The following is a 72,089-nucleotide window of genomic DNA, read 5'->3' as shown; positions in this document are numbered from 1 at the left end:
AAATATTTCCGGTGGTGGTGGACGCGTTCAACACACGTTTTGAATCATGCAATTGAATTGAGGATTCGACCGTTGAATAATAGTCTAATTGTGCATATTGATGACAATGTATTTAATAATATTGCAATCAATGTAACAGTATGAAAACTTGTGGGCAAAGTTTGTAGAACGAATTGAATTAAATTATTTTTATTAATATTATGGTGTTTGAAATTTTTTGTAACTTAATTTTTGACCCACAGTAAAAAAAAATGTATAATTCTATTACTAATTCGAGAAGGAAAATCAAAGTTTCAAGTCCCCAATCATTACAAGATCTAAAGGTTTAGGACCCTCAATTTTATTTACCCTTAATAAATGAATTTTACGGAGTGTGCAGAGGTTTTACAGGCACTCACATGTGGGATCCGCCTGTATAAAAAGAATGCCAAAACCCCACCCATGCAACCAGTGCCTGCATCTACTCAAGCAAGGTTCTTAAAAAATAAGGTCATTATACAGAAAAAATATCTGTGGAGAATAATCATTAAAAAATGCATGATTTTTAGTGGGTTTGTTTTGGTTAAACCATTTTTTTTTTTCAATTTTGCTACGGTTATATCAAGTTTGATATTGTTACGGGGTTACATCTTTTTATATATTAATTTTAATAACATTTTAAATAATCAATAGCAAAATTTTAATGTGTTTTAAAATGTCAAACTTAGGCCCCATTTGGGAGCGATTTTGAGAATTGACTTTTTAACCGTTAGAAAAAAGTAAGGATCATATGTAAGAGAAGAAGTCAAACTTACTGTTAAAATAATGAAATAACGATTAAAAAATTAATTTTTTGAAATGAAAAATCACTCATTTAATTCAATTTTATATATGTGTGTGTCATGTCGCAACTGTGGAAATAACTCTGGTCAATATACATCTTTGTCATTAGGCCCCTTTCTGGTGGCCTACAAAAAGTTCAGACGTTGATTGGTCGGTGGTTCTGCCTTGTTTTGTAGCAATCAATGAAGGACGTCGTAGAGCCCAATTTAATAGATACCACGAGTGTATCCAAACAAAAAAGTCAACAACTTCGGCCCCTTGACAAGATAGCTTTTAGGGCTCTGCTTGCTGAGTGTACAACAAGTTGTACACCCCTCTCACATGAGTGGTGAGAGGGGTGTAATCTTGTAAGAACAAATTTACCCTAGCTTTTATATGGAAATTTATAATTTTTACGATATATTTTATTGAGTTTGGCTATGTGTATAGGAGTTTCATAGTAAGATAAATATACATGTACAAACAAATGTATATAAATAGGTTACTTACTCTCATAAATAAGTGGTGTCCATGTAAATTTAAAAAATGTTGGCTCGTGATCCCTACCTCCTATTGTGAGTAATAAGTAAAGAATTTTGTAAAAAATATTTGTAAGTGTAGTATGATCATTCATAGAATCCTGTTAGAACACACACGATAGGAGAGGATTTTTTTGAATTTTTTATGAAGTGGGTCTCACATGAGAAGCCCACCTGCTATATGTGTTCTGGAGGGGTTTCACACAGCAAAATTCTATTTTATTAGTCTCACAATTTTTATAATTTTTTTAAACGCGAAGTTTAAAATTTTATTAAAATGTAGTAAAAATATGAATTTTTTTAGCAAAATCGAATGAGAGCAAGATGAATAACGTCTTTAGTTGACTTTTATTTTGCATTGCTTTTCGCATCACTAGAAGATTATCCCCACTTTGACGTTCTCTTATCCGTTTCCAATTTTTACTACGGGTTTAATCGTTAGTAATTATGAGAATTGATTTTTTGACCGTTAGAGGAAAAAATGGGTTCACCTATGAATGAAAAAGTAAAAAATGATGGCTGAAAAAAATGAAATAATGGTCAAAAAAACTAATTTTTTGATATGAAAAATTGCTACTATACGAGACTAGGTTTTTTCCCCGATAACCAATAACTATTATACAATGCACAAGATGACATGTCACGAATATTACGATCATATGTACAAAGTACGGATCATCTTCAAGTGATATGATAGGTGATACATGATGAAATAATAAAGTCAATTAAATCATGAATTGCACAAGAGCTGACCCTAAACCGTTGATAAACCTTCACCCTCTATTTGATTTAGTTAATTATTGATAAAATTTAAAATTCATTTCAAATACCACATTCTTTCAATAAAATAATTTTACAAGGAGAATCATAATTTTACCTACTTTTTAACTATACATTCTCCCAAAAAAATAGATTTTCAAAAAATTCAAAATTTACATCAAACGGTTCGTTAATTCTGAAAAACTTGTAAAATGAAAATGGCCATATACCTTCACGTCCCATTACTGGTTAGTAGCAATTAGTATTTAACCCGCGACATTAAGATCTTCAAATAGAAAGGATGATTTTTAACTTCAACTTAGCCCTTGTTTGGTCACAATTTTTTCCAATTCATTTTTCCTCAAAATCTTTTTTAACCATATATTTTATATGATTCACGACTTTTATCAACTTTTGAACAATTCATTTAATTAACTTTTATCAAAATTTAATTTTTCTCCAGTCTAAATAGGAACTTAGCTTATAACCTTGTTTGCCTAGACTTGTGCATAAGAATTTTCGCTACGACATGTCCTCATGTGTAAATACTCGGAGACTTTTATACCATTTTGTCGATTAGTTATGTTTTTATCAAGCGTTGCACTACATCCCCCACACATGACGAGGGCTGTATAAGTGCTGTACATTTAGAATTTCCTTTTTATCAATATATTTTGATTGTAGTTCTCCTATCACAATTTTAAAAACTTAAACCTTGTTTTACAGAGCTTTTTTAATTTTACATGCTGGCGAGTCTCATTATATGTATAGTTAAAAGTGAATACAAGTTCTGGATTTTTCAAATTTTTTCCCAACAAAACCCATGTTTGGCGGGGATTTAAATAAGATCCTTAGTATATTTTGATAGAAAATAATTAAATTTGAGGTTGAAACATTACGAGTCTCATAAAATATGTGATTAAAATGAATTATTGTCTTTAATTTAACTCTTGTTTGATGGCCATCATAAAGAAAAATTAGGAAAATGATGTTTTGAATAATAATTTTTTGGAGAATGTAGATAAAAAATAGAAAAAATTTAAATTTACGTGTAAAATATTTTATTATTTAAATATATGGTTGAACATAAATATGAAAAATAAAGAATTTTATTTTAAAAAGGGTCAAAAAGAACTTAAATTAAAATTTTAATTCTTATTCATAACTTAAATTAAAATTTTAATTGGCATTTTTGATAGCTAAGCTCTTATTTGACTTTCTTAAAATTTAAAAATATTTTGTTGAATAGTATTTTTTTTTTTTGAGAGTATATGATTAAAAAGTAAAAAAAAAAAATTCTAAATTTGTGTATAAAAATAAATATGATCGTTTGAATCACATTAATGTAAGAATGAGAATAAAAAATATAGTCGTTATGAGCCATATACAAAAAATAAAAAATTATATATGATAATTTGATGTGATGAATAACGATTATATTTTTTTAATTTTAACGGATAAATAATGAAAAACAAACGGGGCTAAATTGATGTAAGGGATGTCCAACGGTAGCTAAATAGAACAAATGATTAGTACAACATTGAACGAAGAAATTCCTCGGAAGACCGACAACTAGCAGCATTTTTTCCTCTTCCGTACACACTCCTTCCAGTCAAGTTTGACAGCTACGTACCACCAAATTTACACCGCTAAATATTAAGTATCCTGCAGTTGTGAATTCAAAGACTACACGATTGGCATCTTCATTCAATAATTAATCCATTCCATTCCCACCCTCAATCATTGATTCCTTCAAATATATAGAAATCTCCCCTCCTTTTCCTCCTCCTGCCCTTCTGTGTGTGTTGAACTGAAAAAAAAAAATGGCGAATTCAGTTGATGCAAATTCTACCAAGTGTTTCTCCGGCTTCGCACGGCGGTTGTTGTGCGGTGGAAGCCTCCCAACACACCCATCTGATCAGCTTGTCGAGTCCAAGAACAGCAAAGAAGTTGAGAAGCCTGAAAGTACTTTATTAAAGTCTGATGAGGCAAAATTGAAAGCTGCAGAAACTCCTGGAGTGGTGGCCAGATTAATGGGTTTAGATTCCCTGCCAGAAGATATCAAGCCAAAAAATAAAAATCTGTCTTCTTATTTTCGAAGCAGGTCATTGAATTCCATTGACTTTCTTGCACAATTTGATGTTTCTTGTAAACAATCCCCGGCCCAGCATAGAAGATTAAGAACATCTGTGTCATTTCGTGAAGTCCCTTCTCTTGATCTTAAAGGAAAACATGATTTTGACTTGATTCTGCACTTTGAGGAAGTAGAAAATTGTAAAGCTACAACCAAACGTCAAGAAAGATCGGAGGTGAAACAGAAGAAGGTACTCAAGAAAGAAAGCAATCAAAGCTTAAAAGACCAACAATATCTTATGAAGAAATCTGAGGATAAGCCCAAGAAATTGCATGCTAAATTATCTTCAGAAGTTGGCTACAGTACTACACCTCGGAAGAAGAATGTTAGTAGAAAAACAAATGTGGACTTGAAGGAAAGAAGGCCAGCCAAATCACAGTATTCCAAGAACCAAAAGAAAAAAAATTCTCAGTACAACCCAAAAAAATCACATTCTTTCTCCGTTTTTGATGAAACTCAACATTATCAGATGCACCCAGTAGCCACTCCATCATCATCAGGTAAATTAAACATATAATAATTCCTAGGAATGCTGAATTTCCAATGGTGTGTTTAATATGCTGGATTGAATACTTGTGTGAAATGATGAATATTGATTGTCCTGCAGAAGTTTTGCCCGTACTGCAACGTTCAAACAAACCTATACGGCATTCTAACTATGGAGAACTCAAGGCAATCACTGACGAACGTGATCACAACAAAACGATGAAGGAAGAGAGTTCTTACAACCTAAAATTGGTCGAAAATGTCCGTAAGTTGACAGAAGATGATCTAAAGGAATCTCGTTGGGCACCCAGTCAAGTCTTGAAGTTCGAAGATTTTGAAGATATATGTGTGCATCATGGGCAACAAATATTTGAGTTATTGCTGAATCAAGTTGTTGATGAGCTTGTGCTGCTTCACAGGAGAAAGGGATTCTTTCCTATGCATGTTAAAGAAAGAAACAGAGATTTGCAAATGAAAAAACTGTGTAGATAATAATTTCTGAAAATTAAGTTGGTGCAAAACAGAGACTTTTTTAAATGTTCTGATCAATGTTGAGGCTGATTCTAGAGTTACTGATGAGTACTTTCAGCACCATTATTGCAAAGAAAAAATGCTTAAGCCGATCGAGCACCTAATAAATGAGCCCTAGTGGCAGGGCTTCTATTTTTATTTTTAACTTTTGTAGTAGAGCTTTTTGATAAAGTTACTTTATATCGTTTTTCTCTAAAAGTTATTTTAGCCAAACAAAATACTTTCAGAGAATTTTTGAACACGCTCGAAAATAGTTACTTATCAAAATACATCTATGTTTTCTGATTTGATAAATTGAAGATATTCAAAATTTTGTATATTTTCATTATTTTATTCAAGTGTTAACAAAAATATAAGAATTTGGATGAAGAAATAGAGTTTTTTATAATATTTTTTTGACCAATTTTTCGTAGGAAAAATTGTAGCAGCGGCCCCAAATGTTTTCAATTTTTTCAGACTTTACTCTAATCTTCAATGTGTATCAGCAGAGGTCCCTAACATTTCATAAATATTTACTTGGAGTCCATCTAGATGAAAACTATCCATGAAACCGTCCGTTGACTAAGAAAAGTGGACTTTGACCATTTTTGACCAAATTAAAAATGGTAAAATGGTAACTCTATATATTTATAAATATTGACAATCAAAATAATAAAACTAAAAAAAATCTACCACAACCCTCCACCCCATTCATCTTCATCTTCTCCAACTACAAAAAGCAAGGCAAAAGTACATAAACATGGAGGCAAGTTCACCCTTGAATTTCTCGAACAGAAAAGACGGCAAATGCTTGTACCCATCATAATTGCTTAAAGCTTTTACTGGATACTGTTGCCATAGTGAGTTGGTTGCAAAAAAGGGCCCTCCAAGCCATTCTTGTTTTCCCTTCTTTTTCTCCAAATTTAAATTTGGACAAGAAAATGAAATTTTAAATTGAAATCAGAAACAGATTTCAGCCATTCTTGCTTTCCCTTCGTTTTCTCCAAAATTTTCTCCTCTCTTGAAGACCAAAAATTTAGAATTTCAGAAGAAATAAAAAACTCAACTGGTATTTCGATGTATGATTTTTGATTGTGTTGCAGACTCATTGGGAAATGGTCTTTCCTTGTGGTTGCATTGAGTTTACGATAATTAATGTAAACTCGCCATCCCGTCACTGTTCCGGTAGGAATTAACTCGTTCTTCTCGTTTGGCACTAACATGATTCCACCTTTCTTTGGTAAAACTTCAACTAGGCTGATCCATGTACTGTCTGTATCGGATATATGATGATTGCACCTAGTAGCTTGAGGACCTCTACCTGACCATTTCCTATATATTTGGATTCAACCTCATTTGACTCTTTATACTTGGCCGAAAATTCTGCTCAATGAGAATCTTATGCATACATAGTGAAGGCTGATCCCTTTAATATCTGTTATAATCCTTCCAATCACTATTTTTTTTCCTGAGTACTCTAAGCAATTTTTCTTCCTCCACCTCGTTGACTGTGTTAGAGATAATGACCGAAGTGTACACGACTCCCCAAGTAGGCATATCTAAGATGTGGTGACAATTATTTGAGTTCCAATGTAGGTGGCTGTTGAATGGATGATAGTGGCTTTGTGGGTCCCGTTCCAAGCTCCTCAAAGTGCCTGTTGCGTGTGTATGGTAGGTTGCTCTCCAAAAATCTTGTACGTCTCAATCTCTAGAGAATCTGAATTTATTAATTGAGAGTATGCGATGCATGCCTCGTAAGCATTTGATGGATTGTGAAGTGGGAATGTGTCTCGAACCACCTTATCAATTACGTCAATCTTAAAATAGCTATCTGACTTTGTAGGGAACTTCATAGCCTTCAAGGCATTAAAAGAAATCGACTCTTCGCTAAGTCTTAAAATTAACTGCCATTTCTGAACTCAATTAGAGCTTTGCCAGCGGTCAAGAGTGGTCTGCTCAGTATCAATGAAATATCTTTGTCTTCCTCCATATCCATAATGAGAAAATCAACAGAGAATATGAATTTCTCCACTTTGATTAGCACGTCTTCTATTATCCCTCTTGGTTGTGTTAAAGACCTGTCAACTAATTGCAGCGTCATAGTAGTAGCCTTGGCCTCTCCTAATCTATGTTTCCTGAAAATAGATAGAGACATTAAATTGATGCTTGCACCAAGGTAACATAAAGTTTTTATCAAAATAAACTTCAACAATAGTGCAAGGGACAGTGAAGTTTCCTGGATCTTTCAATTTTGACGGGAGCTTTTTCTAAATTCTCGCACTGCATTCTTCAGTTAATATCATCATCTCATATTTCTCTAACTTGCTTTATTTGATAAGATGTCTTTTAAGAACTTGGCATAGATAGACATCTGAAATAATGCACTGACGAATGGGATGTTTATGTAGAGCTTCTTGAAAACTTCAATGAACTTTTTATATTGTTGTTGCATCTTCTAGTTCTTCAACCTCTGGGAAAATGGAATGGAAAGCTCATAAGGGTTGATTGTAACTGTTGCCTTATCTCGTGATGTCCTTGAACCTTCTTTTGGGGTGGATTCCTTTATTTGTCAATCTTGCTCTATAGTCTCTTCTTCTATAGGAGGTGTTGTCTCTTTATTTAGATCCGACCTCTTGACATGTATTTTAGGTAGTTTCCCTCACTTTGAGCTGTAATTGCCTTAGCATGCTCATTTGAGTTGATTTTCGTGTTGCTTGGCAAACTACCTGGAGCTCTGCCATTCAAAGCAATTGCCTTCTGTCCCATTTGAATTTTCATACTTTTGATGGCGGCATTTTGATTTTGAAGAGTGGCTTAGATTTTTCTCATGAACTGATTGTTGGTTTTCATGCACTGATTGGTCTTTTCTATGAACTTTCCAAACATCTTTTTCAGTTGAAGCTTCTTCTATTACTGTTGGAGCTAATCTTGTGGCCTATTTAGATTTTGGTTGCTCCAAGAGAAGTTAGGGTCCTTTTCCAAGCTCGAATTGTATGTTTCCCCAAATGAATTATTTTTGTTGGTGTTGTTCCCATTGAGCAAAATCTACATGTTCCATTCCTTGTGCTAAGATTGGGCACTTTGCTGTTATATACTCAGCTCCATATTTCTCACAACTGACCTTCTTAGTCTGTGATGTGCGTGCTGATTGTGACATGTTTTTCACTTTGTGAAATAGTGAGTCAATCTTTCCATATAGGGTTGAATACGTATCTACTTCATAGACTCCCGATGTCTTCTTCTGAATTGCTCATTATGATGTCCACATAGTCGATGTAGTAGCCATTATCTCGAATAGCTTCAGTGCCTCGTCTAGTTTTTGTGGACAGTGACCCGTTAGATGAGGAGTCAATCATGCTTTTGAAAGCTGGAAGTAATCCAGCATATAAATATTGGACTTGGAGTCCCTTACTTATCCCGTGATGTGGACACTTCTGTAGCATGTTTTGAACGTATTCCAAGCTTTATCAAAGGTCTCTGAGTCACCTTGATGAAAAACAAATATGTCATGCTTTAGCTTTGCAATCTTAGCGGGCGAGAAGAACTTAGTGTATAACTTTTGTGCCAGATCGATCCATGTAGTTATGCTGGCTATTGGTTGAGAGTCCAGCCATTCAATTGTTTTATCACGCAATGTATGTGGGAACAGCCTGAATCTGATAGCATCATCTGAGATCTCCTGATATCTTAAGTGTAGGTTTTCTTCATCTCTGCCGTAAAACTGATGTACATTCTGAAATAATTTTATCTCATTGGTCTTCAATTGAAAGTTAGCTGCCCAAACGGTGATACACGATGCTGGATTGGCTTTAGATTATTTGAGGAGTCATGAAATCTCCTACAAGCATGTTGCCTTCTCATTAGCCATTTGTTGTTGTTGTGCTTCTCTAGTTTCTCTTTGTAGTCAATGAAAAGTTCGCTCAATTTCTGGATCGGATAGAATTAGCTCTCATCCAATTGAACTTAGCATGCAAATTTACGAGAAGACCAGTTGTAGCACTTAGACACTAAAACAATAAATTGAATAACAAAACAAAATATAACAAAGAATGCAAAAAATAATGTTTGAATTAGTGCCAAGGTAAAAAAGATTAAACTAATGCCCAATTCCTAGCAACGACGCCAAAAACTTGTTCATGAAATAATGATTTCAATTTAAATCCGCAAGTGTATGGTTAGTAACAAGTAATAAAGTGAAAAATTGAGTCTGAATGTCGTCCCATGAAAATTGAGTAGTTTAATTTTACCTAACTCAACCTTAACCGAAGCCGATTTGTCAAACGTGATTTATTGTAATTTAAATTAAACTTAACTTAAAATAAATATGCAAATTTGTATGAATCGATTGAACTAAAATGCAAATTGAACAAAATTTTGATCTAGTAAATGAAAATAAAGTGCACTAGGATCACGAATCTTCAAGCAATCCTCACTTTTAACCCTAATTCCACAAATTGACAACACATTGAATTTTTGAAGAATCAATGCTTCTGAATCCATCCAACAATTTCTCTCGAGTAGTGTTGAATCCACTCTCATATACCACAGCCTAAATCTCTATGATGAGTGCAAATAAACAAAAATGCATGTGATTTTGTGAGCACTTAAAGGTTCACGCAAGGCATGGAGGTATATCTCTATCTCCTATCAGACCCTACGATGATTTATACCCTGTCAAACTTATTCTCCTTCTCTTGAATGCATGAAATAAGTCATCACACTCACACAATTACGTCCATATAATCATGGAAGAAATTAATTGTATATAAACCATTCAAAAAATTCCATAATATATTTTGATGTCAATTTTGTAAAACAAGAAATAAAAAATTCACATTACAAGATTCATCGATCTCCTAGTACTCGAAAATCTAGCCTATCATGGAGAAATTAACAAAATACACAAAAACTTTAAGGAACAACATTACCAGTGTAAGAATTGGAGTGTAATCCCGTCGATCTTCGCGTTCCTCTTCGTTATTGTGGCGCAAAATCACCTCCAAGATGTGTTATTTTCTCTTCCAATGCGTTCTCCTCTTAATTTGACAACCCTATGGTTTTTATACAGGTGTCACGGTTTGTTTCCATAAGAGTTTCAAATGGAGAAGGAAATCGAAAATCCCACGCTAGAACACAACCATGCGATCGCATTGTTCACACGAGGCTACCCAAGTCCCTCTCTGAATACCACCATGTGACCACATGGTTAGACGCTTCTTTCCATAGACGACGTTTTGGTCCAGAACTCTAACTTCTTACTTTTTGGCCTCTTTTCTTTATTTTCTTCTCTCGATACTACAGATCTTCAACCAGTTGTTTTTTGATTAGGCAACATCTTCATTTATGCCTCAGGTTCATCTTTTGGCTATTTACACTTTGGTCACTGAACTTTTATTTTCTTTCGTTTTAGCCCTTTTCAGCATCTTTTCTCTTGAATCCCCTTCATATCCATCAATATGATCCTGAGAAAATGAAATTGCATAGAATTAAGTCATATTCAACCAATTTTATCAATAATTAGTCATGTTTTATGGACCGAATAAGTATGTAAAAACGCATTTATCATAGACTAAGGCTAAAATCTGATTTACAACCATAATGAGAGAAATCATCTGAAAAATGAGAGATGGAGTTTCAGTGAGAAGAAAATCACCACAAAAAAGAGAGATATCCAAGTCATTGAATGGAATCAATAAAATCTTCAAAATCAGCTCAGACCAAGAAAGCAAAAGGAATTTCAATTAATCCACAATAGTTGATCTTGATCAACAATACATATTGGTTGCCAAAACAAACAAATCCAGGTGAAGGTAAGTAAACCAATCAATGTGTGCCAAGTGGACAGTCACCCTTAAAAAAACATCTTTCCACTTTTAAAAATGTGCTTTGGGTTATGAAAACACAATTTTACAATCTTTACATTGTTTTCTCAAACCCCTAACTCTCTCTAGTTGCTACATGCACGTGATGGTATTTTACTCTACATCATCGACCTAGGTACCTGCAAAAGATTAACTCGAATCAATATGTAGTAAAGATAACCTAGATTTAAACTTAACAACAATTAGAATTTTAGAACCCATATCAGATGGGTTTATATTAATATGAATTTTTTCAAATATAACCTCACCATATGCAATTTTTTTCTCGTATGAACTGATACTTCACCTCAATGTGCTTTGATCTTTCATGATAAATAGGATTTTTACATAAAAGCAAAGCACTTTGACTATCAGTGAAAATAATGAGTGGCTCTTGTAAAAAATTCAATTTTTTCAAAATTTCCTTTAACCAAACTCTTTTTTACAGATTCGGTTATTACCACATATTCAACCTTCGTGCTAGATAATGTGACAATAGGTTGAAGTTGTAACTTCCATGTGATGTAATTATCACAAAGTGTGAAGAAATAGGCAATAGTAGACTTTCTTTAGTCTTTATCACCAGTGAAATTTGAGTCTACATACTCCTTTAAAGTAAGCTGTTCAAATTTCTTTTCAAACACCAATCTCATATTTAATATCCCAACTATGTATCCATTTAAACCCTACCCAATGAGGTTTTTCTGGAATAAACATGAATCTACTTAAATTATTTATAGCATAAGTCAAATCAAGCCTAGTGGTGATCATAGAGAACATGACTGATCTTATAGCATTAGCGTATGTGATATTCTTCATTTCAAATTCAGTTTTAGGTGATTGAGATGATGATAGATTCATATGGGCTGCAAGAGTTACATTCATATGCTTAGTTTCTTTTATGCCAACTTTGGTTATAACTTTATTCAAATAAGCACTTTGTGTTATAATTAAAATGCTCTCATGCCTATTTTTGTTAATAATCATTTCCAAAATTTTCTTAGCATTTCTCAAATCTTTCGTATCAAATTCAGACTTTAGAAGATTTTTAAGTCTCAAAATTTCTGCCTTGCTAGAACTGGCCAATAACATGTCATCAACGTATAGAAATAGATAGACCTCACTACCAGCCATAACATTATTGTAGTATAATCAATGATCAAATTCACTTCTCTTAAAGTCAATATTCAAAACATATGTGTCAAATCTAATGTACCATTGTCTTGGGTTTTGTTTGAGCCCATACAATAATTTTTGCAACTTGCAAACATAATGTTCTTTTTCCTTTACCTCAATCCCTTGTGGTTGACTTATATAAATCTCCTCATCTAACTTACCGTGTAAAAAAGCCGTCTTGACGTCTAATTGTTCAAATTCCCAATTGAATTGAACAACTAGTGGAAGCATCAATCTTATGGTATTGTATTTTACAACGGGGGATAAGATTTCATTGTAGTCAACACTCTTTCCATTGAATAAAGCCTTTGGCTACAAGCCTAGCTTTATATCTCAAAGGGTCAAATGACGCAATCCCATCCTTCAGTTTGAAAATCTACTTGCATTGAACAACTCTTTGATTGTTAGGTTTCTTTACTAGTTTCCATGTGTTATTTTCAATTAAAGATTTCATTTCTTCTTTCATTGCATCTTTCCATTTCTCAGATGAAGGTTCTAAATACTCTAAAGATTCACCAGAGAAGAGGACAAAGTCAGTCATGTTATTTATTTCATATCTAGGATTTGGTTTAACTTGTCTCCTTTCCCTATCTCTAACCAATTGATAATCTTGAATACTTGTTTCGACGGTGGGAACACTTGGGTTTTCAATTTCAATCTCAACCTCAACTTGAGATAGATCTACTTCACCTTCATGTTAATGATATTTTCATCAAGTTGTTGAACGCAAGTATTAGTAATTTCGGGTTGAGTGGGGTTTTGCCTTGCTTGCTTCACCTCACTTTGTGAAGTAGTCTCTTTAGTTTGTTCTTTTGGATTATCAATTTTATTCTTTATATATGGCATTTCAAATTCATTAATACAACATTTTCTACTATCAATGACCTTAATGCCTTGTTTACCCAACACCCACAATTTTTACCCTTTCACACTTTTCAGGTAGCCAAGCATAACACACTTAGTAGCTCTAGGGTCCAACTTTTCCTCAACTTGATGTGTATATACTACACATCCAAACACTCTAATGTAAGAAAAGTTTGGGGGCTTTCCACTCCAAAGTTCCCGTGGAGTCTTAAATCCAACAGAACTACATGAAGATTGATTTATAAGATAAGCTGTTGTAGTAACAACCTCAGCCTAAAACACCTTAGCTAATGCAGAACTGATTAGCATATATCTAGCATTTTTTATTAGAGTTTTATTTATTCTTTCAGCGATCCCATTTTGTTGAGGTGTGTCGTTAAGAGTTCTATATTTTACAATTTCCTTTTGTTTATAGAAGTTAATCAAACTCAGCATTACAAAATTTCAAACCATTATCAATTCTTAGAATTGTTAACTTCTTATCAAGTTCATTCTCAACCATCTTTAACCAAAGTCCTGAATTTTTGAAATGTCTCTAATTTCAATTTCTAAGGATAAGTCCAAACCTTATTCGGGTAGTTATCAACTGTAGAAATAAAGTACTCATTCCCTCCAAAGGTAAGGTAACTTTCCAATCCCCACAAATCCGAATGGACATAGTCTAGGGGCCTAGAGATGGTATGTTACCAAGTCTCAAAGCTCACTCTACATGACTTGCCTAACACACGTTTCACAAAATTCAAGGGGCTTAATCATATATTTCCCAAGTAATTTTTGGTTATTTAGATACTTCAGATCATTATTTCCTTATGTCTCATTCTGTTATGGAATAATTCATATTTATGTTCTGTTATAGTCAAAGATTTAGCATCTTCAGGGGTAACGGTCTCTCCTATAAGATAATACAGTCCGTTTCATTTTGGTCCTTTAAAGATTATCAAAGATCCCTTCATAACTTTCAAAGTGTTATCATCAGATTTGAAATAATGTCTCTTAAATTCAAAAATTTTCAATGAGATGAGGTTTTTTTTTAGGTTTCGGACATATCTAACATTTTTCAATTGCCTAACGATGCCATCATACATCCTGATGGAAATGTTACCAATACCAATAACACTTTGAAAGTTATTATTACCCATATACCCTTTCCTAAGTTCTTTGTAATTATTAAATTAAGATTTATTACAATACATATGGAATGTACACCCTGAATCCAAGATCCAGTCCTTAATCAACTTTTTCATTAGACAGCGTTATTTCAAGGAGATTGTCTAATTCAGAACCAATGACAGAATTATTCAATTTTCTATTATTTTGATCATTTAATTTTTTCTTCCATTTAAAGAAATCTCGTTTAAAGTGGCTTAACTTCCCACAATGATAACACTTCTTATTGCTTTTATCTCTTGATTTAGATCTAGTTTTAGATTTTGATTTAGATCTTCTGTTGTTAAGTTATTTTCCTTATTCTTAGTTCTTCCTCTTAAAGACATACTCTCTTCACTTGTACTTGTTCTAGATTCTCTCTTAACCTCCAATTCCTGAGATTGCAAAGCATTAGTGACAACGGTTTGTGTTGGGTCATCCATTGAGTATTTTATCGCATTTTTTACATCCTTATAAGAATTAGGTAGTGAATTACGAAGGATCACTGCAAGATCTTAATCCTCAAATTTCTTATCATTATGATTGAGGCTTTTAACAAGAATGCCAAAATAACTCAAATTAGCGTCCAAGTCCTTCCGAGGGTCCACTTTGAAACTAAACAATTTCTCTAAGAGGTAAATCTTATTAGGTAGTGTTTTAGTCAGAAATAAAACATCTAATGTAGTCCATAAGGCTCTAAGAGTTTTAGCATCTTCAACTTGACTAAATATATTATCAGATAAGTGCAATATGATAGTACTATATTCCATTTCATTCATATCTAGAATTTAACCAGGCTTAACTTTTAAAAAATAGCTTTATAGTTAATAACAAGTAAGCTGATCTCAGAATGAAAAACAACGGTAATATAATATGCAGAGACTACAACAGCAACAATAAAAATCGATTTCAGATTTTCCACACATGGTACCACTCAGTCAAATTAAAGAAATTGAAATCCTAAACGTGCTCCTAATACAATTCAAACAGTTTACCCAATTCTTGAATAAAACGGATCATAGTATCACAGATTTACATATCAACCATTAGACCATGCAAATCAATTTCTGTAAATTATATTGGAACAATCTCACCAAATACTGTATATAATAATAAGTGTATTTTATACACTTATTCGAAGTTTTAAATAATGATATTTTGTAATTCTTCTAATGAAATATAATCTAATTCATTTTATATTATGTTAAATAGGTAAAACTCAATGTTTGATGAAGAATTAGAGAAAATAATGCAAAAAATAGTGAAAATGGCGAAATCCAAAAGTCGAGGACTAATTGCAAACAATTCATTGATGAGACGGTGATAAAATGAAAATCAAAGATGTCAAGAATTTAATTGGATACAACTGAAAGATAAATGAATAAGATTACAAGAGAAAATTGCATGATTGAATCAAATACAAAGCTTGGGGACTAAAATGCAATACTTCAAAAGTAGAGTCGAATTGCAAAACGACGATTCAAGAATGTCAAGTGTCAAATGGAGTTGAAGATACGTCAACGAGACGAGAATTTATTGAAAATGATCAAAATATCCGCGTAAAAAAGTTCAGCAAAAAATTATACCATGTTTAAATAAGATCACAAAAGTTCACTCTAGAGACCAAATCTCATGTACTGTGTGTAGCACCAAATGAACCACGCATACCCATGATTCAATTTCGGGAAAAAAATTTATTTTTTTAACTTATTTTTGAAAACTTTTGGTATGCAACCTTATAGCACTCCATATATATACTATAAGCTGTCCAAAACGTAAAAAAACCTCCATTTGACCTAAAAAAATCACATATTCTACGTATTTTGGAGGTGAACAATAAAGGAATCAAGGCGAATTGCAAGGAAGATTCTTCATTCGGGGTGCAAGATTCACATCAAGAACATGAAAAATTCCTATTTCTTCGTTATTTCTTCTTTTCAGGAGATGATTTTTCAATTGTTCTTTTGTAATTTAATTTTAAACATGTTAGACTAGTTTTTCAATTGTATTGGATGATTGATAAGTCTTATTTTTGTTTATTTCAATTTAAGACTTTAATTTAGATTTTTTTGATTGATTTTACATTCTCATTGTACTATTTAACTGTTTGGCAACCAATTGAATAGTTAGTTACTTGTTGTAGTGTACGAATACTCACAATAAGTTTAGAATGCCGTAAAATCAACACATGAGCAATAGGTATTATGAATAATATCTATGACATGTATAATCATGTGGATAACCTAACATAAATGCATGATTTTCATATGAATTCAAACTAAGAATAAGATCGGGTCGTGTTAATCATAGATTGAGGTATCTTGAAAAATAGCATTTAACGTATTAGCATTAACGATGGTCAAAAATACATGAAATTAACTAGATTATTAATTGATAGTTGAAATAGATGGAAATAGTGAGAATCATACAAGCATTCACACTCGATAAAATCAATATTTACTTGCTTTATTAGTATAGATTAGAAGTAGTATAAACAACAACAACAACAGAATCACTTTTTTTCTGTTACTACTCACTCAAATTTAATACAAACTGTTGAACTATATTTTAAACCTTATTCCTCGCAAGAACGATAAACTCGACACTCACTATTTTTATTGCTCGTACAACAATCTCATACTATGCAAATATATATCAGACCATCGACTCATACAAAGGATCATTGATGTACAACGGATCTCACAATAACTACTCTTAATCGACACAAGACCAAGACCCAAGTGTAGTATAGTTACAGTTCAAAACCGACCCAAAAAGGCCGCCAAAACTGCTTGAAATGAATACTATACACAGGACAAACTACAGCTAAAAATCACCACAGACCATAAGCTATAGACCAAGGCTAAGATCTGATTTACAGCCAAAAAGAAGAAAAATCACAGATCTACAAAACGAGAGATGGAGTTTCAATAAAAAGAAAATCGCAGAGAGAAGAGAGAGATCCAAGTCAATGAATGAAATCAATAAAATATTTAAAACCGAACCAGCCCAAGAGAGCAAAAGGAATTTCAATTAATCCATAGCCGTTGGTCTTGATCAACGGTCCAAATTGGTTTCCAAGAAACACAAATCCGGGTGAAGATAAGTAAGCCAACCTATGTGTGTCAAGTGGATAGCCACCTTTAAAAAATGTTTTCCACTTTTAAAAATGTGCTTTGGGTTTGAAATCACCATTTTATATTAGAATTCTACTTTTCTCTCAATTTGCATGATCCTCTTTCCCATTTTCCATCTCCAGTTTTGCTTTGTGCCACTGACCCCCAACTTTTGGGCAAAAAAAAAGTATATATTTTTTTTAAACTATGGTTGCCTCAATTGATATATTTCAGAATTTCTAATCCAAGGACTGTTCTCACTCTGGAAAGTATGAAAATGATATAATTATGAAAAATTATTAGAGTATAAATACACATAGAGAACAATTGTAATAAGAGGGTTATTTGAATGGTCGTTGAACTATATTAAGTGCTACTACTTAATAATTGAACTTAAAATTGTATATTAATAGTCAATAAACTATGTATCGTGTTATCCATCCATCATTCAAGTCAACGCCGTTTGTTGAACCTAACGAATCTTTTCACACGTCAAACAGATTTCCTATGTGGACTGTATCAAACATTCACCTAAACCTACGTATGCAAAGCGTGTTTGCAAAATATGATTTAGGTTGCAATTTTTAACATCCTATCACTGAAATTCATAGACTCCGATAATAAGGTTGACGATAAGACATTGAAAATTTCAGTCTAAATTACACTTTACAAACACGCATTGCTTACGTGGATGTCTAATATGATCCACATAGAAAATTGTTCGACATCTGGAAAGATCAATTAGGTTCAACAAAATACATTAGCTTAATTGATAGATGGGTAATACGATGCATATTTCAATGAACGTTGAGATAGAATTTTAAGTTCAATTTTTAAGTAGTAGTACTTACTATAGTTTAGTGGCCATTCAAATAGCTAACCCGTAAGATATCGAATGTTTTTATGTTTTTCACAACCCTTTTTTTTTGTGAGTTTGATTGTGCCTTTAACTGAAAATGTCTGCAACCATCATTAATCTCAACATGCATGATGCTTATAGCTAGATTGTTAGCACTGAGGAAGACTTCATTAATCTCACGGATGAGCTTATTATAATGCATTATGATGATACATGCTAAAAAAACATTGTATATTTGTCAATTGAGTTGTAACAAATTGAAAGTACTATAAGAAATCAAATGATTTCCATGAATTCCAAACTCTATTCAATACCTAAAGCCAAATGCATTTCATCAATAATCAAGATAAAAATTATCTATCAACTTCTTTTATGAATAGCCTGCAGCCTCTCCCCAAATTTTCCTATATATTTTATTCTAATAACTATTTCATCCATGATTCGTATTACAGTTCACATCTATAAGCTCCCTTGAAACTTCACCTTTAACAATATATAAATCAATGTCCTACGTAGATAATGTTTTTTTTTAAAATTGATTCGCCCTGTAATCTTAGTGGAGTAACTGTTGTAATATGTGGATTTTCATAATTTTCTTGTTATATGTTGAATTGTTTAAACAATAAACGTTGCCGTCGAACAAAAATAATAGATTATTGAAAAGATTTTTGTGGCTTTTCAGTTTTATTTTCAAAATCAAAGAGTTTGTATCAAACTTTGAGATTCTTGATCATGGCTTTAACAGAATTGGCTATAACAGTCAAATCAGGAGGTAGGAACTGGTATTGTAATGGAAAGAGGGTATAAGAAACTAAAGCAGGGTTATAAGAAGTGTGAATTGGACACGAAGTGGATATTAGGATCAGAAGCGCAAGCGTATCAAATATATTGACGATGGAAGTTGATAGTAAGAAAATGTGAAAATTCGACTTGTTGATTTCATGACTAGATGATGTATAGATAGATATGTCTTCCAAAAAAGAACGAGCGTATTTCCTATTTTATTGCTAGTGCCCAGCGGTAGCAATTGGCCCAGTCGGCTCTACTCACGAGCTCAGCTCATCAAGGCGATAAGCCAAGCTCAAGTTCTTTTAAGGATGAGCCGATGATAGGCTCACGAGCCTATCCTAGTCCACAAGCTCAAGATATTTAAAAAAAAAATTGACTTTTTTGCTCACATTTTTTTACGTGAACTCGTGAAATTTAGGCTTGTGGGCCATTGGGCTCGCCCAAAAACAAGCACAAGCCATCCATGGGCCAAGTTTTGACAAGACGAGCCAACAAACTACTCAACCCATTTGCCACCCATATTTATAGCATCCAGCATCCACAAATGAATCAACATGAACTTAAAAGTTATTCATTATTCCACATTTTTATAGCTATAGTGCATCATTTTTATTTACAAATGATTTCATAATTTTAAGATGGAAGATGAATATTAGTAGTACTAATGGTATGCAATCTCTTGATAGCACCATTAAATTCCAGCATTGAAATAGGAAAAGTGACATAGAACCATACTCGACCATGCCGCACATCTAGATTATTCTACTTAAATGATGTAGTAAATGTTTGAAAAATAGGAAAAATTGTAGTTGAGGTACCAAACTTTTCGTTTATTAGCAGACTTTGCCCAAACCTTTAATTTGTGCTATCAGAGATACCAAACCTTTAAAAAATGAGTAGGCCAGTCCAAAATGACGATTTTCGTCTGTTTGATCGCCAAAATCGTTAGTTGACCCCTCTAATGATATTTTCAAGAATTTTCCTCAAATAAGTGAAGGGCAATCTGGGCATTACACACATTTTCCTCCTATTATATACTTCACTGTTTATTTCCCTCCATTTCTTTACCACTATATTACCTCCTACCTTTTCTCTCACAAGTAATAAAAAAATCAGCACGCACATGGAGTTGAATGTATGCAGATGTGGTTCTCCGGTGCAGATGAAGACCTCGTGGACAAATCTGAACCCGGGAAGAAGATTTCTAACTTATCCTCGAAGCCAAGATGTGGGTAGATGCACCTTCTTTATGTGGTGTGACCCTCTAATATGTGAGAGATTGAAGGAACTAATTCCTGGTCTATTACAAGCTAGGAGGGAAATAGAAGCTGAAATCAACACCCTTCAAGCAACATGACCAAATGTGTGGAAGATCTGGCTCTTCGGATTTGTGTGTGGAGTGTTTGCAAAATGGGTTTGTTCCTAGATATGTAGGGTCAGATTGTAGGATGTCAGTATTTAGTTCCAAAAATTTGAGTTTAGGGTTTCGGCATGGAGTTATGTGCTAGATGTTGTGAAATGCATATGTAAAAGGGAAAAATTGTGTTGTACCTTGTTACTTGAAATGAAGTGCCCCCTTTTTCCTGTACTTAATGCTGTCTTAATAGGTGATAACGATCTTTTCCTGGCCTCTCTATGTAAAATGCAAAATTAAAGGAGCTGATTACACTCCAAACTTTTCTGCAGAAGGTGTATTGTAGGTACCATACCTTATAACGATTTGCAAAAAAATTTTCCAATGGTTTCAGATAGAATATCAAACCTTTAAAAACATTTCAGTAAAGGTACCAAATGTTTGATAATACTTTCAGAGAAAGTATCAAACATTTTCATATATTTCCTAATCGCCGACACTACAGATCTTACGAATACAATTTTAGAAACTAACGACAACCAGCAGAAACATAATGTAAGAAATTCGACATCAACATTATCATCACATTTAACAATTTCATCAGAAATTCCAGTTACATCTACAATAATGGCATTGGAAGCACAAATTTTCAATTCAGTTTACAAAAAATCACAGCATTTTCCCAAAAAAGTAAGTAACTATACAAGAGAAACCACATGATGTTCAAGATTTCGATTCTCTATTGTTGGGCTTTTTTGTCAGTAACTTGGAGGTTTCTATTGAATGTGCTTTTATCTTCCCCTTCATTGATTTGGTCTGTGTATCTTCTGGGGACTCTGTTTGTGTGGTTGGTTGAGACTGTTGCTGTGAACTATTTTCATCAGGCAGTGGTCCCTTACAGTTTCTTTTGTTATGTCCGAACCTTCTATAGCGTTTACAAGTCATCTTCATGCCAGTCCTTCATATCGTAACTCCTGCAGGTGGCTCCGCTTGTGACCTCTTCCTCATTTTTTTGGGTCTGCCAGCCTGTTTTCTCTTCTAAGGTTGATTGGGAGGATGCTTTCCCAATTTTGGCCACAGTTCAGGCTTTAACTTCGGGTGGATCACTGGGGAGTAACACTTGAGGTATGTTTCATTGTTATACCATGGGTCGATGTACTCATATATGCCAATATTCCTTGAAAGCATGTCTGATATTGTACGTCAACATGTGGTTCATCAAGCTCAACATCAGTTTCAGCAGCCTGAACCTCTGGTTTGGCATCATGCAACTCATGCTCAGCAGCCTGTACCTCATGCTGAGCCTGCTGCTCTGGTTCAAAAGCATGCACATCAGTTTCAGCAGCCTACAGCTTTGGTTTGGCATCATACAACTCATGCTCAGCATCCTGCACCTCATGTTGAGTCTGCTACTGTGGTTCAGAAGCATGCACATCAATTTCAGCAGCTTACACCTCTGTTTCGGCATCATGCACATCATGTTCAGCATCTTGCACCTTTTGTTTAGTAGCATGCACATGATGCTGAGCCTGCTGCTGTGGTTTAGAAGCATGCATATCAATTTCAGCAGCTTGCACCTCTGCTTCGGTGTTATGTAACTCATGTTTAAACCTCAACTGTGGTTCAACATCATGTGGTTTCTCTGGTTTAGTAGCATACACTTCTAGTTCATGTGAGTCTATTTTAGCACCTATAAAATCAACCTCTGTGTACTCATGCTCTGTTCCATGCACTGTAACCTCTTCGACGTCATCTTCTGTAAGGATAACTTTCTCTTCATCGGCTTCCATGTCATCCACTTCATCAACTACATAGAACTCATCATCTTCTACTGATTCGTCAAAAATCTCAACAGCATAGCATGGTTGCTACTCATTCAATGCTTCATCACGTTCTCTAGACTTTTGAACCTTCACCAACTGCTCATCAGTCTCACAATCAAACACTTGAACATCCTTTTGTTCTGTTTCATCCTAAGGCAACTCCAAAACCTCAACTACAGGCAAGCAATACAGTTCAACTGTCCTATTATCACCAAGCCACTTCACTAAGTTCATGAAATTTGAGTCTTCAACCAACCAAAATGAAGCCTCACTCATTCTTTTCTTCTCCATCTTGTACAAATATCTAATTCTATCAAAATATCCTACCATCTTCACAGCATTGTCCAAAAGAAATCTATTGAAAAAATCAGGGTCAATATAGTCTATATAACTTATTTTCCCATACTCATTTTCCCATACTCATACACAAAAATTTTCATCTTCCGAAATAAAATTCCACCATGATGAAGCCGTATGTTGAAGTACTTTGAATTTTTCCCTAAAAAAATAACAAAAAAATTAAAGTTAAGCCGTAGCCCTTTTCAGTTCGAGCAACGAACATGTGCAGAAAAGATTGTACACAAGCATTACGCTCTAATACACCAAGTCACTTAAAATTTTTTAATTTCCCAGTACGTGAAGACAATCGAACAGGAGAACTTCATAATCAAAGAACTTCACACTGTAAACCCAAAAAAGGGGAACACACTTACCATACACGGGTTAGGGAAGAGAGCCTCATGTGGGCTGCAATGTCCACTGAATTTCGACTTCTTTCACGTACGTTTGGTCTTCTTCGTAGGTTTGCGCAGGGTCTATAGTGGATGGTGAGTGGAATGAAGTTGCAATTTACGTGTTTGATGTTGAGGAGGAAAATGTGTGTAATGCCCAGATTGCCCTTCACTTATTTGGAGAAAATTCTTGAAAATATCATTAGAGGGGTCAACTGACGATTTTGGCAGTCAAATAGATGGAAACCATTATTTTGGATTGGCTTTGCTCATTTTTTAAAGGCTTGGTATCTCCGGTGGCACAAACTAAAGATTTGGGCAAAGTTTGCTAATAAACGAAAGGTTTGGTACCTCGACTACAATTTTCTCTAAAAACTAATTGAGTAGCATACACTTCCAAATACTAGTTAAAGTTCAACGTGCATTACAGGTTATTCTAATATATTTTATAAGTGATGTAAAAATAATATTTGATATCAATTTGTTGGAGGATTTGATGAGTCTCAAAAGAATTAAAGAAAATAAAATTTAGCTTAGAAATTTAAGAGAATAAAATTGTAGTCAAATTGTACTTTTAAAACTCAATATTTATGATTCAAATTTTTTGTAATGATAAAATACTATAAATGAGCAATTTTTTTATATTACATTTGATACATAAAAATTAATTATTAATGCATAAATTTAAATATCCATTAAAATTTCTAGATATACGAATATGAATAAATTCATCTATAATAACTCTATATTCATATAATTCAAGATTCATTAAATGAAAATTCATTGAATATAGGTTAACATGAATGTTAATTAATTGTGAATTAATAGCAAAAATTTCATAAATAATAATAATTATGTAGTATTTATTACATATCGAAAAATGAAAAATAAGGTATTATTGAAATAATTAAATTGTAAGAGGTTAAAATCGTTCAAAAAATTATTCTCCCTTTATGTGATATTTTAATATATTATAGATTTAGCAGTGTATCGGCACATTCCATGGATATAAATTGGGGATCAAATATTGTATATCCTTGATTGTAAAGATTTCCCCCCTTTTTAGGTTTATTTTACTTCTCTTTTTCCCCTAGAACTTTCAATTTACAGCTATATATTTTAATGTAACCTTCTCCTTAAGTAATAGAATACTTATCAATTATTTCTCAAATTCTATCTATATAAGATGAAATGAGGTTGAAATCGGGCAATTTACAGAAATACCCTTAAAATCAAAGTCATTTGAAAACATGGGGTTAAAATATAAATACAATAATTTTCACATAAAATAATGTATTTAATGCATAAAAACTCAAGTTCTCAAAATATTAGAGAAGAAGGAGACCAAAATTGAAACCTAACAAACAAAACAATTAACAAAAATCAAAATTAAAAGAGAAATTCTTGCTCTAGATCAATATTACTAAATCAAAGGCTCCTTCAGCTCCATTTCTTCAAAGAATTTTGTGTATTTTCGTCTCAAAATCTATAAATAATCACCAGAAATCTGAAGTTTGGTAGTTTCTCAATTTTGATACAAATAGTTTATATATATTTTTTAATTATTTAGTTTAAAAAAAGAACAAGAAGAAGCAATTATAAGTCATTTTCTAATGACTAGCACATGCATTGCACGTCTTTTGTACGGAATGAATGATATGCATAATATTTTTAAAGTAAGGTAATTGATAATGTTATATATATATATATATATATATATATATATATATATATATGAATAAAATTTTTATTAAATTATGTACCTAAAGGGAAAATGTTGAATAAATTGAAATGTAATTTTTGTTTACTTATTTATTCATTTATGCTAAACATTGATTGGACCTCTATTTTCAACCATTATAGCAGCATCGACCAATTTTGTGGTGACACAAAAAAGAATCAATTTAGGAGATGTATATTTGACTAAGTTGAAATGTTTACTTATAAGTAAACTAAAAGCTCATAAATGATTTTGAAAAAAAAAATTACTCATTTTGTCTATTTTTTTACCTTAAAAAGAAAAAAATAGAAAAGTATCATATTTAAATACTTTTAGAAATAAAAAATTACGTATTAATCGTGCTCGTCATATTAATCCATAGATATTTTATTTTAAATTAAAAACTAAAGTTACATTCAAAATAGAAATAGAAGTGAAAATCTTAAATAAAAGTTTTCTTTTTATTTTGAATGCGATTAATACAAATGGAGGAATAAAAATTCTCTCTTTAAATGTATCGAGATAAAAATCCTTTTTTTTCTTTATATATTTATATCTAATAAGTAACCGAATTATCATCAATTTTTATACTTATATAAAAATGAACATGCAATAATAATAAAATATCCAATACCATATTAATATTTTTCAGAACACATAATATTAATTTTTATTAACACTTAAAAAATTGGTATTAGCGAAAAATGTATAATTGAGATGCGAAATTTGTATTTAGTGGGTTGGAAACAAATATGGAAGGGGTAAGTAACTCCTAATTATTATGGAGAGTTAGTAAGGTTTTTAGGATTAATGGATAATTTCTTTCATTTTCGATTCTTTCCCTCCTAACTATTGCTCACATTTAAGCAAATTTTTTGTTTCAATTTATTGTCACTTGTATTTAAATAGTTATATTATCTATTATGTTAATTAAAATGTGCAATTTATAATCTTTGAATGAAAATGTTGACAGTATTATATAAGTATAAAATGGTAAATTGAACATTTCTCATCTATTTTCACATTTTATCTTTATATATATTGTAATTATAATATACTTATATAAGTTGATGAATGTTGATTTTAATTAAAGCTCACTTATATAAATAATATATAATGTAATAAATATACATGCACATATGAAATAATATTATAATATATTAAATGTGGCATTAACAATAGATTAATTAAAATTTAACTTTGTGTAATCTTCTTTTAAGTATAGAGTTAATATATATATTGAAGCACTCATAATTTTATATTAATTAAATTAAGTTTAATCACTTAAAATAAAAACTCGTCCACATATATAATTATACTAAAACTATAATAAATATTATTTTATATTGTAAATAATCTATCATTAGCTTAATGCAACCTTTAATATGTTATATTATATAATTATAATAAAATTATATCTATATATATGAGCTTCGATTTTAAGTTGTAAACTGTTTGTTTCTCATTTTCACTGCATTGTCAGAAAATTTTTGCCCGTTGAAACAGTAAGTGGGCCATACATAGTCGTCTTTTTTGACTCAATAGCATGAAAATTTTCTGAAATGCCCCCTCCTTAACTTTGAAATAAATGCAAAAAGGGGTGAAAAGGTAAAAGCATTTCTAATGGACATTAAATGCACTTGCATTTTTATTGTGTAACGGTGCAAATTCTTCTACAAAGAAAATGAAAAAGGTCAACCAAACACAGGCTTAATTTAAATAACATAATTTAAGTGATTAAACTTAATTTGATTAATGTAAAATTCTAAGTACTCCATATAAAATAACGAGCATTATACTTAAATGAATATTAAATGAAGTTAAGTTATAATTAATGGTACTATATTAAGGGGGTGTTTGAGCCACATTATTCTTAAAAAATGCATTTTTAAGCAGTGATTTGACATTATTTTAACCAGACATTTTTCAATAAAATAATATTACACGCAAATAAAATTTTTTTCCTTATTTATTAACCACACATTTTTCATCAATATACTATTCAAGAATACATTATTATCAAAATAATGTGGCTGAAACACCCCCTAATAAATATATAAGTGTAGAATTGACATATAACTAAATATATGGATAAAACTGGTGTCTAAAAGTTTTTTTTTTTTCAATCTACACTTTTAATATATTGTAGATAACTACTAATCCGTGAACTTCTTTTTTTTTTTTTTTAAACTATTAAAACATGATGTGACTATGAATTTGATATTGTTGAGGTTTTTTTGTTTTACTACATATGAAATTTTATTTTAAAATAATGATATTGAGTTATTATACTATATATGAAAATTCAATTTTGGATCATTTAAAGATATGCATACAAAATATTTGTGACACTGTAAATATGAATATAAAAATGTGAAGGTGACGTGCACAGCCACTTTTTTTAAGAAAGTCGCACACTATCTCATTTGAATTCTTTTTGAATCAATTAAAGATTCGCATACAATATTTTTTGAAAACGTAAATTCAAAACTTGCTTTACATATTTTGGCCCTGTTTGGTAGTGATTTCTCACCAAAAAAATTGATTTTTTTTATTGTTATTTAACTATTTCAATCATTGTTTTTGACTTCTTAACTCACATGTGGCCCCCACTTTTATCTCTAATGATCCAAAAATCAATTGTCATAATCACTACCGAACAAGCCTTTTATTTGTCTTGCACATAAATTAAGGTGCTGAAATTTGAAAGTGATATGTTTGCCACTTTTTTTAAGCACATAGCACATAATCTCAATTGACTTTTCGTTTGCAAATATGAATAAAATTAATGTCTTTAATTAAAGATTCGCATACAATATTTTTTGAAAACGTAAATTCAAAACTTGCTTTACATATTTTGGCCCTGTTTGGTAGTGATTTTTCACCAAAAAATTTGATTTTTTTATTGTTATTTAACTATTTCAATCATTGTTTTTGACTTCTTAACTCACATGTGGCCCCCACTTTTATCTCTAATGATCCAAAAACCAATTGTCATAATCACTACCGAACAAGCCTTTTATTTGTCTTGCACAGAAATTAAGGTGCTGAAATTTGAAAGTGATATGTTTGCCACTTTTTTGAAGCACATAGCACATAATCTCAATTGACTTTTGGTTTGCAAATATGAATAAAATTAATATCTTCATTTGTTATAGAGACAAATGAAAACAAGTTAATGAATATAAAAATTTAAGAAATTAGGAATGAAACATCAAGTGAAACCATTTTGATTATTATGAAGAAGAAGTTATAAAAGAAAAGAAAGTCGAAAGATTTATGAAACTCGAGTGTTTGAGTTTTTTTATTTTTGATTTGTTTTTTTAGATATTTTGTTACTACATAATAGAATACATCTTAGAGACTTCAATACATTGTTTTCACTTAGTAACGTAAAAATTTAAATGTAAAACATAGAAAAATTCAATGGGTCAAAATGCTAGTAGTTTTAAAATACAATAAAATTATCAACAAAACCAACAAAAAATTATCGTTCAAAGATCTACAAAAATATTAATCTAAAATCAACAAAAAAAAATCTCCATAAATATTAATCTAAAATCAACAAAACAAATACTATTAATTTGAAATCTGGAAATCAAGATGAAATAGAACTTGATATATTCTATTTTCTAAAACTTAGGGAAAATCACACGAGATTTTCGGAATTAAAAGGAGCTTGGTTGAAAATTTTGGGAAAACAAGGCTATCTTGTGATTTGGTCAGTAGTTGGGTTGTCCTTTTTTTTTTCCTCTCTTTTTTGGCATTGAAATTTGTATAATATCGGGTTGGTTTGTTTCCAAGGTAGTTTCAACAAGTTCTTTCGTTTGTAGGGTTGAATCATGCTATTCGTATGAACTTGGTTTACAAATTATATATGTCGACAACATTAGGTCAATTATTTCTAAAACAGTGTTTGAAATCAATGGCCTAGATTTTGTCAACACTTTGTTGGTAAATAAACTTTGTACAAATAGATTAATTCGTGGTTTTTAACTTCTCGTAAATGGGGGCATTCTGCAAGTTTTTGAAAAAAAATGTAGAGCTGTAGTCATTTCAACCCTTAGGAAAATTGTGTAATCTAATTTCACACGACATTCAAGGTTTTTCTCTTGAGATAATGCAAATTAATTATGTAACACAATATATAAATTGATGTACTATAGTATTTTAAAACATGCACAATAATTATAAATTAAGAATATAAAAAGAAATTTCCCAATAATATGGTCATTGATACTAAGAGTGCGCTATTGATTGCTTGGAAAATATTTTCACCCTAATTTCTACTTTTGTACTATTTGATTAATATTTTTTTCATAAAAAATATTTTTCTACTTTTATCCATATGATCATATTTTTCTTGAAAATAAAGAAAATATTTTCTTTAGGGGGTAGGTTTTTATTTTCCAAATAATTCGCTCTTTCTTTTTCTCTCATCTACTGCCCTCGGCCCCTTACTCTCATTTACCTACCAAGATAAAATAGACAAGGTAGCGAACTAGGAGAAAGACTGTCACTCCTCAGATTAGTCGGGTGAAACTCAGACACCTAAGTTACAAAAAAAAAAAAAAAAAGAAGGATAATTATAACATTTTTAATATTGAAAATAAAATTACTCAAACACATTTAATTGACAATTTTTATGCAAAATAATTTCTGAACAATTCAATTATCACAATTTATTTTATTTCTATATAAATTTCATACTTGCAATCAAACACACTTTAAAAGTTTTAACTTAAGGACGTGACATTAATATATTAATTTCCAACTTTAATTAATTATTAAAGATTATTGACTCGATAATTATAATTATTACAATATGAGAACTACATTATCATATACACAGTCCGGCTCTGGGAAGATTACACAATTCAACCTAATATGATGATGCATGGTCAAAAAGATAAAAGCGCCAATAATTCATTTCCCTTCCCCACATAATGCCATATCGACTATAGAGCATGCTACAAGAACAAGAGATCTTGTCTCGTATAAGACAAATGTCATTGACGGAATCACGATTTTTCAGATTGGGGTGAAGAAAATTTTCAAAATTTAAATACAGATTTAGAAAAATTTGGAAAATGTTGTAGAGGGATGTGGCGAACGCTGTCGTCCCTTCGCCTCGACATATGCGTTATAATATTTGTGAAGAAGAAAATCTTGAAACTAAATTTGAGATCTAACTGAATGAAATTTATTGGTAATTTGAGAAATAAAAGTCTCATTGAGTTTGAACTGCTTAGTGGCCATGTTTAAATCTCGACAACATAGTTGATATGCTAAACTAAACAGAACACATAACGACGACATATTCTTCCATTTTTCAACCATTAAATGTGATTGAGTAGAAATAGTAACAAAGACACGTGTTAGTAGAGGTGTAAAATTGGGTCGAACTATCCGAACCTAACTTACCAAGCATGACACACAAGTTAACCCAGGTTGTGTTCGGGACCATCGACTTGTAGCACCACGCTTCACGCTCCTCAATTTCCCTTCCCCAAAAAAATAAATAAAATAGAAAATTCATGAGCTTTGTAGGTGAAGCTTGCTGATAGTGCAGAATAACAGAGTGCATGGGCCAGTGGTCTTATCAATTACCATAATGAGTGAAAATCCACAAGTACAAATAAGTAATTAAAGAGATCATAATTGATTCTTCTTTTTCTACCCACATAGACAAATAAGTAATCTTTGTGTCTGATCTGCTTGGTCATTTCACAGTATAGCAAGTACAAGTACATTTACCAGCAAATTATGTACATATTTACTGTTTCTGTGTACTAGGGTTTTTAAGACCATTGAAATATGAGTGGAATATTTCTTTTCCACTACATTTTTATTTCAAATATGCTAGTAATAATTATTTCCTAAGTTTTTGGGGGATTTTTAAATTTTATTTGAGTCCCATCATGCTAGGCCTCTCCAGGTCAGCTGGAGTTTTGTCACTGATTGCCTAGGGTCCTTGTTTCATGCACTAATTCTTGAGTCAGCTTTTCATCGACATGTCCAACTAAGTTGTCGAAAGCAGAGTTACGCGACAAATATTCATATTTAGATACTATACCCATGTTTGGTAGCCATTATTTTCGCATTAAAATGAAAAATATGACCGTTATCCATCAAATCAAATCATCAAATTTCACTTTCTATCTTTTGTGTGGGGCCCGTAACGATTATATTTTTCATTCTCATTCTTACAAAAAATGAGAAACAAACGGAGGTTGTATATAATTTATCTGCACGTAACTTATGGTACTCCTGTTAGACCACTTGAGCATAAGTAGAATTGTCAGGCCGTGAGACAACTCTCAACTCTGAAACTATTGACATATTATATGGGACTGATAGTCGACGTTCCTTACCATCATGACTAGCTAAGCATGATAAGGTAAAATAATCAATTGTTTACACTTGACAAAATTTTGATAAATTCTATAAAATATTATTGTTGCCTTCACATGCTAGTAGATTCTCATCTTTTTGCATTTTTTTTTTCCCGGTATGAGTTTTACATTTAAATTCTATTGTCTAGTAACAATGCCCCGTTTGGCCCCGATTTTGGGGTAATGAAAATGGGAAGAATAGTGTTTTTTTGAAAATAAGTGGTTGAAAAAGAAAGAAAAGTTTTCGATTTACGTATAATATTATTTTATGGAAAGTTGTGTGGTTAAAAATATGAGAGAGAAAAATGAAATGTAATGGAATAAAAATTAATGAGGGGCCAAACGGGAGCAATATCGACCCACCTTTGATTGAAAATGGAGGACTAATTAACTTGAATTAATTTTGTGCCCATCGAACCTTTGATTGATCAATGTGTGATATTCTGAATCCTCATTTCTAATGGAATCCAAATGATCTCTGGATTGATCAGAAGATCCTTTCAGTTGGTTAGAATCTGTTACTTGAACGAAACTAGATCTTGTGGAATCATATTGAATATTTGAAGATACATTTCGTACCTTTCTAAAAAATCGATTCTTGTTTACCAACCACACATTGTCTAACCAAATCAAATTCTCTCTCGATACGTTCCTCAAAAAATCCGATTCGTGCGGATTCTTCCCCCAACTAAGGAAGAGATCTTAACGGAATTACCACATATTGAGCACAATTTTGCAAAGAAATAGCCTATGTCTTAGAGTGTCTATAAAGCACCCTTTACAACTTGACATGTGTAAGATACATGGCATTAATGCATCTTGCTCATTAATGCTTTTATTGCTTTGACTCATAAAATTGCTTCCATGCCCACCCATCTAAGTGCCATTGTTTTTATAGTTTATTTTTTCAATAATTGCAATTGTTGACTCTCTATTTCTTTTCTTTTTCTTTTTTAATATCTCATTCTATGATTACGTGTCTTTATTTGTGAAGAATGTATGTACTTGCCGCGCAATATAAATGTTTTAATAAATTTTTTTTATTTGATGACATGGTCGAAAATATTTACTCGATAAAACATTAATAAAAAAGGCTTCGTCGAATAGGAAATAAAAGAGAAACAGTATCATAAACTAAATTTTACTTTGCTTATTATAGTGTCAAACTAGGCCTCCTTGAGAACATAGAAGGCAGACAAAATGTCCCCAACAAATCAATTGCTTGCAAATATAAGAGACAACACATGGCATCTTCCATTTGTATTCCCTCAAATATACCTTCTTTTTCATGGTTTTTACCATAAGTATGACATTCTTTATCTTTACTTTTACTCAATCCTAATTAGGCGTTAGTAATAAACTATTCCTTAGGCAGGTCACGCAATGAATACGAAGTTTGATTGCAATAACTATTTTAAGAATTTTATATTCTGAAAAATATTTAGATTTGTGTTTATTTTTTCATGTTCTTCAAATTGAACTTTTGTCTATCTTAGAGCAATTCAAAGAGACGTGACTTCGATTCCTACTAGCCTCATTCCGGTAGGATTTCATGTCATTTGATTGATCGAACTTTAACGGTTCAAATTTCAGCAAGTTGGATGACAACGAGAATAACTTCAAGGTCAATAAGTCCTGTAAATAAAATCTCATTTATGTTTATTATTGTTCGAAAAAAGCCTGAAGTACGGGCTTTTATGATAGAAATTTGACAAGGTGTTGTTGTGTCAGTATCCTGTTGGCCTTTTTTTTTTTTTTAGTCTTCCAATGAAAACTCGCCAAGTGTTGCTTCTGTAAAATTTTTGTTGATTTTCTCTGTACTTATAATATTGCTGTTATTGTTCCACGAGAACTTCACAATGTTTATTTGCATTTTTTAAGAATAAAAATAAAAAATAAATTTAGACCACTAAAGAACTTGTCAAGAACAAATTAAATCAAGAAAATATCCCCATGTATATGTACTTTTTCTGATTCACTCCAATTAATTAACCAATGACTTTAATAAATAAGACTTTTATTTATTTATTTATTAAAAGGTGATTTATCTGTGTAAAATTTTCAATCAATGATAAAATGATAGTGCTTGTGTTTCATTGGAATATTTTAGCTTAAAATCAAGTAACCGTTTATGAAGAATTTTTAAGTTTTGCCAAATGGAACTTAGTGTAATCTAATTAATACTATACTAATATTATTTTGTCTTCCAACAAAAGGAAATATAATGGCGAATAATGACTGCATTCCTACATATTTAGACTACATTATTTTGTCTCTTCTTTAATCTTTATAGTGCCATCAGTGCCTTATATTTGTTTTATTCCATTTTTTTCAAAAATATATTTTTCTCTTTTTTTTTTTCAATCACACATTTTTTAATAAAATAATATTACACAAACGTAAAATATTTTCTTATTTTTTAAAGTTTACTATTCTAAAATACATTTTTAACATTTTAATTTTGCTCAAATAGGCTAATAAGATTGACTAAGGGAACTCTCGAATTATCCACTCTTCCAGTTATGTCTTGGTTAGCTAACAAGATGAATGTTATGAAATATAAAATATTTTATATAGTATTGTTAAATTTTTCTAGCACAATGCATTAAGCAAAATTTCATGGCCACAATAGTTTAAGAATAAGATTTTTAGATCAACAATTAGTAAAAAAAAATTTCAAAAATCAGGTGGTCACAATGTGACATCTGATAAATGTTGTGACATATAAATTGAAATTAAGCCAACTACAATTACATATACACAAAATTTATGGATCATATTCACATATTAAATTATATTTTTATAAGTAGTTTTTAATTTGATAAAATTTGTAATTGAAAAGTTATGAATCTCAAAAAATATGTAATTAAAATTAAGAAAAAAGCTTACTGTACAAGCCCATTTGCACAAAGCCTGTACAAGGGGCACACAAATGGGGTCCACCCCTCATGTGATAGCCTCTATGCAAATGGGTCTGTGTGACCCCATCTGTGTGCCCTTGTACAGACCCTGTGCAAATGAGCCTGTGTAGGTTGCAACCTGCACAGCTGTAAAATTAACTATTAACTACTTGCAAAATTGTAAAATTAACTATTAACTTTTAGTTACATTAAAATTCAGAATTTTCTACCCGCACAACTGTAAAATTAACTATTAACTACCTGCACAGTTGTAAAACTAACTATTAACTTTTAGTTACATTAAAATTTAGAATTTTTCAGAGATGCCCTCTGTACAGACCCTGTGCAAATGGGCTTGTGCAGGTTGTAACCTGCCTGCACAGCTGTAAAATTAACTATTAAGTTTTAGTTACATTAAAATTTAGAATTTTCTACCTGCACAGCTGTAAAATTAACTATTAAGTTTTAGTTACATTAAAATTTAGAATTTTTTAGAGATAAAATTGCTAGGCATTTTAACAAAGATAATAAATGAGAATGGTAAGACGAAAAGCAAGCGAATTTCCTGCTTTTGCCTTAACCAACACATTTGTCTTTGCTCCCTGCATCTCCAAGCCTCGCCATCCACTCCCAATTGCTTTGGCTACTAAACACTTTGTGAGTATTATGTCTAGGTCTAATCATTGGGTTGACTGAATAATTACTTCTTGGTTTTTATGTATAGGGCTATTTTTAATCAATTGCATTAATTAGTTCTTGGACACAATGGGTGTAGGCCTTTATCGATCGATGTTAAATTGGGATAGTCTTTTAAAAGACGTGTCTTGATGGCGCCTAAACTCGAGGCATTGGCAAAATGCTTTGCCTTGACACTAACCTCGAATTAAGTAAGTTGACCACTTAATGTGCGTCTAGACAGGACTAGGTGTGCTTTATTTTTATTTTTATTTTTATTTCTAAAAAATTTTCCCCTTGTTAAAAAACCTTTTATATGACTTTAGTTTATTAACTTTTTTTTTTCTGAAAGGCTTTTATTTGACTTTAGTTTTAATTTTGTAAATGATTTTATCTATACAAAGGTCGAAAATATCTTTATTCGATAAAGACTTAAATAAGATTTAAGTTACAGTGATATTTATATTATGTAATTATGATTTTAAAACTTATCGTTTGTTGAAAACTGGAAAATATGTATAAAGTTTTTATAAATCTGATAAGTAGTAGTTGTCTAGTTGAAAGTCGAAACTTTTAAAAATAATATAGTTTTTGCATTTTGAGAATTTGAAAAACTTATAATTACTATAGGAAATTATTAAATAAATATAATACTTTATAATTTTAGGTGTTTGGTATTTATCATTTTAATTATCAAATAATTTTTAGAATTAATAAGTATTTAAAGTAATAATAAAAATTAAGTTACATCTTTTACGCTAAGGCCTCTCCTAGGCTCGTAAACTTAAAACTTGACTTCCATGCTTAATCACGATTTATGTTTTTTAGAACACTGCGTAAAGTTAGAGATTTAGGGAAAATCCATAATTTATGAGCCAAACTTTGTTCTCCAAAATTCGGCGAAATTCCAAGTTCATTCTTGCTTTTGTGGATTAACATTGAAGTCTAACTGTGGTGTGCTGAGATCGTTGTAGATTAGATATAGAATCATTTGAGTTAATTGTAACAGTCAATTGTATAATTTTGTAACAAATTCTTCATAAACACTAAGGGATTGCTTGGGAGTTTTGAAGTACCGGTTACGAGTGTTTTTTAAAATTATTGATTTTGAGCATTTATGAGCGGACCAATTTTGAGTGGTTTTAGTAGTGCTTTTAAAAATTGTTCAATTTATACTTGGGAATTCGTTATCCATAGAATTTTGGTTTGACACTGCTTCACACCTAAAATAAAAATAAGGGAACTACGTCTGAATTAAACTTGGATATAGAAGTATTCTTTCTTATGAAAAGTTTTTAAAAGAATAAAATTACATGTACGTTCATTAATGATTTTTCAGTTTATACTAATCAATGAAATCTCTTTTACTTGTAAGTGATACTTTACTTATAAGTAATTTTTTTTACATATAAGTTAACATTTAACTTAAAAATTTAATAAAGTTAAATATTTAATTAAAATTTTAAGTTAGTATTTTTCACTTATAAGTAAACTTTACAATTATAAGTTGCTTTTGTACTTTTTAAATTACTTTTAAGTTTTTTTTTATACTTTATTAGTGAATTTTTAATCTTATTATTATGTTTATTTTTTTTAAAAAATTACACAAAAATGATTTTTTTTAGTCTTATAAGTAATATTTTACGTATAATAATTTTTAAATTACAATGCAATTTTTTTTGTGTATAAATAATTTTTTTCGTTAACATAATTTTAATTTCAAACTAATTTGAACACAATATGTTGGTTGAAAACAATTATTTTATAGAGGGTAAAATTAGTAAGAGAATATGAGAAACATTAAAGAAATTGTTGATTTGTTGAGTTAAGTTAACCAGTCAAAATTATTTTACATCAATTTTGGGTGATTTTTAAACTATTCAAAATCAATGTCCAAAAAACCTAATAAACACTTGCATCAATTATTCGAAAGAATATCTTTATTGAGCGTTTTAAAATTGGATTGTCTTGTAGAAGTTGGTGTTTAAAATTTGAATAATACTATTTAGCTCAACTGGGGTTTGGCTAAATGGCATTTCTTTTAAAATTTGGGTAAAGTCATTTGTATACTTTAGGGAAAATAATGCATTTTGAATAATAGATTGATGGAGAATAGAGAATGCGTGGTTAAAAATTAAAAAAACGTTTTGAATTTACGTGTAATATTATTTTACTAAAAATGTGTGAGTGAAAATGAATTTTGAAATAAATGAGAATCAAACAAGAGCTTATTTATTACACTATTGTTGATATTTACTTTGTTGTCAGCAAATAATTGGTTGAAAAGTTATTTTTTTAAGCTGTCAAATTGAATAATGCCATGTTACAAAATGTAAACCGCGACAAATTTCAACACTTTGATGGATTGTTAAAATTTTCAGTTACAAAAAATAAAATAAAATTCACGCCACCTGTCAACACGCTATTGGACAATAAAGAAATGAACATGAGCTAGCAATCAGGGTATCCTCTCTTTCCACTTCCAATAGTTAGAGTCAACCGACAAATTCACACACATACACACAGTAATGGGTACACCTATACGTACAACTCTGCTATTTTTCATAATTTTTTATTCGCAATTAAAAACTGAAAAAGAGCTTCTACTCTGAGAAAAGCATCTGAGAAAACTTTTCCGTGCTTACCACTAATTGCACTGAAATCTTTTCCCTTTTCACACACACTAAAAAACGCACTCTCTGTGAGAAATTATCTCACAGGTTTTGTGACCTATGCTGTAATTTACTCTATATAGGGTTAGGATTCTACATTTCAATCATGTGATACACTAGCTACGGGTTAGGTTTTGGTTTTTTCGGTGGAAAATTACTTCAAAACTGCTTAAACTCGTACAAGATTTGAATGGGGAACTGCTGCAGATCTCCGGCGGCAGTCGCCAGAGAAGATGTGAAGTCGTCTAATTTTTCAGGGCACGATCAAGGCCGGAAGGAGAAGTTCGGCGCTGGTAACAATAAAAAGGCCATCACGGTATTGAGTGATGTTGAGAAGGAAAGTATTGAGGAGAAGTATTTAGTTGATAGGGAGCTCGGCCGTGGGGAATTTGGGGTTACTTATTTGTGCATTGATCGGGACACGAGGGATCTCTTGGCCTGCAAGTCGATTTCGAAGAGGAAGCTGCGGACGGCAGTCGATGTGGAGGACGTGAGAAGAGAGGTGGCGATAATGAAGCATTTGCCCAAGAATTCGAGCATTGTGAGCTTGAAGGAGGCACGTGAGGACGAGAATGCTGTGCATTTGGTGATGGAGTTGTGTGAGGGCGGGGAACTGTTCGATAGGATTGTGGCACGGGGGCATTACACAGAACGGGCAGCAGCAGCTGTCACCAGGACGATTGTGGAGGTGGTGCAGCTTTGCCACAAGCATGGCGTGATCCACAGGGACTTGAAGCCGGAAAATTTTTTATTTGCAAATAAGAAAGAGAACTCTCCCCTTAAAGCAATCGATTTCGGTTTGTCTATCTTCTTCAAGCCAGGTAAATAAATAGTTGTAGTTGCTTCACGATTATGTTTGATGAGGTTATGTGGTTAACTATATATTAACTGTTTGATTAATTGATGCATTTGTCCTATAATGTAGTATATGCACAAATGTTGCATTTGTTTGCACTTTGCTGATTTATATATAAAATGATTTGTCGATTTTCTTTGTGATTTTATTTGTGTAACCAGATGAGTTTGAAGGGAAAGAATTGTAATGGATGATTTATATGCACATAACAAGATGATAGTTCAATTACCAGAATAACAGATAATAAGAGTAATCGGGCAACCCCTGGGTAGTAGGCCAGGTTCACTGAGCTCAAGGAGTTTTGCCTTCTTCATACTAGGCCATCATTTTGAGCCTTAAAGCTAATGCCTTCGGTGCCTTTATTAAGACTTACACATTTGGAAGGGGAAGTTTGGATGAAGCTCTAAGAGTTGGCTTTTGACTCTACTGCCTGTTAAATTAGATTGGGTTTAAAGTCCCTTTGGGGAAGAAAAATTTCTGTTTCCATGGCCTCTTCACTTGTTTGTTTCTTGTGAAACTGTTACCAGAAATGACGTGAAATAGGCTAGGCCCTTATTATGATCATATAAGAACTCAAATAATAGTTATATTTCTTTTTTCAATTGAGTTCTCTTATCGTCTCTTCAAATCAATCATGTATATAAAAATAAACTGCACAAATATGTACTGTGTTGGAAACAACTCTAAATTAGACTATTTGGGTAAAATTTTGTTTGTTTACCCTTTCTTGGTGTACCCTTTGTTATGTAGACTCAAATCAAGGATGTTTGACGTACAATTGTATATTTGGGTTATGATGTCCCGATATGAAATATTGCAGCTATGATGCGGGACATGTGTGTCTAAAACGACACGTGTTGGACATGTTGACACAATTTTTCAAAAAAGTAATGACATGATATGTCATTAACCCGATGATTATCATATTGTGTTTATTTTCTTATAGCGTGGCAGGTATTGACATTTAGGAATTATGATTGATATCATTTGGAGTAGCTCAATGTTGATGCCAACAACATTGTAATGGACAACTAGAATTTAGTGAACTGGATTTGTTTTTCTGGTTGACTCCCTGGAACCATTAAAGGCTGCTGGAAAATAGAAATTGTGCTAACCATGCACTTCTTAGTGGGGAGCCACCAACTCGCAGAAGGAAAAGATAACTGGAAATTGAACTATCTCCCACATAGATACCTGAATCTAACAGATACTCAATATTTCTCCTTTGATTTTGATGCCTACCTTCATCACCTCATCTCACCTACGTTTGTATTGATGAGAAGCCAGTCTTCTCCTCCAAAAGGGATCAATTTTGAAACATTTCCACTGTATAGGATTCTATCATTTATTTCTCATCTCACTGATCTTCTTTAAGAATGTTAGATAAGATAGTATGAAGCTTATGCTGTATGGAAATTGTAGGCGGAAATGTGAGGAAGGCAAAAAATTGTAACAATAATCTTATGTGTAGGAATTCAATAGAATGATTGTTTAATGCATTGACAGATATACCTGATTTCTCCTTGTCCTTACTGCTCATATAACTACTTCTTACTTTGTAATATATTTCAGTTTTATGTACTTGATCTAAGGGTGCACAGTAATGGTTTGTCTCAAAAGATCTGATTCTATACTAGTTGCTGATTTGTATCTATTGTCATAAATTCAAACATGTATCTTGTATTGTATTGATGCTGTCATGCATTTATGAAGCTAACTTGTACTAATCTTGAAATTCTAGGCGAAAAGTTCTCTGAAATTGTGGGAAGCCCTTATTATATGGCTCCAGAGGTGCTCAAGCGAAGTTATGGACCAGAGATAGATATATGGAGCGCAGGAGTGATTCTCTATATTTTGCTATGTGGTGTTCCTCCATTTTGGGCTGGTAATTTGAATTCTCTGTAATAGACCCCTCCTCTGTGCTAGTGGAATTTGCATTTTAATTTTAATTTTTTTTTAATTTCTTGGGAGATTAATATAGGCTAATAGATTAGCTTATCTCAATACTAAATACATGCTTTTTCTTAGTTCTCATGTGGCTTCCATTTGCTTTTATGATAAAAATGCAGAAATGAAAAATCATTTGTCTAAAAGGTATTTTTTTTCTCAGAATCTGAACAAGGTGTTGCCCAGGCCATTATACGTGGGAAAATAGACTTTGAGCGGGAACCCTGGCCGAGTATTTCAGAGAGTGCCAAAAATCTAGTACGACAAATGTTGGAGCCAGATCCCAAGCTTCGACTTACTGCAAAACAAGTTCTTGGTAAGTTAGCTTTTATGTCTCCTTCGTTGTTTGGTTAGTGAATCTAGAATATGCATTGTCAACGAAATCTTATTAAATCTATTTAGTTCCGAAATCACGTTGTTGAAACACTATCACCTGCTTTTGGTGAACAGAAAGTAGTTCTTATCATTTTGGCAATCATTTTTTATTGTCTACTTGCCTTGTGAATATAAAAACTAACTACTAAAGCTTCCAATTTGAGTGGAATATTATTTGATATAACATTTTGAAAGAACGAAGTACAATTACCTTGTTTGATACACTTTCTCATGCTTTTGTTGAACAGGAACCAGTTCTTATTCTCTTAACAATCACTTTTTATTCTGGTTGCTTTGTGAATGTAAATGTATGTGGTAATTGTTATGACCTCATATTTGAGTTGAATATATTTTGATAAAATGGTTTAGAAGTACAGTTTTGCTCATTTTATCATATAAATGATTCTGAGGTTCCTATTCAAAAAGTAAATTTTTTGTAACCAGAAAAGGAAATCTTAATAAAAACGTTATTTCAACAGTTCATTTCATATTATGAATGTCGGGAGAAATCAGGCACCGTCAATTAGTTGTATCTTCTGGAAATGTTATCCACACAGATTTTCTTGTGGTTTAAGACGAATGGAAAAACTTACTGTGGCGCTTGAGTATTCATTTTGATGCTTCCTATGATTTCGCTCAATGATTGATGGTTTCTCTGTTCACAGAGCATCCTTGGCTTCAAAATGCAAAGAAGAACTCAAATGTTCCTCTTGGGGATGTTGTCAAGTCGAGACTCAAGCAGTTCTCATTGATGAATAGGTTCAAAAGGAAGGCTCTGAGGGTTGGTTGCCGAAGACTCATACATTATATATATATATATATATATATATATATATATATATATATATATATATTCTCAAGCTTTTCCCAATTAGCGTGTTTCTGGAAATACTAAAACTCTTATTTCTTTTATAGGTTATTGCTGATTTCTTGTCTAATGAAGAAGTTGAAGGCATCAAAGAGATTTTTGCAAAGATAGACACCGATAATGATGGCATTGTGTCAACTGAAGAACTAAAGGTTGGATTGCAAAAGTTCAATTCACTGTTGGCGGAGTCTGAAGTACAGATGCTTATCGAAGCTGTAAGTTGATTACCTGAACTACCCAGCTATAGAACACTTGATTTTTTAATTAAATTTCTCTTTGACTAAAATGATTAGTATAGAGTTTGTGTAATATAGCCTTGAGGGTTCATATGCTTTATATTGGCACGATATTATTCTATTCTTCATCAAGGTAGGGGAAATAAGTAAATAATATCAATGCTGAAAATTGATCTAATTTTCTTTTACGAGGTTTTGGGGATTTATAGGAAAGAAGGATTGAAAAAATGAATAGAAGAGTAAGGTAGGGAAAGAAGAGGAGGAGGCAGAGAATCTTGTTAATTGTGTGTTTTGGGCTTGGCAGTGGAAGGGGTGGGATTGAGTTAGCGGTTCTTTTCTTTTGATTGAAATGAAAAGTGAAGAAAAGAACGAAGGTGATATGGTTTTATATTTTATGAAAGCATAGACCGATTGAATCTCAATAACCCAAGGCATGCCTTTAAAATCTTCCCACTTTTCAATATTCTTTGTAAAAGAAAATTCACCCCTCCTTTCCATATATAATTATATTGATTTGCATTTCAATCTCTCCAATCTTATTTGCGACTGAGTTTAATTTTTTACCTCTATATCTGTGCTGATAATCATAATTAACTTCCTAAAGATAGCTTACATACTGTACTTGTGACATGAATTATGTTCCTCTACAATTTTAAAGATTTTGGAAATTTTTTTAAACAGATGTCTGTATTTTTTGGAGAGTAGCTATGTAAATTTTGACTAGTTATATAAAAAGGAATTTATCGGTTTTGATTAAACACATTTTGCATCAGTAATTGATCTCTTGTTAATCAAACCATTATTTTATGTGAATTTTAATAGGAAGAAAATGGTGAAATACAAATCTGTCACATTCTTTGACCTGTACTGTTTAACTATAACCACCACTCTGCTTCTGTGATGTCTCACTTATGAATACACTCACACGCACACATGGGTTTACTTCCCTGTAAACAGACGTTGGAATACAGAGATGATATCCGTCATCATTTTAAATCTACTTTTTGCATCAGTAATTGATCTCTTGTTAATCAAACCATTATTTTATGTGAATTTTAATAGGAAGAAAATGGTGAAATACAAATCTCTGTCACATTCTTTGACCTGTACTGTTTAACTATAACCACCACTCCGCTTCTGTGATGTCTCACTTATGAATACACTCACACGCACACATGGGTTTACTTCCCTGTAAACAGACGTTGGCATACAGAGATGATATCCGTCATCATTTTAAATCTACTACCATAGTAACCTTCTCCTACTTTGTGAAAACTCCAAATACTAGTTAAAAATTAAAAACATGTGGTATTGAACGAAAACTAACTTATGCATATCGAGTTTTAAAATCCAACTAAAAAAATTCAATCGGAACTCCATTTTGTTTGTTGCCGAGGTTTTGAAATGGAAATATATTAAGGTTATGTTTGAGCCCCATTATCCGTGAATATGAATTTTGTAATATTGATTTTTTTGGAGAATGTGTGGTTAAAAAATTGGAAAAGTTTTAGGTTTATGTGCAAAATTATTTTATTAGAGAATGTATGGTTAAAAATGAGTTTGGAAAAAAATGAATTTTTGGATAATGGGGTTCAAACAAGGGCTAAATATTTTGGGAATAATGGTAGAAGTGGAGTCGTTTATTGTGGGTTCAGGCGAAATTCAGTAACACAACAAGCTAAGCCTCATCACACATGGTTTAGCTTGTTATTCGTTGATAACATCCTCAAATGTGAACAGCCAATTTCTAATATCACGCTGTCAGTAAAATGCCTTCAATGATGCATAAGAAAATTATGGATGGGAGAATTTGGGTTGCGTGTTGTAAGTGTTTGCAAAGAAGACCTCAGTTTTTTAATCCCCACATCCCCGCCCACCACACATGCATACAATAAGAAAAAGAAAAAAAAAATTAGCGCTATAATGAATGGAACAAGGGGGATTGATTTGTCCCTTTGGGCTGCCTGAGGTATTGGAACAGAACGGTAAGTCTGTTGCCTTGACCATCAAAGTTCCACTAGTTACATAGAATGCTTTATAAATTGCTTTGGCAAGAGCGAGGAGGGAGACAGAGATGCGATGTTTGATTTATTCATAAAAGTTTAAAATTGAATTGAGAACTATAAAATTCATGAATAAGCTATTAAAGCTTCCCAGGCTTGCATAGGCTGCAAACTGATTGGACATGGATGGATGGATATGGCACCCAACCTTACAAAGTTTGCGGAGATCGAAATGTGGATTTGCATCTGAATTGAACTTTAATCTTGTTATCCGAATTTGTTCAATAGAAGTTTGAAGTCAAATGTGAGTTTGACTTGAAAAATTATGATCTTCACGAATAAACATCTATTCATGTTTTAAAATGTTTAGTTACAAGCATGTTAATTAGGTAGTAGGTTAGATCTTAACTAGGTAGATCGATAGCAAGACTGAATTGATCGAATTATTGTTGGACTTGTCCTGACCTCGTGAGTTACAAAGTTTGTGGTTTCATTCATGGAATCCATGGACTATAAACACACAATTGAAACCCGCCTTAAGGCCTTCCTCATAGTGAGGGGTGCAAAGAATGCATCAAGGTGTTGATTTTGGGACAGTTTTTGGTGGTACAACCCTCACAACATCGCTTCAAGGCTTGTTGCCCACAAAGCATAAAAAGTTCTTATTGACTAATTTTTATGATAGTACACGACCAACTACAATATAAAAAATTGTGTCTCTCATAGACTCACTTTGGGAAGAGTCTGCTGCACCCAACAACTAAAATAATAATTTCTTTATAGGTTCTTCTTTTGTTGGTTTGCACACTTTAAATTGTTCTGTTATCAATTTTGAAGATTGTTTATGATGTATTATGAGCTTATTTTGAATTTAAATAATTTTTTGACCTTTTTTTGTTAATGCCTCACCTCATGAAGAAAAAAAGTCTCAGTTCCTAATTAGTCGTTTTTAAACATTGATGAAATCCGCACCACAACCTGATTATCTGCCCAAGTTTTGTTATTCTAGGTCTTTAGTTGGATGAGAAATGGAGAATTTATGCTTGAACACACCTTTAGTCTTAGATATAAAAGTGTAGCCAAGCGTTGGTAACCCATAGTTACTTCCTGTCATTTCAAAAAGGATAGAGAGAGGAGGAGGAATCTTTTCTTAGAATGCTCTCTTTTTCATTTGATGCCATCTCTCATTCTCCCATATATGAAAATTCTTTGTTGCTTCCAGGTTAATACAAATGGTAAAGGAACCTTGGACTATGGGGAATTTGTTGCCATTTCTCTCCATCTGCAGAGGATGGCCAATGATGAGCATCTTCATAAAGCATTCTCCTATTTTGACAAGGATTGTAATGGTTACATTGAGCCTGATGAGCTCCGAGATGCCTTGATGGAAGATGGAGCAGATGATTGTACAGATGTAGCAAATGACATTTTCCAGGAGGTTGACACAGACAAGGTATGTAACAAATCCTCTTGATTGATATGAAGTACCAGATGAATTTACTCTCACTTAATTCCATTATGAATACAGGATGGACGTATCAGCTATGATGAATTCGTGGCCATGATGAAAACGGGGACTGATTGGAGAAAGGCTTCTCGACATTACTCAAGAGGGAGATTCAATAGTTTGAGCATAAAATTGGTGAAAGATGGTTCTATTAACTTGGGTGAGTAAATATACACAAATGGACCATTGCATTCATCTGTGTAAAGTAGGGAGTCACGCATGTATATCATGCTTGTTTTCATTATTTCCAATTGATTGGTGGCTTATAAGGATTTTGGATGAGGGCAAGCGCATCTGATTAGCCTCTTGAAATTGATTCAGTAGTACAGTCTTGTAGCCCTCTAGTATGTCACACACGTTTCTATCAAAATCTCGAATTGTTTCTTGTTGGACGAGTTGAAATTTGAAATTTGTTATTGCAGTATATATTTGTGCTGAAGAACTTGACTTGAAGCTCATTTTCAGTTTGTGCATGATACATATTTTTCTCCCTATTTGTGATTTCTTCTTCCCCTTCTCCCATCTCAAAGTTCTTGAGCGGACCGTAGCGAACCGATATGCACATTGCGTTTTTTGTTTTTGCTTATGGCTGAAAAGATATAAAACATGCTGTTCTTGAATGCTTGGTGGTTCATTTCTATCAGATTTTACTTGGTGCATGTTTGGCGGTTCATTTCTATCTAATTATTATGCACTGTTTCTTTTTACATCTACCAACAAATTCAACAATTTGTGTCTATCAATGCTTCAACAAAAAGTTAATTCCTCTTCTAACGCCCTACTGTCAACCACCACCACCTTCTCGTCGTGGGTGGCGGTGGTGGGTGGTGGTGGTGTAGCAAGGTGTAGGAGATTAGGGGAAGGGGTGGTAGATTTGAAGTACTTGTAGACAAAATTAATATCTTATTGTTTAAGAATAAAATTTGGCAGTCGTTATTTACATTCACGATGGTTATATATCCATTCCACTCTATACCTATCCCTATTAAACTATTAAAATTTTAAAATTTTTTTATTTTCATTCACATAATATTTAAATATTGTCCTTATTAAATTCATTTATTTTAAAACATTATAGATCACACAAATTTTATATTCCACTTAAAATACATCCCTAATACAATATCAAAATTTTAAAAAATCACTACATTAATCTTTATTACGCATAACACCAACCTTCTCACAATTCAATATGGACCAAGAGAAATGCCCTGTACCATAGGACTTTTATAGGGCTCCTCACTGTGCAGGAGCCCCACATGTATTAAAAAAAATTTACACGGGCCCCCCCACGTATGTGTGTGGCCTGGTAGCACCCTAGTTCTGTAAGCCGAGCATGGCTCTTTGGACCAAATATTATAAGATGAGATTTTGTAAACCATAAAATCCCTATAACCATCGACACCCTCAATGTGTCGTGGACTTATTATTTTATTGAAACTGAACATAATAATTTCAAAGGACTCTTAGCATTCATTCCATTGAAAGGGGAAAAAAATTGACAAAGAGGTAATTCTCTGCAAAAGTGAACACTCAAGTTGACATTTACACAAAACAATAATGTTGATTGCTTTAGTATCGTACATAAATCATATGTTTTACTTAATAAAAATAGATAACCTCCCGATTACAAGAGCAATTTAATGGAAGCACCATGGATTGGAGTGAATAAGGAAATATCTGAAATGGTTTCTCACTTCATTTTGACATTCCTAGCATTCTAGGTTAATTCAAGATATTGGATAAAAAATGTGGTCCAGATCAGTTTATCTAGCGTTGTAAATTATCACAACCAGGCAAAGCCAGAGTTTTTCATTTTCAAAAATTCATTTCGGAGCATCGCTGAACAGATGAAATATAAATGGTATGTATTTCATCTAATGGTGTATCTTTTTCATTATTGATTTCAGTTGAAAATAATATTTTATGATTATTCGGGTTTTAGTTATACACAAATTCCAAAAGAATACAAAAATGTCCAAAAGAATTTAATAGAAATAAATATTAGTGGATGAATTTAGAACTATATATTTTTTATTTAATTTTATATATAACTATTTAAGTAAATTTACATAAGATCACACACACACACACACACACACTTATTTTTTGTTTGAATTCCTCCAAAAGGAGTAATACCTTGAGAGATTTTGTAATAAATAGGCTTGACGGCAAAGTGTACAAATCCGCCAACATTAGACTACGAAATTGTGAACCTTTATAATAAAGAAAAAGATCGTCAAGCTTGAAACTAAGAAACTGAGGGCAGTATTACCTAAAATTTGTGTTGAAATATAGAATTCTGTGGGGTCGATGGATATTTTAGTGAACATTTAGAAGCTTTCTTATATATGGTTAATGTTTAGCATCAATGTTCTAAAAGGGGCGACTAGTCCGTCTAGGAGGGTCGAAGAAAGCATACCCATCGGGGCAGTGCTTGTAAAATAGCTGTCAACCCTACATTGACCGTAAGGCGCACACAGACGTAACAACGTGCACATTTTGCATGGCAGGTAGCGTTTTCTTGTTTTAAAATTCAGCTATATAAGAAGGTCCATTGCTGCTAAACCTTAGCAAAAGAAAATAAATAAATAAATAAATAAATAAATAATAAAACTTAACCTAGGCCATGAACGATCCCAAATTTATGTAGGGAAAATTTCATATTTAAGGTGATTACAATACACAATTTCAAAATTAAAAAATAAGTTTTAAAACTTGAAAAATTAGATAATAATTAAATTTTATTAATTAAATAAATAATTAAAAAAGAATTAATTAGATATATTAATGTCACAATATTAAACAATTTAGTCACAGGTTATCAAAATAATTTATCACAAATTATTTTTTGTTCACAAATCAAAAAATTTATATGTTACAATTTATTCACCAATCAAAGATCAAAATTTTTATAGGTCACTATTTATTTATCGATCACAAACCATAAATTTTATAATTCACAAGTTATTTCACGGCTCAAATTATCAAATTAATTGATCACAAATTATTTTTTAATCACACATTATCGAATTAGTTGGTCACATCTTATCAAAATTTGTAAGTTTTGCAGCCATACAACAAATTTAAAAATGATTTATATGCCCTAAAAGCAAACTGAAATTATTATAGTAATTATATTCGCTTCACAATGATTGTTAAACTGCAACACATTTTAATTATCATGAAGGAACCCAATTTTTTACTCATTTTTGTACTCTGTCCCAACTTTTTTTGATCGCATTTTTATGACACTTTACTTAATTGGCTTGGAAGGTTGGACCATAAGCCTACTTCCAAGAATTAGGTTAATATGGCAACACAGAAGAAAGATTTGAAGATCAAGAAGAAATGGGAAGCGCAACCCATGTGATCTTATTTTGCTCTCAACACCTTTCTATACCAGCTGCGAATTTGCACTCTTCATTCTATAAAAGTATTAAATACATAGGCTTAGTTAAATTATGGATCTTATGAACGATTATGCAAAAAATGCTAGTAAGCAAACGATTTTCTTGGAAGAAAATAGTAAATGGTTTTTTCAATTTATAATTTATAATCAACTCAAAAGATGTGTGTGCACAACCATTTTTTCTCCTTCATATGAATCATATCGAAAGCCTTCTCCATAAGGACTGAGTCTTCCATGTCTTGGCCAGAGTTGAAATAAGCTTTAGAGAAGCGCTAAAAGAGATGGATGAAACTGATTTTCTTTTTTGAGAAATTCGAGATGGAACGATTGACAGATGTTGTTTTGATAGGGAGATATTCTCTATGGCCCTTCAAGTATCCTTCTTTTCCTTTTGAGATCGCAATAGCCAGCTAAGAAATATGGCATTAGATGCTTGGACATGATCATCCTAGAAAGATTTGATTCCAAGAGATGGATATCGATTATGAAGAGCTTGTTCATCCCTCCCCTACAGTCTTGATCCTCTCCATAGGTATTGCTCCACGGTACCAAATGCGAGTGAAAGAAGGGTTTATCTCTATTTGCTCCAAATAAAAGATATGTACGGAATACCTTGCTCGACTAAACAAATATAATATATGAAGATACCATATCTAAAGGGTTCTCGATGATAACACATAGAAATAGCCAAACCCTAGTTCCATGGGTTGATCAGTCATTAGGGAAACCTTCATCTGCCTTGAGGAATTGAACCGAAATAGTATCATAGAAGAAAGAGTAGTCACCAAATCAATATCCTTTTTTTTTGGCTTTGATGGAAAGGATGGCTGACACAAAAGAAACATCGACTTTATATAAGTCTATTAATCTAACAAGAAGAAGGCAGGCAATGTACATGGGAAGATCTTTATGTTCCGGTAGATTTCATTTCAGGAGAAGAAGAGGCCTAAGCCTTCCAAACATATTCATTAAGTTAATGTGCGGGAAGAGATGGGGTTAACCACATTAGCTATTTTAGGAGAAGAATCTTCAAGTTGCTCAACCACCGACTGGGAAGAGGCAAAGGCTCAATAGAGGAAGTGCATCATCAATTCTAAATTTCTTGCCCTTTTCTAAGGCTAAAAACATACCGAAAGCTCTCCTACTCGACCCAATGAAAGTACGTTCAAGATTCAACTCATTAGAAGAGGGGGCCTACTCTAAGCCAAGCAAGGATATGGGCTCCAAAGAAGAAAGAAGCCTATCTATCTCTATGCAGAAAACATAGTAGTGCTTTTACTCACTGAACTCAAACGTATCCAAGGGTTAGATGGGTTTGTACAATGAGCGGTAGACATCAAACATTCTATTGATTCTTAGTTTTTGGGTTGAAAAATCTCACGATCCAAATGGAAGCTCTTTACTTGCCTTAGCCTAGCAGATTATCGATTACCAGTGCCTTATTCCCAAGGCGTATTACATACATCAAAGCTATGGAGGACGATGCTAAAGTTGTTGATATGGAACTCAATAATTTTGTTGACTTTGAAGAGCGTGATTGTTTTTATTGTATTTTCTTCTTTTAAACCCTAGAAAGCACCTACTGAGTTACGTACGTAATCTCAAATTTCTCTGGACACGGATAATCTTTTATGCATCTAGGTTTATTAGAGGTTCGACTTCCTTTCGCCCATCTTTAATATTCAGGCCCTGAAAAATAAAGAAACTAAAATCTACAAGCATGGATGATTTTAGCTTTAGCTCTCTCTTTTTTCTTTAGAATATTTTCAAAAGACTCTCAATTTTTAAAAAGCATATTCTATTATTTGGAAAGCATTTATACATTTAGAGAGTTAAAATTTTGAAGTATTCCAACAAACTCTTTATATTTAACGCTTAATTTTACTTCTTCCAAAAAATATTTACTAATTTTCTCCATCTTTTATTTGAACTAGTTTTTTTTTCTAGATTATTTCATTATTTTACAACAATAAAAATTAAAACATTTTGAATGCATTTAATTATAGAGAGTGAGACTCTCTAAATTCAAAGGTTAATTCAAAGAATCTCTTGAAGCATGATTTTAAATATTGATTATTTAAGATACAGAACATTTTATATAAAAAGTCTCTTAAAAATGCTCTTAAACGTTGTATTTGCCTTATGGTATCTAGATCTTTATTTGTTTTAAAGATTTTTCTATGTTTGAATGGAAGACACCTCGAGAGAGTCAAGTCATTGTCATAATTATAGGCATATTTATGAGCTGGGGTTGGATCACATAATTTCCTACCAATTTCAGCATCAGATAGCTATTTCACATGACTATTGAATGTGTGGCTTTAATGTGTAACACATTATCATATTCGGATATAAGAGTCAGGGAAAAGCCTTTGAACAACCCCCTGGACATCTAGGGGGTTGGGGGTTGTTCAAGCAGCAGGGTCCTTGTCATATAACTTTATTGGGGGTTAGAATCTCAGTTTAGGTGGCACTAGATGATACGTTAAATGAAATATGAAATTAAATAACTTTTTTAATTCCACTCATCATATAATGTCGTATTAGCGCCACCTAGAATAGGGTTGAAATTTCGGTGTGACTAAATAGCATTACTCTTTGGATAATGATGCCCAAAATAATATTGGAGTCTATTTTGGTATTTATGATCTTTATTTGCATTAATGTACTGGTCGGTTGATTCCAAAAGGGCCATCTCTTAACAGTTCATGCATGTCTAGTTCTTTTCGTTGTCGCCTGTCCATCTCTATGGGATTGAAAAGACTGTAACAAGTGATCTAAATGATATATATAATTTTTATTTTATTTTTAAAATAGGTTATAAATAACCTATTTTTTGCTTTTGATTTTGTTGATCAAAATTCAATTGCAATCTTCTATGTATGGCTCGAAAAGCAAGAAATTTTTGGTTTATACATTTGAGGAGTAAATGGCTTCATCAGTATTTCCACCTCGAGCCCATACAATTGCATGTTTCATAATTTAAATGTACACACGACAATTGACCAATAATGTTACTTGTCATTTGAATCTATAAAAGTGGCATGTTTGATACATAAAAAGTACGCATGACAGTTCACCAATATTTTCCCGTCTCTAGAGTTCATACAAGTAGTATGTTTGATATATAAAACCTACAGACCATAATTCATCAATATTGTTACGTCTCTGGAGTTCAGACAAGTGGGCATGTTTGGTATATAAAAATGTATAATTGAAAGTTTATCAATACGGTTTTGATGTTTGTACACCGAGCTTGACAGCCCCCTCATAAGAGAGGGGGGCTTGCGTCCAATAAAAAAATTGCAGGCCCCTTTCGTGGGAGGGGGATTGTACATCGAGTTGTCAAGTTTAGTGTACGTATAGCAAAACCCTTATTAATATTATGAAGTGATGTGACATGTCTCCCTTTGTTAAACTCTATGAATCAGACATTTTTGAATAGCATTTTAAAAGTTTTCAAGGAAAATTTATAGGTAGCATTGTAAAAAGTTATAAGATTTTTAATATTAATCTGCTATTGTGTTGTTTGGACAAAAAACAAAATAAATAAAGAAATAATTCACAGTTTGGTGTAACCCTCACCAAACCCGATTCCTGATTTCATCAAACCACGAGTTAGAGGGTATGTTAGTTAGAATAATGTCACATGGGATGCGTGGGTCCAGTACGAATAAAATAATCCTGACCCTCATGTGTGTGTGCGGTCATCCACGCGGGTCGTGTAGCACAGCTGATGTTAGTTATCAATGTTATTTGTTTTATGCTTTCCCCACTATTTATTCTATTTGTTCTTTTCATATATAAAGATCCCATGCTTTCTTTAAATCCTCTAAATTATCACAATCTACGTGCACGAGTTTAAAGGAAATTTGATCACTTTGCTCTTATAATTTCACTCATATTTTAAGTTGATTATAAATTAATAGTCTACTTATCAATTTATTAATTTATCACAATTTCTTGCAAGTAATGCATGTTTAGATAGTGTTTTGTATCTAATAACCCACATGTTCCATGCATATATTCTTTATAAAAATATGGCACAAATCTGTGCAAATATATATCCAGTCAATGACAAAGAATTTTATTCCTAAATTTTGGGACAGTTACCATAAATTTCTCCCCAACTGTACGTAAAAATTATGGCACATGCTGGATAGAAATCATGCATTTAAACCCAGATTTACATCATTTTTCTGTCATTTCCCCTTTATCTCATAGCTATATAAATTCTTGGATTCTCAAATATTCTTAATTCCTCCATTACTTTCTTTGCATTACGATGAACTTCTTACAGAAATGGCCAGAACCAGTTGTCCCAGTTCAACATTTATCAGACAGTGGGATACGAGTAATCCCGGGACGCTACGTCAAGAAACCATCAGAAAGGCCGTCCAGTGTCGACTCAGCCGAGCCGGACATCAACATTCCGGTCATTGATCTACAAGAATTGTACTCGGACGACCACTTACTCCGCCGGAGGACTGCCAGCTTAATAGACAGTGCCTGCCGCGAGTGGGGCTTCTTCCAGGTGGTGAACCACGGTGTCAGCCACGAACTGATGGCGAGAACCCGAGAGGCCTGGCGTGAATTTTTTCACCTTCCTATGGCGGAGAAGAAAAAGTACGCGAATTCGCCGAGTACTTACGAGGGATACGGTAGTCGTCTTGGGGTGGAGAAGGGCATATCACTGGATTGGAATGACTATTTTTTCCTTCATTACCTTCCCGTGGCGATTAGGGACCGGAACAAGTGGCCTGCTCTCCCAGTTTCTTGCAGGTAAAAATTAACTTGTGCATATTCTTACTGATAGCCAACAGGTTTTCTTGTATTTTTCACGTGTAAATCTTACAACAAACTCATCCTTAAATTCAGTTTGTACGGAAAGATTGTCCATGTAATTATAAACCCACAAGTTAAGCACTAACTTCGTAACATGGAATGCATTTAGAGTTTTTACATTAATAAATAAGATTTTAGTTTTTTTTTTCTTCATTAATAATGTTTAGTACTGTCCAATAATTAATAGTGCTCGCACGCTCGCACATATACATACATGCACATTGTGGCTGCAGAACTGCTGCATGCAGAGATACGAATCACGGCTGAAAGCCTGAAAATGTGTGAAAATACACTACTTGGGTTCTTTTGATCAAAAGTATAATGATACCATGGACGGATTCAAGATTTTTGTTAGGGGGTTGAAATTAAAAAATCATGTAAAATTTAAATATAATATACGCGGACAAGGCAACAATAGTCCAATAATATCTTGTAATTATAAATATTATCAATAGTAATTAGTATGGTAAGGAATTCGAGGGTGAATTACCCAAATGGTTACTAAACTTTGTAAAATGTTTTTACGGGGTCATTAAACTTTAAAAATCATTCAATTCATCATTAAACTTTATAAAAGGTTCTCACAAGATTACTGAACTTTAAAAATTACCTAATTCATCATTGAATTTTGCAAAAAGTTTCCCAGGGATCACTAAATTTAGGGACCCCTCAGAAACATTTTGCAAAGTTCAGTGATCCCGTGAAAACCTTTTGCAAAGTTTAGTGATGAATATGGTGATTTCTAAAGTTCAGTGACTGACCCCGTGGAAACCTTTTGCAAAATTCAGTGATGAATTGGGTGATTTTTAAAATTCAGTGATCCTGTGAAAACTTTTTACAAAATTTAATGACCATTTGGGTAATCTACTCGGAATTCGAGCAACTGGCAAATTTAAGACAGGGAGCATGAATCTAATTATTAGCAAAACAATAATATAAAATGAAGGCTTTAAAATGTCAAATGTGGAATAAAACGCAATTGATTATGCAAGTAGAAACATCAAATAATATCTTAAAATTTAATGAAAACTGTTAAAATTTACCAATTCTTGTTTTCTTTCTTTTTTATTACTATTATGTGAAATTAAATTCGATAAATTCCATATTTTTGAAAAGGGAACCATTTTTGAAATCAATCACATCCCTTTAAAGAAAAATATATAAGAATTCAACCTTTTTTCTTTATAGTTGTCACATCACCTTTTACATGTCCATGTTTATGTCAATATTATTCACTCTTAGAAATGTAGAAATGATTGTCAAATATTATGCAAGATGATTTATCAATTGTTATGGATATGGGCCGGTCCAACCCCTATATCCGCCCATGATGTTACGTAATGAATCGTGGTGTTGTCGCAGGGAATTGATTGAAAAGTACAGTGAAGAAGTGGTTAACCTGGGTGAGAAGCTGATGAAGATTTTATCAGTGAATCTTGGACTGAGAGAGAACTATCTTTCCGAAGCTTTTGGAGGAGACGATAATGGTGCATGCTTGAGGGTAAACTATTACCCAAAATGCCCACAACCTGATCTCACATTGGGAATTTCATCTCATTCTGATCCTGGGGGTATGACCCTTTTGAACCCAGATGAAAATGTATCTGGACTCCAGGTCCGCCATGGCGCCATCTGGCTAACCGTGAACCCACTTCCTAATGCCTTCATCATCAACATAGGGAATAAGGTAGCGGTTGGTTTGCATTTTCATTTTCAAAACGATTTTTAGTTTTCCTCGAAAACGGCCCGTTTTTCGCGTTTTGAGCATTTTGGCAATTTATAACTGGAAACGCTCAAAATGATAAAAAATTGTTTTGCGTTTTCAGTTATAAATTTTAACTCGTTTTCAAAAACGACGAACCAAACTCGTTTTCGAAAATGGAAAACGGAAAATGGCCTGAAAATGGCAAACCAACCGCACCCTAATTATTTTCATCACCAGTAGATGATCGGTATGCAACTCCTCAGATGATGCATAATATCGATCATCCAATTCCGTGCCATCATCTTCAGCAATTGCTTGAAATTTAAGGTCCGCATTAAGACTAACCCCAACTCTTTCCGGTACATTTATCTGGTAACAAAAACTACCATCGTCTACATCATCATCCAAGTCATTTAACTGGCACTCAAGAGGCACCAATTCTTCATCCTCATTGTTTATAACTGTAATGCAAAAAACTAAAGTTAAGGTTTGCTATATATATATATATATATATTCAATCTTTCTTTCCTTTAACCTTCTATGGACATGTATGATTAATTTTTTTTTCTATTGATTATATTCCATTTATCTTTCTTTCTTTCTCTTATTATTTATCTCTATTTTCTATGAAAAAATTATATTGAATTCTTTTAGCTTTTTTTTTTCTTTTTCATTCATTTTTTTTATGATATGAAAATTTTATAATTAAATTTAATATATTGATTTTTATTTATTTTTAAAAGTAAATTAAATTAATAATATTGAATCGTGTATATATATATATATAAAAGATCTTCAAAAAAAAAAAAAAAGTCCATTAAAATCTTCAAAAGTCCAATTGAATTCACCCCCTTATACACTATTTGAATCTTAAGACATTTGCATTTTTCGATTAAATCCTCGGGCAGATTATAATTGATGCATGGTTAAACGTATGCAGGTGGTAAGCAATGGAAAATACAAGAGTGTAGAGCACAGAGTGATAGTGAATTCGGAGAAAGAGAGAGTGTCTCTTGCATTCTTCTACAATCCAAGGGGTGAAATGCCCATTAAACCTGCAGAAGAATTAGTCAGTGAAGAACATCCAGCACTGTATCCCTGCATGACTTTTGATGAATACAGACTCTATTTCAGGACAAGAGGTCCTTCTGGCAAAATCCAAGTTGAATCACTCAAATCCCATCCCTAGCTAATTGATTTGTTTTGCTTCTTAATTTCATCAAACTATAGCTGTATTTTGCACTCTTAACAGCTACTGTTTAAAGCTTAAAAGCCTTTTCCAGTCATCTTTTATGTGCACTTCTAGTCCCAATGTTCTACTCGAACATATTACAACTTGCAGTAAAATTATGCTCTACATCATCAAGAAACTTCCATTGCCATTAGCCACGGACTTGTGTTAAAAAATATGGGAAATAGATAACTTTCCTTAAAAGTGATCATTCCATGCATGCAAGGGGGAAAAAGTCATCATTCCCACCTCCCAAATTATGTTAATGGTTAGTATATGCTCACTAGCTGGGTTACAGTGTTAAATTTGATGCATAAGAGTACACAAAACAATTTTGCCTGGAAAAAAAAAACTTGTGCAGGCAATGAGCTGTAAGATGGGATAATACATACCTGCAGATGCCATAAAATGCCAACATTTTTCGGGTCAAATCAAGGGAAGGTAAGAGTCCTGAGCTTCTTAAATTCGAGCTCATTTCTATTTCTTTCTGTAACCTGGTAAAGAAATCTGATTACAACATGTTAGTTTCCAGATCATGACAATAGAACCTTAAGCTTGCTTCTTTCATCTTATGAATGTCTTCCAACTATCAACAAAGACAAGGAAAAAGACTATTTATTTCATGTCAAAAATATAAAACTAGTCACAGTTTGTAACATGTGAAACTTAATTCAAATACCCCTTCATTTGGTATGCAAGCAACTGCCAGCCATGCAAATCCATGCAAGATATAATGCAAAGCAACCATGCGAGTAATAAATAACATGCTGGATGTGGAAATACGAGGACTTGGTCATGGTCAAATTTGTTTCCAAGTCTGTTGATTTGTTTCAGTTCGAATAAGTCTTGTCGATTATTTTACCTAAGAGTAAAGCCAAACGACCCGCAAGGATGACCACACCGATGACCGCCCATTCACATGGATGCGTGGGTCCCGTGTGAATAAAATAATGTCCGACCACCCATGTGTGTGTATGCGTCATTCCCGATGTCAAAACCAATGTTCGTGTAGCATGGTTATTTTCCTAATCTGTAGCCTAATTTTAGTATTATTGTCCTCACTTTGAAGGCTATATAGCCTGAACATATTCAATAAATGGCAGCGAATTATTTGTTCAAGTGTCTCTCTTTTATTCTTCTTCTGCTCTCAACTCCAATCTTCTCTTTAGTACTGTTAATGTGTATACAATGTAAATGTTAGTTAGTCCTACATTGGTTAGAAAGGAAAACATTCCTCTCAAATTAGGTTATAAATATGATACCTCTCTTGTAAAAGAATCACACTATTCAATACAATTATCTTCTTTTTGTATTGTCTTATTTTCTCTCTTAAATTCAACTTGGTATCAGAGCTACTATTCTTAGTGTTCTCGATATATCAAGAGTTGAGTATGTTCTATGATTGCCACTATTAGTGGATCTTTTACATCAGAAAAACCTCTTGTATATCCTTTTCATACATGTTAGGTTGTTGCTATAGTCAGAGTCTTATTCTCCATCGACATCATCTCGTCACCACTCCATCAGTCATTTTCTGACCAGTTCAGTTCGATTCCTATTATTTTTATCTCTATCTCCTTTTAATTTCGTGCACATTATGGAGCATCTTGAGGCCTCACAACCTATTGCCATTGTCATGGAAGGACTCAACTACACTATATGGACTCAGGCTATGTCAAGCTTTCTTAAGGGCAGAAAGCTTTGGCGCTATGTTACTGGTGATATCACTGAACCAGAGAAAATTGCTGGAGAAGACAACACAAAATACATAGATCGTCTCGAAGAATGAGATAGCAAAAATCACCAAATTATCACTTGGATTCGCAACACATGCGTACGTTTCATCAGTCTCCAGTTTGGTAGATTCAAGACTGCCAAGTCACTATGGAATTTTATACAGAAACGCTACACCACCGCAGATCTGTCTCATCAATACCAACTTCTAGGCACTCTACATCGTATGCAACAACAGCCTGGGCAATCCATTAATAATTTCTTATTTGAGATGCACTATGTTTGGGATCAACTTGCTTCCTCGGAACCAGAGTTTACGGATGCCAACGATGCTAAAAAAATTTTTAACTATCGAGATCAGCAACACTTGGTTCTCTTTCTCATGGCCCTCACTAATGAGTTTGAGCATGTTCGTGCATCTCTCCTTCACCGCGCAGTCCCTTACCTACTTTAGATCAAGCTGTTACTGAACTTCTTTGGAGGAAACTCGTCTTACCCCTCGCAAGTCTATCTCTACAGATGCTTTCTTCGCCACTCCTAGAGGACCTCAACCAAGCAACAAAATACATCCATCTGGATCTTTTCAACCTAACAACAAAGGGCATCCATCTGGATCTTCAAGGTTCTGCAATTACTGCAAGAAACTAAGACACATTCTCTTGGAATGCCCGGTTTGAGTTTGCCAATTCTGTCAGAAGCAAGCCCTTGGTCATCTTCAGATTGATTGTTTCCAAAACCCCAATAGACACTCCCAACAACACATGTCTCGCGGTACTCCTTCTAGATCTGCCGCCACTACCGCTGAAGGTTCATCATCCACTACTACCAGTGAGACGTTTTCTGCTTCTGACTTAGAGGAAATTGTCAAACAAGTCCTTGCTCATTCTGGTAATTTACCCTCTACTGCTATGTCAGTCACCTCAGGTAATTTATCTTGGTTCTTTGACTCTGCATGTTGTAATCACATGACACCTAATTCCACTATATTTGCCACCAAACGTCTTGCTAATCATCCTACGACTATTCAAACTGCTGATGGTTCTTCCATGACCGTGAGTCATATTGGAAAAATCTCAACATTAAACACTTCACTTCCTGATACTTATCACATTCCCCAACTCACTCTCACTCTTATATCTGTTGATCAATTATGTTACTTCGGTCTAACTGTCATCTTTTCTGCTTCTGGTTGTTGTGTGCAGGACCCAAAGACGGGACAAACTCTTGGGATAGGCCGTAAAGTTGGACGACTCTTTGAGCTAATTAATCTTCACCTTCCATCCCGTTTCTCCTCATCAGTTCAGACAGCAACACCCGTCTCATCTACCTCATCCATCAGTCTCTGGCATTCTCGTTTGGGTCATGCTTCTATTAGTCGCCTTCAATTTTTAGCATCTAGTGGTTATTTAGGGTTTGTTAATAAAGAACAATTTGATTGTCTTCCTTGTCAACTTGCAAAACAATCAGCATTGCCATTTTACAAAAGTGATTCATTTTCTTCTGCACCATTTGATTTGATTCACTCTGATGTTTGGGGCCCATCTTCCACTGCTATTATAGGAGGCTCTAGATATTTTGTAATTTTTATTGACGAAAACTCTCGTTACACTTGGATATTTCTTATGCGTAATCGATCTGAATTACCTCAGTTGTACCTTGATTTTGCTACCATGGTCAAAACTCAATTTTCTTGCAATATCAAAGTGTTTCATGCTGACAATGCTGTTGATTACATAGACTCTAGAGTCATTACTTTTCTTCGCCAACATGACACTCTTCCTCATCGTTCATGTCCAGGCACTTCTCAACAAAATGGGCGTGCTGAGCGCAAAAATCAAGACATTCTCAATACCATCTGTGCTCTTCTCATATCTGCTTCGTGTCCTGAACACATTTGGGGTAAAGCTACTCTTACAGCTGTTTACACCAAGAACCGTGTGCCTTCTCCCATCATTGGGAATCAATCACCATTTGAGCGTCTTTATGGTCACCCTCCTGGCTATAACACTCTTAAGGTATTCGGTTGTGCTTGTTTTGTTCTTCTTCAGCCTCATGAGCGCACCAAATTGGAATCTAGATCTCGACTATGTTGCTTTTTGGGATATGGTGTTGAACACAAAGGCTACAGATGTTGGGATCCTTACTCCAAACATCTCCGAGTATCTCGTCATGTTGTTTTCTGGGAACACAAGATGTTCGCCTCCATATCCAAGTTTCACCTGTCACATGACAATACCTCTACCCTATTCACTGACCTCTCCACAGATCTTTTTCCTGACACTCCTGAGACAAACTCTTCTTCTGAGTTAATATCTCCACCAACACATCCTATCTCTTTCTCAGATATGTCATTACCGACCAACATGTCTACAGATACCTCAATTGAGTTATCCACCTTGCCCTCTTCCGATGAACTTGTCTCTTTTGATGGATCCGCTCCAATGACTTCTAATCTCCCTACTCGATGAAGTGACCGGGTAAAAACTCCTTCTGTTAATTTTCGTGACTTTATTGTATTTTCTACTATTCTTTCTCAGCATGAACCTCAGTGTTATCGTGAAGCTAGTTCTGATCCTCTTTGGTAGAAAGCAATGAATGATGAACTACAGGCACTTGAAAACACTCACACTTGGGATCTAGTGGACCTACCAAAAGGCAAACATGCCATGGGATGCAAGTGGGTTTACAAGATCAAAACTCACTCTGATGGGTCCATTGATTAATACAAAGCTCGCTTGATAGCTAAAGGGTTTACCCAGGAGTATGTGATTGACTATGAGGAGACCTTTGCCCTGGTTGCCCGCCTCACTTCAGTTTGCAGCTTAATTGCAGTTGCCGCCGTCCTCATTGGGAATTATTTCAGATGGATGTGAAAAATGCTTTTCTCAATGGTGAACTTACTGAAGAAGTTTATATGTGCCCTCCTCTTGGTTCTCATCATCTTCCGCATCAAGTCTGCAAACTTCATTGGGCTCTTTATGGTCTCAAGCAAGCTCCTCGAGCTTGGTTTGCCAAGTTCAGCACCATTGTTAGAGATTTTGGGTTCACTTCCAACTCACATGATTCTGCTCTATTCATTCGCAAAACAGACCAGGGTACTATCCTTCTTCTCCTCTATGTTGATGATATGATCATCACTGGTGATGACACATCCGAAATTTTGGATCTCAAGACTTATCTCAGCCAACATGTCGAAATGAAAGATCTTGGAAAGCATAGTTACTTTTTGCGACTTGAGATCACTTCTAACTCTGAGGGATATTATCTTTCGCAAGCAAAGTATGCTTCTGATCTTCTTACTTGAGCGGGATTCATAGATAGTAAGACATATACCACTCCTCTAGAGCTCAACTCTAAACTCACTCCCATGGATGGTACACCTTTGGATGACCCCACCTTGTTTCTCTAGTTGGTTGGTAGTCTTGTTTATCTTACAGTTACTCACCCCGACATCTCTTATGCTGTCCATATTGTCAGTCAATTTCTCTCTACTCCTCGCACATCCCATTATGCTGCAGTACTTCGCATTCTCAGGTACATCAAAGGGACTCTATTTCATGGTCTCCACTTCTCATCTCACTCTTCACTCGAGCTTCGTGCCTACTTAGATACAGATTGGGCAGGTAACCCCACTGATCATAGATCTACCACTGGGTATTGCTTTTTCTTGGTGATTCTCTTATTTCTTGGCGCAACAAGAAACAAACAGTAGTCGCTCGATCCAGTACAGAAGCTGAGTATTGAGCCCTTGCTGATACAACTCAGGAACTTCTTTGGCTTTGCTGGTTACTTGAAGACATGTGCGTCACCCATTCTACTGCCACTATCATAAACTGCGATAATCAAAGTTCTATCCAAATTGCTCACAATGATGTATTCCATGAACGCATAAAACACATTGAAATTGATTGTCACTTTATACGTCATCATCTCACCCGTGGGACTATTGGACTATTATCAGTTTCTTCAACAGATCAAACTGCTGATATCTTCACTAAAACGCACCCTCCTGGACGCCTTGAGGATCTAGTTTCCAAACTCAAGTTGGTCTCCATTTTACCACCTTGGGGGCTGTTAATGTATATACAATGTAAATCTTAGTTAGTCCCACATTGGTTAGAAAGGAAAACATTACTCTCAAATTAGGCTATAAATAGGATACCTCTCTTGTAAACAAATCACACTATTCAATACAATTCTCTTCTCTTTGTATTGTCTTATTTTCTCTCTTAAATTCAACTAGTACAAATTAAATCTTATCAGTTTATTGTTGTTTGTGCATGTAACATGGGAATCAAATTACAGAGGAAAAAAAGGCAAAATGTGTGTGTACTCTTTGAAGTTTGAAGAGGGAATTGATACGTTAGCTCCCTATTTTGCTTCTTCCACTCCAACAACAATTTTAATTTTTTATTTTTATGAAAAAATTCGTGTTCTACTGAGTAAAGGAGTTCCTCAATTAAGACTTTAATGAATTTTAAAAGTTCTCACATCTTTAGTCGTAAAATTCATTAAAATTTAAGTACTCTTGATAACTCGTGAATTTATAAAGATTTCAAAAGATTTAAATGAATTTCTAATCTAAAAATACACTTACAAACTTTTTGAAATTTCATAATTTTCAATGAAATCTTATATGTTCTATTGAAATCAATTCAAATACACAAAATACATCAGAATTTATAATATTTAAAAATTCATTAAATCTCAGTCGAGAACACTCTATAGACATTATGGAGTTGAAATTTACTCTATGATTGATTCTCATTCTATAAAAATAAAAAAAATAATAATAAACTCATTTTCAATCACATATTCTTTTTTAAAAAAAAAAATATCAATATTACAAAATTTATTATCTCAAAAAATGGGGCTCAAAATTAGCATTAAATTGTGTAAATTTGAATCAAATTTGTAGACTGACAATTGATATATAGACTTATTAAAATTAATTTGGAAGAAACGTTGATGGAATTGAATTTAGCCTTGTTCAGTTGTTTGGTTTAGATAAAGATGAGTTTTTTTTTGCATGTTTATATAAAAGTTGATGAAATGTATGATTGACAAATTGATAAAAGCCATAAATCCCACGAAATGTATCGTTGAAAATGAATTTGACAAAAAAAATAAAAAATAAAAAATAAAAAATAAATTAAAAATTAGGATAAAAAAAGAGCTTAATTCGAAGTTGAGCAACTTGAATAATCTATTTTGAGTGCAAGTAGCTAACGATTTATTTTCCCCTTTCTATCCAACTAAAACTCGATAAATACATTATATAAGCGTCGTTTTCACTAAATTCGAAATTGAGGTATCTTTGCCTAGATCGTAGGCTGGTCTGCGTTTAGGTTTCATGAAGATTCGTTTAGTGCCAGTTTTTTGCTCTGAAGCAAGCCTGCTAGGAAACTTAATGTTGAACTTGATTCGTAAGTTTCCCCTTTCACTGGCTTCCTTGGGGACGGGCATTCCTTTCCCTTTAACAACTTCTTCATATGTCAGAGTTGTGATGTTGTTTATCGGTATTGCTAGATTCCGTCCACCAGGGGCATAACCAGTCAGAGCTTCAACCAGTTAAATTTTCTGAGAGACGATCATATCATTGCTGTCCATCTTGAATACACTGTGGCTTTTCATCGATCATAAATACTAGGACAGATGGTTTAACGCCGCGTTGTTCATTTCTTTTCTCAGGAAAAGTTAATTTTGTTCCCTTTTTCCACCCAGCCTTGTTCTCAATTGCAAGAATTTCCTCCACAGTGGAAGGCCTGAAAAATTATCATAAACAAAATCTTTAAGAGCTATTCCAATGTGTGTGCAAGAAAAGAGCAAGGCTTTTAGCCTAAGAAATGGACATCTAAAGAGACATTATCAGAAAGACGATATTTATTATGTTGTATACATTATATATACCGAATGAAACAAGGTAATAACAAATGAAAATCTTACATAGAGAGAAGCATGAAAATATATCAATAAAGTAGCAAGTAGTTAGTTATCAAATTAGTAATAACATGACAAAATTATAATTTACTATTAGAAGTAGATTCAACTTATAAGTCTCCTATATCATCACTACACAAGATTCTAAGAGAACTAACATATTTGATTCCCCATCCTTCTCATCACTATTAGTTTCTTCTCAATTTTTGTCATCATCTACACATGCAATATTGACTTTCTCTTGCCCATTCCCCATTCATGTAAAAGCATGAAAATGAAATTAGAGAACCTATTGAGCATTCTAGACTTCAGAAGAAAATCAGTAAAAAATTGGGGTAAGTGATAAAACGATTCAAAAAGGCAACAGAAACCTCACGGGAGCTGGGTTTCACGGTAAGCTCGAAAAGCTTTTTAAAGCATGTAAGGTTCATAAGCTATGAAGGGTGGTTAGCATACTCACTGCGTATATTGGAACAAATGACAGAGAAAAAAATCAATGAAGATAACAGGAAATAGAAGCAGCTGAGCTATCAAGGATAAAAAATCATCCTCTCTAACTTTATAACCATAGATTCAGAAGGTATTGCACACTTCGAGCTCTTTGCATGTCTCTAGCGATACCAATATTGTGCAGGGCTTGCCATAAAAGGTAATAACTTTCAATGTTGAGTTAACCATTTAAACTTTCAAACTTCTCCCCCAAGTTTTTATCTGTTCTTTTTGATCCAATTGTGTTTGCAGATACTACCAGTCACCAGACTAAGGAAGGCTAGAAACCATCAATTTTGTAGACTGTACAAAAGAGAGATTGCTGAAAAGTTTCTTAGAGATGGGGTGAATGTGATCGCAGAAGACGAGAGAAGAAATTTAAAAAGGTTCGAAAAAGGAGGATCATTTTCAGGGAGAACCAAAGGAAGTTCGGTTTTGCATTCCCAAACTGTTTCTAGAATAATAATCTCTCTTTTCTATTTTGATATTATATCTTTATGAGAGAACATGAGCTTAGATTTGTGTCAGGGATCATAAGCCCTAAGTAACTACATAAAAGACAATAAACATAGACAATAAACTAGAATTAAAAAATAAAAAAACTAATTAATTCCTTTTTCCCCGGGTATAGGAAACTAGACGCTTTCATTCTGTAATGAGCCCTTGAGCAATATAACCATAGAACAGTGACACTCTGTGTACTGTCAAGAATTGGTTTAAAAAAACGATCAAAAAAAGAATTGGTTTAAAAAGCATGCACCCCGACGATCAAGTCATTTGAGTCCCACTGGTTTTTAAACCTAACCATCGGAAATCTAATAATTTATTGAATATATATTTATCAGCCATCTTTTAAAATCTACTTATATTAAAACCTACTTCAATTCTTTGATTATTTGTTACAACAGGGACTCTAGAATTGCAGCACTCCAGCCATGAACGTCAGGCTTGCATTGACAGTTAAACTTGTTCTATAATTTGCTATGGTTTATTACATGCTTGTTTATGTAATGGTATTATTTTTATATTATTTTTGGTTCACAATGACGCTTAGACCTCCAAGCGCCTTAAGACTTAAACCTTGTCGTCTTTCTAAACACTGTCAAGAAATAATATTAAAATGACTTGGAAAAAAATTTTAAACATGCAAAAATTACACAACCACAACAGTTCAGAGACTCTCAGTGGCAAACTACAGCATCTTCACTTCACCGAGATTGTTCCTTTTTCAGACATAACTTCATCAATCTACTTATAGCATGCCATTAACAGATAAATCATATATTTGGAAATTAGAATCAACTACAGACATATTTAATTATTCCCCATTCTTAATAAATTAATGATGAGTCCAGCCTAGTTAAAACCAGATTTATCTCATACATCACCAAACAAATAATAAATCAACACTAATGTACAGGAATTGGAGACTTACCCACTGGGATCCATAACATCCCCTGAAATCTTCATCTTTTAGTTGTCCCCCTGTGTAAATCCTCAAAACTACACAACAATATCCTCTCAATGGGAGCTCCTTTCCGCGGCATACTACCAGAGCCCCCATCTCCAGCGGCATTCCTCAACGAAGTAAATATATCGCCCCCAAACATACTCCCGGGAAACCCTGACCCGCCAGTCCCAGACCCGGTGCCACCCATATCCCTCAACCCTCCAAACGGGTTGTTAAAACCAAAAAATTCAGAGAATATGTCATCTGCACTTCGGGGATTAAACCAAAACTGAAACACCCAAAATTTTCAGGAGTTACCAAATATTTACTTTTCTTTGTATTTAAGACGAAAATATAAAAATAAATTTCTTTAAGAAAATAGCTGGAACATCCATAAATCTAAATTAAATCATTGAAATTGTATCTTTCAAAAAAAGACATAAACACCTAACTAATTAAATAACAATTTTTTTTTTTATCAAATTAAACTAACAAATTGAAAGATATGAAAACTTAATGCTTTTCGTTTTTTGAATCATCTTGACGGTCTGTATCACCATCTTGTCATAGTTTCAATTGATTCGAATTAACCTGTAAAATTATTGTGAGTATTTAAAAATATCCGGTAAGATACGTGTAATTTTCATACACAATTATATAACAATAAAATAAACACTTTATACCCCCATTTGTTATAAAGAACTCAATAGATTTCACATTTCGTTAGATTAAACCTAAAGGTCCAATAACAATTCATGCATATTTAATTAAACATGAAAGTATAGGAAACAAATCACTTGCAAAAAAGTTGTGAAGGAATGTAAAATAATACACGTGAAAACCCTTTTCTTATTTTCCTTCTCACTCTGACAGTGTCTACGCATGAATAATCTGTGGTGCAAAATTCTTTTGACTTCATGGGGTATTTATAGTGCAAATATTTACAATTTGAGTTTTAGTGAAATAATAATACAAAAACCATATATCACCACAATTTATGAGAATTGGATAAAAATGAGTTTTCTATTGAAAGTGGGCTAGAATTTGACTTTGTACCTGTCCATCCTACTGCAAAACTAATTAATTTCATGGTACCTATCTAATGATGTTGGGATTGTATATATGTTCTAGTTATATAGAAATTTTGATTGTACCCATTCAAAGAACACGTGGTTATCTCCAATTTAATAAACTACCAATATATAATAATTTCTTTAAACATCAATATCTCAGGCTTAACATTCCTGAATTAACTTTTTTCTGAGTCAAAGACTTCTAATTAATTACGAGTTACAAAAAGAGTCTAATATCGATATACTTATCTTTGCTCTATCAAAATCTAATTATTTGAACCAAATAAAATATAAGAATTTAATACATATTTTACTTTAGTCCCTCAATTTTAAAATATAAATATACATAGCATATAGAACAATAAATTTTATTCTAAAATTATCGGGACTTTACAATCTCCCATCCTAAAAAGAATGTCTAAAAAAATTACTTGCATTTTGTTCCTATGTTACCCCATCTCGAGTTAAAGCAAAAACTCTGGCATTTCCTTTCTTTTTCTTGCTTATTATCTATCTTTGAGGGGGCTTCTTTGCAGTTTTTAACAATATGATCTGTCTTACCACATCGATAGCACACATTACTCCCAAATAAACATTCATCTCTATGTGGCTTGTTGCACTTTGGATAGGGTGAAACAACTTGTCCAAATCTTGGTCCAATGTTAATTTTCTTGTTCTATCCATCTCTTCTCTTCATTGGACCTATACCATTTTTGCTTTCCTGAAGGCTCGGCAACTTGTTGAAAAGTTTGATCAATCTCTAACCTATCTAAGATTGTCTGGCAGTTTGTGAAACTCGACTATAGGTGGTTAATTGGTGGGATGTCATTATTCCACCAATCTCCGAAAGTAATCCCAGTTCAAGCCTCCTTGCTTTCTTTGTGTCCATGTCCACTAGGTGTGGTGTGTACCTAGTGAGTTGTTCAAACTTTCTCTCATATTCCTCAAGCTTCATCTTTCCCTGTTTAAGTTAAAGAAACTGTCTCTTTTAGATCTCTCAGAGCTTGTGAGAAGTATTTTCTCATCACTTCGTCTTTGAATTGTGTCCAAGTTAGAGCACATTGTTGTGCTTTTGTTCTAGTGCACGATGCTGACTCCCACTAGTGGCCTGCAGCATCAAATAACATGAATTCTGCACATAATACTTTGTGAGCATCAGCGAAAGAAAGATGTTTGACAATTCGCTACATTCCTCTTATCCATTCTTTAGCTATCAGTGGGTTTGCCTTGCCATCGAAGGTTGGGGTTTATACTGATGAAACTATTCAACACTTAAGCTGGTGTTGTTAGCGTTTGCATACTAGGAACCAATTTGTGCTTCTTGTCTACCCAAATCTTGTACAGCCGTCAACAAATCCTTAATGACCGTAACTTGGTTTTGTTGTTGTCTTGCCATTTTCTTAACACATAAAATTTTAATTTAGAAATATTTGATTGACACGAAAAATGATAATAATAATGGTGAAAAACTTCAAAATTTCCAAATTCTTACATATAGTATTTTGTTTCCAAAAAAAATATATCAAATAGATAAATAAACTTTTCCTAAATAAGTAAATAACATCTATTTCTAATCTCTACGAGTCCTAGAAATCTTCTTTTGGTGGAGTCTCATCATCCGAAGTAATGCATGACTTAAGCTCAGAATCCAAAACCAAATTAATGAAATTTTGTGGCTCAAATTCTTGCTCGGGGTCCTCATCCGACTCTGGTTCGATTTTCTTTTCTGGGTCCTCATCAGACTCCTTCTCTGGTTGTAGTTCAAGCTCGGGCACGGGCTCTTGTTGTCTTTTCTTCCATAAGATTATGATATCAGCACAGTATCCCTTAAAATTAGTCATATCTCAATCTTCTTGTGCCCATATCTCTCACGAAATAACCCACGTCTCTCCATTGAGACCACATAGTGTTTATAAGATGATATATCGAGAGGATTGTTTTCTCATTATATCCGAACGATTTTGCTTGCTCCCACTTAAAAGAGAAATTTTCAACATACTCAACAAAGGTTCGGTCCCATCTCACTTCATAATTTATGAAGTCTCAATTGCCATTTGAGCACGATGAAGGTATGTTGGATTCTTCCTAGTCATCCTAGTTGATTGCCAAGTTCTAATTATGTGTTAAGTATAACTTTAATTATGTTTATTCTTTTTGTGATAATATTATTTAATTTCATGCTCATATAAACAATAGTCGTAATAAAGGTGAAAAATTTTAACTAATAAAATATGCAAGGTAGATGTGATAATACATTTCATAACATGAAGCAAGATAACTCTTAATCATGCTAAGAAAATAACATTTCGCTTCATATTTTAGATCAATTAAAGAGTGGCTGAGTAGTGATCATCGCGTGCCAAGAATTTTTCATATCATTAAATGTTTAAGACTTTAAAATTTTATATTGTCATTAATTCCTTAATATTTATGGAAAATATTTTTTTTATTAGAAATTTCCTAAAATGGAATTTTCCCAAAATAGAATTTTCCTAAATTTGGGATGGTTTGAAATATTAATTTTTTTCGTTTTGTTGATTTGAATAAAGTAGACCGCTTAAATCCCAAACTCTTCTTAGATAGTTTAGATCTTTTTGACAAAGCCTTTCAATTTTGCAAATACGGAAATCCAGAAAACTCCATGATAAGTAGAACATGAAATCTCTTGAAATATGAATTTTCTAATTGATAAATTTTAAAACATCACCCGAAGACTAAAGCTAAACACATAAATCTTTATGATATGTGAAATCTAAAACATTAACATTGACCTATAACAATTTAAATTCTAAACTATCATCATTCATAATCAATTTAAAACGAACATTTAACATTTAAAAAAAAGTATTTTCATAAACATTAAGGGTCCGTTTGATTGTAAAAATGGAATTTGGATGGAAAGTTGAATTATTTAAAACTTGTTTTACTGGAAATTGTCAACTGAATGTGTTTGATTGGTATAAATTTTCAGTTGAAAAATGTTGAAATTTTGAATCTTTTGGTATTTGTTTGCCTTTTTTTTTTCATGAAAATTGTCGATTAAAGGAACAAAATTGTTTTCATCGCTTAAAAAAAAAGGTGGAAAACTAATTTTCCACCAAACCTATGTGAATTAGTTTTCCACAAAACCAAGGAAAATGAATTGCAAGAAAATTTTTGCAATCAAACAAGGAAAAATGTGAAAAATGACAGGCCCTAAGGAATTAATAGCAATGTAAAATTTTTAAGGACTTAAACATTTAATGATATGAAGAATTCTTAGCATGCAACGCTCAATATGTGACCACTCCCCAATTGGTCTAAGGTATGAACCGAAATGTTATTCTCTTAGCATGATTATGAGTCATCTTGCTTTATGTTATGAAATGTATAATCATGTTTACCTGTCACGTTTTATTAGTTAAAAAATTTTCAACTTTATTATCAATATTGTTTATGCAAGCATAGAATGAAATAACGTTGGCACTAAAAGAATAAGCATAATTGAAGTTATACTTCTCAAATGATTAGGACTTAGCAAACAACTAGGAATAGCCCAACAAACCTTCACCATGATCAAATAGCCATTGAGAACTACATAAATTATGAAGTGAGATGGGAGCGAACATTTGTTGAGCATGTTGAAGATTTCATTTTTAAGTGGAAGCAAGCAAGATCGTTCGGATATGAGGAGAAAATCCTCTCAATATATCATTTTATAAGCACTATACGGTTTCGATGGAGAGACGTGGCTTATTTCGTGAGAGATATGGATTATGAGCTATATTTATAAGAAGATTGGGACATGATTGATTTTAACGGATACTGTGAGGATATCATAATCTTATAGAACCACAGACAACAAGAGCGAATGCTCGAGTTCAAGCTTGAACCAGAGCTAGAGAGGACCAGGGGAGGAGCCTGAGGAGGACCTATAGGAGGAAATCGAACTGGAGTTGAATGAGGACCCCAAGCAAGAATTTGAGCTACAAAATTTCATTGATTTGATTACGGATTCTGAGCTCGAGTCATTCATTGGATGATGAGACTCTACCAAAAGAAAATTTCTAGAACTCATAGAGATTAGAAATAGATGTTATTTACTTATTTAGGAAAATTTTATTTATTTATTCATTTGACGTTTTTTTTTTTTTAAAGATGTCTACAGGAAGTTAGATCTGTGCTCTGATACCAAATTAAAACACCTCAAAAATTCATAAATTTTAAAGTGTTACCAAATATTTACTTTTCTTTGTATTTAAGATGAAATGACAAAAACAAATTTCTTCAAAAAAAATAACTAGAACATTCATAAATCTAAATTAAATCATTGAAATCGTATCCTAAAAAAAAGACATAAAAACATAACTAATTAAATAACATGTTTTTAATCAAATTAAACTAACAAATTGAAAGGTAAAAAATTTAACTTTTTCACTTTTTGAATCCTCTTGGCAATTTGCATCGTCATCTGGCCATAGTTCAATCAACCCTAACTAACGTGTAAATTTAATGTAAGAGTAGATATTTAAAAATATCTAGTAAGATATGTGCAATTTTCATACACAATTATATAACAATAAAAAATAAACACTTCATACCACATTTCTTATGAAGTATATCAATAACCAAACGACTCACCCATCAGCAGTATATTGAATTCCTAAAGGATTTCACATTTCGTTATAAAGAACTCAATAGAGTTCACATTTTGTTAAGTCAAACCATAAAGTCTACTAATAATTCATGCATATTTAATTGAATATAAAAGAATAGGAAACAAATCAGTTGCACAAAATATCTTACATTGATAAATTTGAAAAGTCGTGAAGGAATGTAAAGAAATGCAAAAACACTTTTCTTATGTTTCTCTCTCTCTGACCGTGTCTATGTATAAATAATCTGTCGTGCAAAATTCTTTTGACTTCATGGGGTATTTATAGTGAAAATATTTAGCGAAATAATAATACAAAAGACATATACCACCACAGTTGATAAGAATTGGATAAAAATGAGTTTTCTATTGAAAGTGGGCTAGGATTTGACTTTGTACCTGTCCATCCTACCTCAAAACTAATTAATTCCATAATACCTACCTAATGGCGTTGGAATTGTACCTATTTTCTAGT

At 32.9% G+C, this 72,089-nt stretch overlaps 3 protein-coding genes and 1 pseudogene across 3 annotated transcripts; 3 read left to right on the top strand and 1 right to left on the bottom strand.

Annotated features, from left to right (window-relative positions):
* The first annotated feature begins 3,677 nt into the window (after nt 1–3,677).
* LOC111398297 lies at nt 3,678–5,395 on the top strand. Its single transcript, XM_023025216.1, has 2 exons — nt 3,678–4,733; nt 4,841–5,395. Exons 1-2 carry the CDS (start codon nt 3,923–3,925, stop codon nt 5,209–5,211), a joined length of 1,182 nt encoding a protein of 393 aa, XP_022880984.1. The 5' UTR covers nt 3,678–3,922; the 3' UTR covers nt 5,212–5,395.
* A 31,813-nt stretch (nt 5,396–37,208) lies between these two features.
* On the top strand, nt 37,209–45,537 carry LOC111398288 (calcium-dependent protein kinase 13-like). The gene is made up of 7 exons (XM_023025210.1): nt 37,209–38,131; nt 39,908–40,051; nt 40,277–40,429; nt 41,154–41,269; nt 41,404–41,571; nt 44,818–45,048; nt 45,124–45,537. The coding sequence occupies exons 1-7, from the start codon at nt 37,501–37,503 to the stop codon at nt 45,268–45,270; spliced, it is 1,590 nt and encodes a 529-aa protein (XP_022880978.1). The 5' UTR covers nt 37,209–37,500; the 3' UTR covers nt 45,271–45,537.
* A 7,213-nt stretch (nt 45,538–52,750) lies between these two features.
* LOC111406355 (probable 2-oxoglutarate-dependent dioxygenase At3g111800) lies at nt 52,751–56,253 on the top strand. The gene is made up of 3 exons (XM_023035770.1): nt 52,751–53,296; nt 54,722–55,052; nt 56,005–56,253. The coding sequence occupies exons 1-3, from the start codon at nt 52,800–52,802 to the stop codon at nt 56,251–56,253; spliced, it is 1,077 nt and encodes a 358-aa protein (XP_022891538.1). The 5' UTR covers nt 52,751–52,799.
* A 6,973-nt stretch (nt 56,254–63,226) lies between these two features.
* Nucleotides 63,227–66,209, bottom strand: LOC111398278 (annotated as a pseudogene).
* Between the last annotated feature and the right edge of the window lie 5,880 nt (nt 66,210–72,089).

This window comes from Olea europaea, chromosome 1 (genome assembly GCF_002742605.1).
Source record: "Olea europaea var. sylvestris chromosome 1, O_europaea_v1, whole genome shotgun sequence".
Lineage (NCBI taxonomy): Eukaryota > Viridiplantae > Streptophyta > Magnoliopsida > Lamiales > Oleaceae > Olea > Olea europaea.
Note: the sequence above shows the minus strand (reverse complement) of the source record. Positions and strands in the feature narration are given on the sequence as shown.

Excerpts from the sequence above, each read along its gene's own strand:
- LOC111406355 (XM_023035770.1), top strand. The coding sequence starts at position 52,800 with ATGAACTTCTTACAGAAATGGCCAGAACCAGTTGTCCCAGTTCAACAT. Across the intron at positions 53,297-54,721 it reads GCTCTCCCAGTTTCTTGCAG|GGAATTGATTGAAAAGTACA; the intron begins GTAAAAATTAAC and ends GTGTTGTCGCAG. Across the intron at positions 55,053-56,004 it reads ACATAGGGAATAAGGTAGCG|GTGGTAAGCAATGGAAAATA; the intron begins GTTGGTTTGCAT and ends AAACGTATGCAG.
- LOC111398297 (XM_023025216.1), top strand. The coding sequence starts at position 3,923 with ATGGCGAATTCAGTTGATGCAAATTCTACCAAGTGTTTCTCCGGCTTC. Across the intron at positions 4,734-4,840 it reads AGCCACTCCATCATCATCAG|AAGTTTTGCCCGTACTGCAA; the intron begins GTAAATTAAACA and ends ATTGTCCTGCAG.
- LOC111398288 (XM_023025210.1), top strand. The coding sequence starts at position 37,501 with ATGGGGAACTGCTGCAGATCTCCGGCGGCAGTCGCCAGAGAAGATGTG. Across the intron at positions 38,132-39,907 it reads GTCTATCTTCTTCAAGCCAG|GCGAAAAGTTCTCTGAAATT; the intron begins GTAAATAAATAG and ends TTGAAATTCTAG. Across the intron at positions 40,430-41,153 it reads TACTGCAAAACAAGTTCTTG|AGCATCCTTGGCTTCAAAAT; the intron begins GTAAGTTAGCTT and ends CTCTGTTCACAG.